This window comes from Pogona vitticeps, chromosome 4, assembly GCF_051106095.1.
Source record: "Pogona vitticeps strain Pit_001003342236 chromosome 4, PviZW2.1, whole genome shotgun sequence".
Taxonomy (NCBI): domain Eukaryota; kingdom Metazoa; phylum Chordata; class Lepidosauria; order Squamata; family Agamidae; genus Pogona; species Pogona vitticeps.
In genome coordinates, this window is record NC_135786.1 from 131,462,616 (window position 1) to 131,534,704 (window position 72,089).

Here is a 72,089-nt window from a genome sequence, read left to right on the forward strand (position 1 = left end):
AAAAGAAGCGCAAAGTAGCACAATGTCCAAACGAAAGCTTCTTTCAAAAACAGAAGCAAGAACAACCAATAGACCAGGAGGCATTGGCATTTATTTTTCTGACATGCACAAGTAGATTCAGCTCTAGGTTTTGGTGCCCTCTGAAGTTTGGTGCTCTGGAGGGCAAAACTCTTATTTGCCCCCCACCCTAGCTACAGTCCTGTGCTCACTCCTCTGCTCCTTTATGGGGGCAAGGCCAGGGCTCGGCACCTGCCAGTTTGCATTTTTTGCCCTCAAAGCATAGGTTGCAGAATTAAGCCTGCTTCCTGAAAATTGTGTTTAACCGGAGTGGGCCCTGGGACGAGGACGAGCTGCCACGTGGCCCAAGCCGCCTCCCGTGACCCATCAAGCAGCAAGTAGAGCCACGTTGCAGCGTCCAGCGCTCTCTTAGGCTGCGGGCATTGCCGTGTGCCTGAGCAGTGGGAAAAGGTATATATAAAAAGCTTATGGTAGGAACCGAAACTGCGCCAGAGGAATGGATTTACTGCATTTACGGAATGCTGCCAGGACTTCATTTGCCGCTGAAATAACAACTCTAGAGACTTGAGGCGTGTGGCGGAGAGGGGGGGTCGGCCAGTTTTCCTCTCCTTTTAAGTTTCTTCTTTTCTTCTCCCCATCCCCTAGACTCCTTCAACCCCCCCCCCCCTTTGTATGTGTTTTTGTAACGAAGACACCAGCGTTAGCCCCGTCTCCCGCTCGCTTTGGCGGGAAGAATTGGATCTAAAGGGCGCGTGTCCTCCTAGCTGAATCTGCCTTCCTTCCCCCCCCCCAGCCCCGATTCTTTTCGCGGTGAATTGGGGGCTGTAAGGTTTGGTATATGAGCATGTGAGTGTGTATGAAGGGAGAGTTACGTTTCCAGCCTCGCCAGTGAAATGATTTTTCCTCAGGGATTTGAGTTCTGGGGACAGCCCACTTCCCCTCGGGATTCCGTCAGCTGTGCGTCCTACTTCCTGCCGAAAGGCCGGCGCCTTGGAGTGAAACGGGGGGTGGGGGGGAATGTGCCGAGCGGACAGGGCGCCCGCCTTCACAGCCCAGCTATTATTCTTCGGAGGGCGAAGAGGAGGAGCTCAGCCTCCCCAGTTCGCCGAGGGGGTGTGTGTGTATGTCTGTCTGTCTTAGGGGGTGGCAAAGCGTGTGTGTGCGGCGGTTTTTCCCCGGCGGGTGCCTTTTCCTTGCGCACCTTCTCCTGGAAGGACAGGTCAGTGAAGGCGGGAGCCGCCAGAGTCGCCTGGCGTTGGCCGGGGGTGTGTGTGCATTCTTACTGTTTCTAGCATGGTAATATTGCCTTTTAATAACGTAATCCGCCTTGAGACCTTTTCAAGGAGAAATATTTTAAATAAATAAATAAATAAATGATCAGTTTTAGGACTGGCACGCTGGTATCAGCTGCAGGCATTTCTCGGTGACCTGATGGCACGTCGTTACCTGGAAGTAACGGGATGGCAGAGGTGAGGGTCTCATACGCAGATACGTTTCTGCGGACGCGTGGCTCCCCTCTTGCGTCCCCTAAACTTGCAGTTTAGGTTCTCCTTAGTGACTGATTACGAAGGACGAGGGTTCATGTTCTTTTCCAAGTCCAGTTTTGAGCACGAAAAATAGTCTTTTTATTGTCACTTGCCCTTCACAAACGTGAGAACAGTTTTCGAGAGCTGTCTCCTGACTCAGCCAAGCTGCCTTATCGAAGGCAAGGGCATGCATAGCAAACAGAGCTACGTACTTGCAAATCAAGTGGGAGTTTGAAAAGTTGCTAGTCTATTCCATACTGTTTGTTTTAAAGTCATTTGAGACCCAAAGCATTCAATCAGTTATTGAGAAAGGCATATTGTAGGTATGTACATTGAGCCCTTTTTGCCTCACCATAAGTTCTGTGTCAATTGATGTGTGAAACCTATGATTGAAGGCCTGATGCAAAAGAGCCAACATTAGGGACTGTGGAGGACATTTACTGTACACCAAAAAGGATGGTGTAAAATTGAGAGTCAGTCTCATGTTATCAAAAGGGCTTGTGGCAGCATATAATATTTTGTGCTTGTTATGAAACTATTTTACATGAACCACACCATGGCACTGGATCCTTACAATACCAGGCTGTTGTCCCTTTTGCAGTCTTACTATCTGAGACTGTTTTAACTGAGGCCGCCAGTTAAACCTGGTTGCTCCCAGAATTCAAAGAAGGGCTCACAAGGGAGCCATTTTGTATATACAGTACAGTAGTTAATCTAATGTTGCTTTGGCAGTGTATGAAGTTCTGCAAGATTGCACTGAACACACTCTCTTGTTTGACAGTACAATGACACTTCCATATCAATGCTGATATTGCCATGGAAAAAGGTTTGGTCTGATAATCTAGGTAAACCTAAAATCATAGTCCAATATGGCTAAAAACGGTGAAATAACAATTGCGTATCTGAAACACTGATTTAGTAGAAATGTTACAAAAAGATGCTAATTTAAAAGCTAGGTTAATTTATTATGGTAAAACCATAACACTAAATTCTAAGCTATTATAATAATCATAAAAGGGACGTGGTGCTGCTGCGAGTTAAACAGCAGAAGCCTCTGTGCTGCAAGGTCAGAAGACCTGCAGTCATCAGATTGAATCCACGCGACGGAGTGAGCCCCTGTCGCTTGTCCCAGATCCTGCCAACCTAGCAGTTTGAAAGCATGTAAAAATGCGTACCACCACGGTGGGAAGGTAATGCCGTTCTGTGTCTAATCATGCTAGCCACGTGACCACAGAAGATTGTCTTCGGACAAACGTTAGCTTTATGGGTTGGAAACGGAGATGAGCACCGCCCCCTAAAGTCGTACACGACTGGACAAATTGTCAAGGGGAATCTTTACCTTTACCTTATAATAATAATCTCTTTATAACATTGTACTGCATATATGCAAACAGTAGGCAAGGGAACTTGGAAAGTTCTTTCCGGCTTGTATCCCAGATCATTAGGAAAAGACTGGAAAGTTATAATTTTTGTTCAAAATCAGATTAGACAAACATCTTGACATTTTATCAAATGAATTAAAAGGAAATTTAGCAACTTGAAAAATTAAAGCTGTTGTGAGGCGTGGTTAAGAACCTTAAATCAAGTGTACATCCATAGCCAAACTCTTATAGCAGTGGAAGTAGGGACCTCCACATTCAGCTCAGCTAGCAGATTTAACACCACTGTAATTTAAAAGGCAGACCAGGAACTAAACAAGGGCATTGTTTGCCTTGTGGAATATTTATTTGTGGTGAAATATTTTCAAAGACTGAATAATCAGCAGACATGATTTATCTGCTCAGTTGACTGACAACTCAGCCCTTAAAGGGTTTGTGGAGGCATTTTATATTGGGGATATCTGAATTATTTCATATGGATCTATATACCCTATTCATTGGCCCAAATCTTCTTACCTAATTATGCTGACATGGCAGAAATGGCTTTAACTTTTGAAGACAAATTGCCTGAAGTTAAGAAATCAATGTTGTCATTATTAGTTGTGTACTGAATTGTACAACACAGTGTGCAACTGATGATATTTACAGTGAATTCTTGGAGCAATCTGCCTCCAAAAAGCATAGTTACACACAAAAAAATTGTCCATTATGTTTTATTGAGGAAAGCTCATGTTTTGTTCTGTTTATCTTCTGATACCTGGTATTTACGATGTTCCATTTGGTTACTGTAGTTTTTGAATGAGCTAAAATACAATACAATACAGTACAATACCCTTTTATTTAAACGGAACTATGCGGATACCAAGAAAGAGCTCCACCCCCATGTACCAACAAGAAGGCCCATGGATTCTCAACACCAGTGGAGCAGGACTGCAACCACTAGGTAATATTTGTACTTTAATTTTACCCCAGTTGGCTAGACCTAGTGGATTTATGAAATTATATACCAGTTCCCAGATGGAGGACATGGTTTTTCTGCATCACCCCTGCTTCCCTGGCCAAGCAGAAGTATGTCTGTTTTGAATAAGAGCCAAATGGAGAGGAGGTGTGCGTGTGTGTGCATGGCCTGTGCCTCCATGTTTGAGGAACTGGAGTGTGAAATCCAACCCACAGGTGCTTCAGCCGTAACTTCAAAACAAAAACTTACTGCTTCCTGCCTTATCTAAGACAGATGTGCCTGGTGAAATTCATCTTGCCAAGAACTTTACATCTAAGAGTAATCTGGCAAATTCCATCATGCCACAAATGTTTGGAATTTTTGGTACAGTGGTGCCTCGCATAGTGATGTTAATCAGTGCGGCAAAAATTGCCACTAACCGAAAACATCGCTATGCGATTTTAAAAACCCCATTGAAACGCACTGAAACCCCTTCAATGTGTTCCAATGGGTTAAAAACTTACCTTTAAGCGAAAATCCTCCATACGGCAGCCATTTTCGCTGCCCGGTAAGTGAGGAATCCGTCCCAAAAAAGAGCGGGCGGCCATTTTTTCCGGCGGCCATTTTGGAACCGCCGATCAGCTGTTGGAACAAATCACTATGTGAAAATCGGTAAGCGAAACAGCTTACCAATCATCACAAAGCGATTTTCCCCATTCAAAACATCGTTATGCGATCGCAAAAACCTAATCACTATGCGATTTTGTCGTTAAATGAGGTGCTCGTTAAGCGAGGCACCACTGTACTTGCTTTGAAGAAGTGGGATTTACCCACAAAAGCTTGCATATTGCATGACTTTGTATTAGTGACCTATAAAGGTATCGGGGACGTGGTGGAGCTGCGCCTTAAACCGCAGAAGCCTCTGGGCTGCAAGATCAGAAGTCCAGCAGCTGTAAGATCGAATCCACGCAACAGAGTGAGCTCCCATCACCTGTTCCAGCTCCTGTCAACCTAAGCAGTTCAAAAGCATGTAAAAATGCAAGTAGATAAATAGGTACCACCATGGTGGGAAGGTAACAGCGTTCTGTGTCTAGTCGCGCAGGCCACGTGACCATGGAAACTGTCTTCGGACAAACGCTGCCTCTACGGCTTGGAGATGGGGATGACTGGACTAAACGTCAAGGAGAACCTTTACCTTTTATAAAGGTATCACCTATTCTTGCACAATATACAAGTTTCATGAAACTGCAGTTGGACTTTCTCCCAGCTAAGTCAGCTAAGCTATATGCAACCATTACATTTTATGGCAGTGAATTCTGTAAGTTAATTAGGCATCATGTATTGTGTTAAACTAAAGGACTTTTTTTTCTTTTCTGTCTCCTGAGCCTCCTACATATGAATTTAATTAACCAACCCTCAGTTCCATTATTTGGAGGAAATGTTTTCTTTGCTCTTCATACTGTTTATAATTTTAAAATTATTGTCAATCATTGCAAATCCCTTCAATGTCAATTTAAAAGCCCTAGTATTAGGTTTTCTGTTGTGTTTTGCAAGATGGGACAGGAACTCTATACAGTATGTGCATTTGTGATTTCCATGATGGCATCAGGATGCTTGGTGCTTTTATTTTCTCTATCCCCTCAACATTCTGAACACTGCTACTTGCTTTCATTAAGATGGAGAATAGAGTATGTGACCCATGTTTTGCTGCAATTCCCAGTATCTGTTACCTAGACGTGGACACAAATCAGAACATCTGTGATTTGTTTTGATTCATGATTCAAGGCAAATGAATCATGAATTATCATTTTTTTCTTGACAAACTGATTCATCAAATCATTTTTTAAGTTTAAAACCCTATAAAATGTCTCCCATCCCAGCACCTAGAGACACGAAATTCGGAGGGAAGCTTTCCCTGACTCTCTTCTAGAAGTTGTGCACATTTGATGAAGTTTGGGTTTCGGACTTCTGAGTTATACATCCACAGTGAGCCCCCACCCAGGAAAGTTCCCCCCAGGCACTTTGAGATACCAAAATTGCAGAGGTTTCTACTAACTGCCCTCTACAGTCCCTCCAAGTTTGGTGAAGACTGGGTTTCAGACTTCCAAGTTATATACTGACAGTGCCCTGGGTTGGGGAAACTCAAACTTCACCAAACTTGGAGAGATTGTAGAGTCAGTAGAAGTTTCTCTGTGATTTTGGTGCCTCTAAGTCCTTAGGGGGGGCTCTTTGCAGGTGTATAACCCAGACAACTGAAACACAATCTTCATCAAACTTGACAGGATTGTAGAGAAGAACAGAGGACGCTTCCCTGCAATTTTGGTGTCTCTAGATGTCCGGGGAGCTGTTTTACAGCCAAACAAATAGATGTATAAAAAATTGCTAAACATTTATTGATTTGCATTAGTTGGGCCATTGATTCATACAAATATGAGTTGACAGATTAGTGATTTTTGAAAGACTTTAGTGATTCATATTTTAATTCATACCCATCTCTACTGTTAACATTTTCTATGCTAGCAAATGTCAATGGGAATGGCAGTAAAATTTGGAGCAGCATAAATTTCTCACCCCTGCTTTATTATCTCTTCCCCTCATTTTCCGGGCTAGCCACAAGAATTTTAGACCCTGCTATTCTAGAATGCAATATCAGGGAGATTTTAAATGTCCAGTTTTAAGATATTCTTCTAGAGCTCTTTACAAATATATAATTAATCCTTATTTTTAAAGTTGTCAGGCATCCCATGTTTTTACTAGCTATTCTCCTTGTGCAGGGCATGGAGGCAATGAAAGTAAAATACCGTATTTTTCGCTCCATAAGACGCACCTTTCCATAAGACGCACCAATTTTTTAGGAGAAGAAAACAGGAAAATATAATCTGTTTTCTTTGCTCCATAAGACGCACAGACTTTCCTCCACCCCTGTTTTGTGAGAAAAAAGTGCGTCTTATGGTGCAAAAAATACGGTATATCTTATTTTAACAGTAAGAAGAACTAATAAAAGGGAAACAGTGAAGTGCTCTCATTTATGTGATTAGAAGTTGAGCAAGTAACGGTGCCTACCTATTGACCAAAATGCATCTTGTAGGCATCCTTCAGCCTCAAGAAACTATGGTAACGTGCTCTGAATAGAGGTCTTGGAATAGCGTCTAGTGTGGCTAAGAAGGCTAATTCGAGAGTTGCATGGTTGCAAAAAAGGAGCAAGGCCAGTTCTTCACTGAGGAGAATTCAATTATTCTGCTTTTGCTAATATGCTCATTTGTGCTTCCTGGAGTATAAGAATCTTCACCAATTCACCTTTCTGACTCACAGAGGAGTCCCTTTTCTTTGTTCATATGATTTAAGCAGGGGTCCCCAACCTTGGGCCTCCAGATGTTCTTGGACTACAACTCCCAGAAGCTTTCGCCACCACCTCTGCTGGCCAGGATTTCTGGGAATTGAAGTCCAAGAACATCTGGAGGCCCAAGATTGGAGTCAGTTTTTTAATGACCTGATACTGAGATCTGGCTTTAAATGGGTAAAATCTGCTTGCTTAGCCAAGTCTCAGAGATCCTTCTGACATCCGTGCTTTGAAATAGGGGGCCACACTCAGAGGCTCTTTCTTTGCCCTGATGACTGGTCAAAATCAGTTCATAAAGATCATTAAACTATTTGGAATTATATCTGTCAGATTTGGTTGTCCCAAGCCCTGTTCAAACATGTCACCTATGTAGACATCAAATAGCCCAGGACAGAGTACAGTTCTGATCCCTTACCACACATACACTCTTGGCTGGAGCTGAATGGTATGAAGTTATATGCTGTACTGGAATCAAAATTTGCTGTTTCATATTTTAAAAAGCAAAAGAGCAAACATGCATTTTATTGAAAAAATAGAGCATAACAAAAAACCAAAACAAAATGAGTATAACAAACCACTTACAAACAAACCAAGCCCCAAATTTTTCAATATAAAATTTCCCCACACACTCATACATTGGGCAAAATCCTGTTGGCATAGGGTGATTCCATTGGCCGTGATCCAGCTGTGATTTTTAACTATTAAAGGCTCTATCCACCCTGCTCCCCCATCCCAAGGCTCCCAAAGATGAGCCCCAAGAAGTCTCAGAACCTGAAATGGGGGGGTGGTGGAGCTTTCCATTTATTTATTTATTGTTTTAATTATTTAATTATTTCTGGCACCTGGTTCTAATTGTCACTGGCATAACTTTGCCAACAGGATTTTGCTCAGTGTGTCATAATGCAAAATGCCACATAGATTACATGCAAAAGTAAGTCAGCATCTGCCAAATGTTTTATACTTAGTATTTTGGATCTTGAAATCCTAAATGACTAAGACCTCTGCAAAAAGCAAACTCTGAAGACTGTGTGTTGGTCTTAATTATGTCTACCAGAATTTCATTCAAGGATTAATTGAGCATTATAGAGGTCAGCACTTACCAGTCTTGTCATGTGCTGCTGTGTCATTGTACAAGACACAAGGCATACACGCTTCACAGCAGATTGCACAGAAACAAATGCATGCTAATACTTTCTCAGTGTGCATCTGACCTCCATACTGCCCTCAGGAGGTCATCTCTGAGATGCCATTACAGCTAGCAGGTATCAATCTCTGCCATGTGTAAATAGTATAAATGACCTTTATAGCTACCCTCTGTTATCTGGACTAGTAGCCAGTAGAAGGGTCACAATTAAACTAAGCAAGTCAAAAGTGAGTAAGAACTTCTGATGGAAGAGAATGAAACAGTCAGTCACTGTTAAATAGCCCTTCCACACAGATGCTGACACTGCAAAAACATCTGCCCTTCTTTGTCTGTTTATCTAGCAGTGAACCTGCCAGATTATGTAACAGTTGCACACTAAAGCCGTTTCTTTCTGACTACAAGTCATGTTGGAGGTAGTATTTTACATATACTCAGTAGCTGTTGTACCACAAATATGAACTAGAAAATCAGCCACCAACTTCTGATTAATCAACCTGTGTTCTGTCACTTACCATTTAAAACGTAACTGTTCATCCTTAGACTTATTTTTCCCTTCCATTCCTCTTGTTTTCTCAGCTATACTAATCAGAACTTGTAGTACTCAAATACAGCCCAACAAGCTCCCAATGTAATTTGGCCTACTGAATACTACTACTGTACTAGAATACTTACTACAGGTAAGTTCTGCTCCTTCCTCAGTTTTTCCCCATGTCCTATATTTAAACTTAAAATTATGTTTAATGTTTGGATAACCTCCACTGCTATTCCATTTGTTCATATTCATATGTGTAAATGTATAAGTGGAATTTGTAGTGAAATGCAGTCTTATAGATGCTAGAAAAATAAATACACATCTTTGATTAAGAATACTCTAAGCCAGTATCCTAGTCAGCTGTTGAACAGAAATTCCCACCAGAACAAAAATTTCCACCACTGTAGTAACGCAGGATGCTTCCTAGATAGCTCAGTGTGTTAGGTACTGGCTGTAGAGCCAAAGATGGGAAGTAGGTACTGGCTGTAGAGCCAAAGATGGGAAGTTTGATTCCCCACTTTGCTTCCTGTGTAGCCTTGGGCAAGCTGCACAGTTCCAAGATACCAACAGAAAAAAGGAATTGTAAACCACTTCTGAGTACGTATTCCTTTGCCTAGAAAACCCTGGAAAGTGTTGCTGTTTCATGCTTATTACACTGGTGGGACATTCTGCTTAGTGGAAGCACAATAGAATATTGGTCTGTATTTTAAATTATTTTAGTCTTGATTTACATCTTTTTAGGCTCTCTTGTCAGCTAAATCACAGAGTTGGAAGAGACTTTCCAGTTTGTATAAGTCAAATTAAATGGTCTTCAAGTATCCTCTGATATGCCCCAAAAATGTCCTGAAGATATACAATGATGATAGAAGAAGCAAAAATGGAAGAATATTCCAAAAGTACAGTATTTCTGAAAGTTTTATGTTATTGGTGTTGTGTTATTAACAGTTAACAAGGTAAAAATATTCAAAAACAGCAGCAAATTTAAGTATTTTTAAGGGAGTATGGAATGTTAGTATTTACCTAGAATATTTTTGTCAAGTGACATTTCCCAATATATTCATTCACAACTCTTTCTTGAAGTTTAATCATCAGTCTGGAAACTCTTTATCAACTGCAGTCCCCCCCCCTTCACCTGCATGTGCAACAGAGCAGCATTTGACATTTGCTTCCAGAAGCTTCTTCTTGGCCTTATTCTGTTTTTCCAAAAAACTTTGAGGCTGTCATGCTATGCAAAGATGACTGTAATAACATAAACCTTTTTACTATTCAGTTCTGCTTGTTGTTTGGAACAATTTGGAAGGCATTACCTGAACACAGCCAGGGTTAGAGCCACTGTAACATCTTGTATACAAGACAAAGTTTTTGCACAGTTATAGCAGTACACTAGTAGTGTCCATTCTGCAGAAAGTTCTCTGGACGTTAACTCTCTAACACTGGAGCAGGGGAAGAGGGCATACATTGCTGGGTGATTCCTTTGTGTTCTAGAAGAAGCAATGTATCTACATGATCCAAAGCCTTTCCATTCCTCAGCCATAGTCCCAGTATGCGGCAGAAATTATGCCAGACCTGGAATTACTTGCAGTGAGAATGAAAGCATTACCCCTGCTTCTTTTTTATATTCCACTGAACTTGCCCCACAAGGGCTTAGGATATTTTGACAGTTCTGAGTCCTAAACAGTCCAAACCAGGTAGGATTGCCTTGTTGGCTGCCCAGGGATAACAATATAAATTGCTTTTCCTCTGTTGACACGCATGACAATAAGATGTTTTCAGGTACTGTATAAGATTTAAGTGCTGGAAATGCAAAGCCCCTTAGGCAGTCCTCCTCCATCCATGAGGGGAAACTATCAATCTCTTCTGAATTATTGGCAGCATATTATGTGGTGTTATAAACAGTATACAGTAATTCATTTCAGTATTAGATTATTATTAGTGCTTTTTAATGAAATAGAAAATAAATTTCCATTATAGAATTAAAATACTGATAATAAATTTAATTTCAGTTAAAATGGCTGAGGGAACCACCCTTGGTTTCATTGGTTCAACTTTTAATCACATTCAGAGAAAAAAAATAGAATACATGTTGCAGTTGTATCAAATAAATGGAATGAGTTTTGCCATGTATTATAATCTACATCTCATCATATACAGTTTAGTTTAATAGCAGTTAATTGATTGATTAATCCATAATAAAAGTAAACAAATAATCTATTTCTTGCTAAATTGTAATTTGGGGAAAACATGTTATCTATATTGACATCATGCCCCACTTGCTGAGAGGCTGTGTTCCTGCTCCCTTGGACAGGTTGAGTCCATGGAGCACATGTTTTTCCGCAGCCCGCATTATGCAGTAGCACGAAATCAGATTATTACTCCATTGATTGAAAACATCCCTGACTGATCAGAGAAAGCTAGACTAGAGTATCTCCTCTCACACAGGGATAGTAAGACATCATACAAGATGGCTGGGTTCTGTCTGGCGATTTGCAAGTTTCAGAAATTTCTTCATACTTGACTCTGTTATTGGTATGGAGGGTTTTGAATTGCTTGTATACTTGTTTGTTTTATGTCTATGTTTGATGTTTTTATGTATTGCAGAGACTATGGATCTGGGCTGTCCACTTCTCTGTGTGATAGGTCTAAGGACTCTAAATAAAGAATTGATTGATTGACTGATTGATATTGACGTCTTGTATTTCACAATTGTTATAAGCTGCCCAGAGACTTTTGGATGGAGTGGGCGGCATATAAGTTAAACAAACAAACAAACAAATATGTCTGTTGCATTTTCTACAAAAGTAGTACTGTACTCTGAAATTTTTAAAATATAAGTATTATTGTGGGTGACAGAAAATGAAGCTCCACAAGGGAAAAGTGCAAGAAAAGAAAGCAGAACTTGAGGACAGGACGGCTAACAGGTCTTGGAACCAAGCAGCACAGGACTCCTTTGGCTTTTACATCTGGCGAGTTAGATGCATCTCCAGATTGCTCACATGGCAAAAATTAGAGCTGCACTGAGATAAAGAAGCTATCAGAATTACGGCTTTATAACCAGGACAGCATTAGATCTTTTCATAATCAAGGAAAAATAATCTGTTCTATTCCTGTTTCTTCTAGCAGTCACTGACTGAAAATCTGGTTCTGCAGAAGTTTCCAAGAGTACAGTATCACTTTACCTATTTTCACCTGCACCACCTTGACACTACCAACCATTCTACAGTTAGTAGATGAGTACTTTCATTTTCTGCAGTAGGTCATATGACCCATAAGACTAAGATCCAGGAAACTGCATTCAGGGACCTTTATATATGTCTAGGGCTCCATTTTGTTGGCTCCAAATGCCAACAAAAAGAGTTGGCATTTGCTGGTGCTGGGAAAATATGGTCCATAAGGAGGACTTTATATAATATTCACCTATACATATATCCAAAATAGTGTGCTCTTGTTTGCTTGTTAACATCCTGGCCCATAGTATAAAGCTTCTAGCAGTCTAAAAACAAATGAATACAAAAACAATTTAAATACGAAATAAGACAAAATCACGAAGAGCATAAATACAACAGAAAACAAGATTCTCAGCAACCTCAGAGTAAAAAAACAAGATTTAAAGCTCAGAGACTGACCCATCTTCAGAAGTAAGATGTTCATGACTGCCATCTTCAAATGCCTGGTGGATGAGTTGCTGAACAGACTTCAATGTAGAGGCTCTTGCCGTAAGGTTTATCTGTGTTGTGGATTGGTGACATGTGCATCCTTCATTGGATACAATCACTAATACTGATCAGTATATTTGTAATAGCAGCTAGTATAGAGCTGCAGTTCCATCTCATGCAAGAAATTATGAAAGATATAATAATGCTGTTATGATATCCATTACAGGACAGCAGACATACAATTCATAATTCATAAACATTATAACTAGTCTTTTTCTTTGCTGAAAAAAGTTAACTCCTACAGAAAGCACCCAATGAATATACAGTGGTGCCTCGCATAGCGAGGTTAATCCGTTCCGGATTAACCATCGCTATGGGAAACATCGCTCAACGGAACAAAAAAACCCATTAAAACGCATTAAACTTGGTTTAATGCGTTCCAATGGGCCCTAAACTTACCGTTGAGCGAAGCTTCTCCATAGGGGCGGCCATTTTGTCAAGTGACATTACAACCGGGAAAAGTTGCAGCAGCCATTTTGGAACCGCCGATCAGCTGTTCTCCCCGGCTTCGTTGTGCGAAAATCGCTAAGCGAATCGCTTACCGATCGTCGCACAGCGAAAAAACGCCATAGGGGCCATCGCTGAGCGAACGCTCCAGCGATGGCCCGGACCCCCTCGCTATGCGAATTCATCGCTCAACGGAGCGATCGCTAAGCGAGGCACCACTGTATAATATTTATGCCATCAGTTCTCATTTAAATAACGTACAGTGGTGCCTTGACTCACGAACATCCCAACATATGACCATTTCGAGTTACGACCAGCTCCAGCCACAAAATTTTGCTTCGACTTGTGACCGGAGCTTCGAGTTACAACCAGAAAAAGGCAGGGGAAAAAGGCGGGGAATTCAAATTGCTAACTATTGGTGGTGAAGAGGCTGCTTCTTTGTAGCTCTTTTGCCCCAGCAGTTAGAGTGTGTGCAATTGGAGGATGCTTCGGACTGCCTGGTAAGGTAAGGTGCTGCTTGCTACTTTTTAAAAACTGTTCTGGGTAGGTTTTGCAGCATGGTTTTGGGCTAGGTGGTGGGATTATGTTTCTATGCTGTGATGGGTCTTGCAGGGTTTGTTCTTTGGTGTTTTTCCTCCCTCCCCATTTCCAATGGGTCTTGCGGGTTTCGTTTGCTTTTTGGGTTTTCCCCCCATTTCCGATGGGTCTTGCAGGGTTTGTTTGCTTTTTGGGGGGTTTCCCCCCATTTCCGATGGGTCTTGCGGGGTTTGTTTGCTTTCTGCTTTTTTTTTTTTTTTTTTTTTTTGCATTTCCGAAGGGTTTTTCACGGTTCGTTTGCTTTTCTTCCCCCCCTCTTTCAGCCAGAATGGATTAATTGCGTTTCTGATGGGTCTTTCTGTGTTTTTGTGAGTTTTTTGGGTGATTTATTTCTTCGGCCGGAACGGATTAATTGCATTTCAATGCATTCCTATTGGAAATGGCGCTTGAACTTACGACCATTTCGAGTTATAACTGGAACCAATTAGGTTTGTAAGTCAAGGCACCACTGTATCTCAGGGGTTCAAAAGCTTTTGTATCCATTATCCCAGCCATCCTACAGAAGCCTTGTAAGGCAGCAAAGTACTCGTCCACATCTGTGCTGATGGTAAAAGAATAATGAATGGAAGCATAGGTTGCTTTATTAGGTTTTGGTTGAAATGAGATTTCATGAACATGGTTTCCAAACTCATGGTTCAGTGTTCTTAGCTACTATATATGCCTATACTATATATGCCTTAGCTACAACAGTGTTTTCTCGAAAATAAGACAGGGTGTCTTATATTAAGTTTTGCTCTTAAAAACACATTAGGGCTTATTTTCAGGGGATGTTTTATTTTTTTAATGTACAACAATCTACATTTATTCAAATACTGTACAATTATGTCAACTTCTGGTTGCTGAACAATGGTAGAGGGTGGGGTTTCACTTAACTGAGGCTTTTTTGGGGGTAGGGCTTATATTATGAACATCCTGAAAAATCATACTAGGTCTTATTTTCAGGTTAGGTCTTATTTTCGGGGAAACAGTATATATATGTGTGCAATTTAAATGTTCTTATTACATTCCCTGTATCACCATCACTACATTTACTATTTTGAGTGCTCTTCGTATTTTCCTTAGTATGAATATGATGAATGAATGTATACACCAGTTTGTTATTTCTGGATAGATCAAATGGACACAGGATAAACTATTAATAGAAAAAAAGAACAACAGTTAAGCATTTAGTGTATCAAACACATTGAAATACTGATTAAAACTCTTCCAACCAATCCATTCTGTGGCATGTTCTCCTTGACATACATTCTTAACCTATATGAGGCAAAGGATAGCTTTTTATTACAAACTGTTTATGTGTGACCAACTTCCCCAAAAAAGTCTGAACACGTTTCAAGAATTAAACATCTATTTTTATAATACTGTTTTTAGATTGAGTTCCTGCATACAGTGTGCAATTATATGCAGAACAAATATGTAGATCCATAATGTCCTTAAATGGCTATTCAGATAACTAATCAGCAGAAGTTCATCACAGTGGCTTTGGAATGGTTCTTTTAAATCATACAGGAAATCAAGTATCCCAGGATCAAAAGCATAGAATGGACACATCATGTATATTTGAAGAAAAGCCAATGCCAACCAGAAAATAAAAAGAATCTGAATTACCACCATTGAAATACCACATCCTACACTTAATATGGTGACGAAGTGGATTTTTAATCCCCCTCATTATAAAATAATGCTATTCCAGAAATCTAGCATAGAGGTGACGATTCAAAATACTATTCAGCATTTTGGTGAAAGATGGTGCCTTGAAGGCAGGTCTCCTCAGATATTCTCACAAGTTACATTAAGAGCATTTTTAATGTAGAATGTTTCAACTGCAAATGTTATAGAGTGAAGCATTTTAATAAACAAAGAAGGGTGGATTTTATATGCTATTTTAATGTGTTTTAACTTATGTAAGCCGCCCCGAGTAGACGTTGTCTAGAGGGGCGGGGTAAAAATTGAATAAATAAATAAATAAATAAATAAATAAATGCTTTTAAAAATCAAACTGATTTAAATAACGTTTTAAATAAAAATGATTTTTTTATTTAAGTTGCCAAAATCCTATTTTTCGAATTTAAATTATGATTTTAAATCAATGTGATTTAAATCAAATCCACCCTGAAACAAATGCATACATAATGGTTAATGCATACATTATGCTATTTAAATTTTATGTAAGTTTCTATAACTACAAATATTTCATGCTTCTTTGGTCAACTGTAAGAGTTAAAGGCAGAAGAGTCTTGCTGGATCAGACCTATCTAGTGCATCATCCTGTTTCCCACAGTGACCAAACAGATGCCTTTGGAAAACCCAGGCACAGGACATGAAGTTAATAATTCTCTCCTGGTGTTTCACAGCAAAGGAATGCTGCCAAGGATCCTAACAGTAGCATATACATCATGACTAGCAGCCATTGATAGTCTTTGCCCTCCATTAATTTTCCACCAAGAAATAAAAGCTTACATGTGAATTACATCCTGTTAAGTGTCAAACATGTTGATAAGGAACAACTGTCTGTTCTTGATAATAATCTTAGTTGATTGGTCCTAAAAGCTATTTTAATAGTTCATCAGCAAGTACACTTTTCTATCGGTTATGATGGTAGGTAAGCCAACAGAACTGTGGTAACTCTGAACTGTTTCTAAGCTTACACTTTACATTCTGTTACAGAGAAGGAAATGTTCTACATCAGTCACTCTATATCCATCACCTTTATATCAGGAGATTTTCTGCATAAGCCAAATGCCATGAAGGGCATTAGAATACTGCAAACCTTCTGACACCACATATCCATTATGTACTTTCTATGTATTTAAATCTTTGATTGCTCAAATGTCTTTGAGAAGCTGTAGTTCATAGCTGCAAGGAATTCTGCTGATTTTCAAAAAAAAGAAAACAATGACTATCCAACTGCACAGGAAAACCTTGTTTAGGTAGGTCTTTGGCAGCTAATTGATATTGCTTAGGCAAGCTTTTGACAGTAGGAACTTTTGACAAGATGTTGCACACACTTCCACTGATAATTTGCCATTTTAAAAACCGAATACTTGGGAAAAGATTTTAAACTGTATTACTGTATTTTTCGCTCCATAAGATGCACTTCCCCCCCCAATAGAGGGGGAGAAAGTATGTGCGTCTTATGGAGTAAATACAGTTAAAAAAAAAGGGTTCAGCCACCACCACCCAGAAGCCTCCCACTGCCATGTTGGGAGGCTCCGAACTGGCAACAGAGACTGCTTGTTTGGACCTCACCATTCTGTACTGCTGGTTTTCCAGGATCTGCTTCCTGCAGCCTACCTGGAAAACCAGCAAGGCCAATAGCAGTAGGCAATGAAAATAGGCAAGGACCAAAGGGAAAAAAAAGAGTGATTCTAGAAAAACCAGGAGAAACCACAGTTCCCCACTTAGGCAGTTGATTTTCCCACATTTGGGGAAATCATAGGGGTCAGCACATCCAAAGTGCAATAGATGAGCCTTACCCTGGGAAAACCACTTTTACAATAATGGTATCTCCCCTGTCAGGAATGAGTTAGAATGGCCCCTGAAAATTCTTCCCCTTTCTGTGCCCTATCCCCCCAAGGCATGGTGACCCCCCGGCTGCACTTCCTGATCAGAGCAGGGCTGCACAGCCCCAGTCCTGAAAGAGGCCAAGAGACCTACTCAGTGTTTTGGGGTGCCCCACAGGACCCCCATCAGGGGCTGGAATGTTCCTCCCACAATCCTCCAGTGCACAGATATTAGCATACCTAATATGCGGGGAAGGCAGGGAAAGTGGGAAATTCAAACTTTCAGTTAGTGAAGAGGCTGCTTGTCTGCTTCCTTGCTAGTCCAAGCAGTTAGAGAGCTGTGAGAGAGAGACCTGGGACTGCCTGGTATTGTCGTTTTAAAATGTAAAATTTAGTTTAAAAGCTGCTTGTTTTGGGTTAAACCGTGCTTGGGTGAAAAGGTGCTCCGTTTGAGTTGAAACCTGCTTGTGTAGAAACGTGCATGCTTTCCTTAAAAATCTGCTTGTTTTTCTTTGGGTGAAAAGGTGCTCCATTTGAGTTGAAACCTGCTTGCCTGGGAAGTGTTTCAGACCAGCGCCGATCAGCTGTTAGGTGGGGAGAGGGGAGCGGGCAGGAGCGGAGAAGAACACAAAATGGCTGCCGGCTGCCTGCTGGCTTTTAGCTGTTTGGGGCTGTTTTTTGACTGTTCTGGGGTCTACCAAGACACTGTGAAGAGCCGGGCTCAGTCTACAGTACTTGGTAAGTGTCTTTCTTTTAATTTTTTAAAAGTTTCTGACCTTTTTTTCCCATAAGAATGCATTAATTAATTTTCAATGCATTCTTATGAGAAATTTGGATTTGACTTGCAAACTTTTGAACTAGTTCTGGGCATCTAATAGAGAATGTATTTCCAAAGGGTGTTGCAGCAAGGAAACTAACTGTGCCTTGTGAGTTCTAACTGGATTACAGTACCTGCTTCCTGATTTCAGCTACTATAGTTTATATTCAGGTTTTTTTTGCTCATCAAGAACATTGTTCATGGCTGTTGTGCCTTGCATGCTATAAATGTTCAATTATGTCAGAAACCCGAGATTTGGTCTTATGCTGAGCATGTGCTACTGATGGTGAATGGGATCAGGTTAAGCTTTGTGTTGCTGTTCTTTTGCATAACCTAAAGTAAATAAGGAAAACCAGCTGTTAAATAGTTTAATTCCACTATTTATCCGCCACACAACTAAAAGGGACCTCTCAATGCAGTGCCAAATCAGACAAACCATTTCTAACTTAATATAGGCTTGAGCTGTAGATGGGCAGAGTTCCACAACAATCTCATCTGTCATTGAGACATTTCTATAAGCATGGGGAGGAGGTGGATGAAAGGAAATGTAAAATATAGGTAGCATGGTATAGGTCTTATCACTGGCTGATAATGGTCTATATGTACTTGAATTAAATTTATGGTACACAAATTTATGGTACATAAACTAGAGTACACAAAGCTTTTAAGTCTCTCTATTTGTTAATGACAGTGGTAATGGTTCTTAATGCCACTGTTGACTGCTGTTCACTTTACATGATTCAAATGTTATTCTGTTAGTTTATTAAATATTTTATTACACTATTTGGTTCAGAATAGATTTTCCCTGTTTTCCTCCTCTAAATATTATGTGCGTCTTAAGGTCCGGTGCGTCTTGTGGAGCAAAAAATACGGTATTTTTAATACTGGAAACTGATTTAATGTTTTAATATTTATAATGTACATTTTAAAACTGTAGTTCCTCTTTAATATTATACTATGAGTCACCTTGGGTCTAGTTTCTTGGAGAAATGTGGGATATAGGTCAAAGTGTGTGTGTGTGTGTGTGTGTGTGTGTAAAAGTAAGTAAGTAAGTAAGTAAGTAAGTAAGTAAGTAAGTAAGTAAGTAAGTAAGTAAGTAAGTATGTATGTATGTATGTATGTATGTATGTATGTATGTATGTATGTATGTATGCACACAGGATTTTGGTATACTGTGATGTCTGCAGTGTACGGTGTCTTCCTGTAAAAAAAGAGTAATACAAATATTTAAGGACTTGAATGAAACAATACAATTGATAAACTATTTCAATATGATACTTTGCTGCTTGTTAAAAGAATAATAATTATAGTGCTGCAAGACTTTCATCACCTTCACAAAGATCCTACCTCACAAAAGCAAAATTTGCCTTCCTCGGTCCTTAACATGAAGAACATAACAGCATTTAAAAACCCTCTTCTGCTAAAGCATATTTACAGAACATATGAAGTTCTTCCACAGAAAAATTCCAGAGGGCTAATCATAATAGCAGTAGCAAAAACCACTTTGATTAGCAACAAATTTATTGTGGCACAATCTTTTGAGGACTATAGTTAGATGATCAAGTGTTTTTCTCTCCTGCCTATTAAAGGCAGTATAGGGGTGGGGGAGGGAGATCTTGTCAGTGTGAATGAAATGTCACAAAGATGCAGGTTGATTATTACAATTTAAAAGTATGCAAAATAAGCACAGTAAAATTCATAGTAACAGCCACTGATGATATAGTAAATTATGTGTCGGATTACTGATGTGAAAGGTTGTTGTGCTTATTTTGCACACATTCAAGTTTTTAACATAGTTGTTATTGCTTTGACATTCCCATTTCTACCTGATCTCATTATTTACTCTCCCCCCCACATCTGAGCACCTGTCAGCTGAGAATAATACTCATGAAGTAAATTCTAATGGGAGACAAAGTGTGGCCTTTCAAATGTGGTTGGACTTCAACTCCCAGTATTCCATACTATTGGCTATGTTGGCTATGTCTGTTGGGAGTTACAGTCCAACATTATCCGGGGCAGTGGGTCCCAACCTTTTTGACACTAGGGACCAGTTTAGTTGAAGACTGTTCTCCCAAGGGGGGGTGATGGGTGCCAGGCATGCGGGGGGCAGGTGTGCGTGCAGGAGGCAGCGGGGGTGCGTGCATACATGTGGGAGGTAAGCAGGCATCAGTGCGTGCTGGAGGCGGTTGTGTGTGTGTGTGCGGGAGTGTAAGCATGCAGGTGGGCGGGAGCACGCACGTGCACGTGTACACATGCATTCCTTAAGCCCTTGAAAATCTGTCTCGGTGGCCCAGGCCTTCCAAGGCCACGGACCGGTACTGGTCTGCGGCCCAGGGGTTGGGGACCCCTTATCTGGGGGGGACTGTACTTTGCCCACCTCTACTCCACAAATATTTATGCCCCAATAACTAAGGTACCATAAAATTCTTCACTTGCTTTCACAGAGTTTTATGGTAATTCAGCACATCTGCTTTATAGCTGAGATGATAAGACTATGTATGATTACCTGCCCCCATAACTGGAACTGTAATCTCTCTCTACAGATAACTAGGAAAACTGCAAGGCAATCTACATGCCACCTCTTCCCACATCTTTCCTGTTATCACAAGATGAATATGATGGAAATGTATTTTTCTCCTACTTTATTGGTAATAATGCTAGTGCCTCTTGCCCCCTGATTTGATGTAAGGGGAAGTGGATAAGGACAACAGTTCTGACAGTGTGTTGATTTCTGTCCAAAGATCTTTACAATGACAGAAGTTAAACTTGGTAGAAAACCTGCTATCATTACACTACGATACACACTGCATTTAAATTACTTCCAGTATGGTGCAATCCAGCCAGACTGTACAATGGTGGCATGGGCCAAACTAGCTGGATGCTCTGAACGAATGCTTCAAGGTGCCACTAGTCTGCCATTCACGTGCTACAGCAGTGATGTTCCTATCTGTAGAAGAAAATCCACTCAAAGCACAAAGACTCATTGGCTACAATCCTGTTACATAACTATGAAAAAGCATAACTTTGGGCAGCAGATCACTTTAAATCAGAAATCTCCACAGGCATTACCTGTTGTATGCTGAGTTGGAAAACTCGGCCTGACAAAGATAATGTCTACTGAGATTTCTTACAGCAATTTGCTTTCATTTACATAACTGTGCAGTGGGATTTAAGTCACTGTGAAATACATATATTTATGACTGAGATGCCAAATCATTATCCTCCAAGATCAGAACTATAGAAAGAAAAATTATCTGCAAATACTGTTTTAGGAAGACAGACCGTGCAGCTTTGTTGGTTCTATTGTGTTAAGCATCTTGATTTATGCAATTTTTCCATATTCAAAATATGCATGTGGTAAATAATATTATAAAATATGATACATAATAACTCTCAGAAATCTTGTAGGAAAGGATGCTTTGTGCCTTTCTTGAAATTTTAAATAAGTGAATACATTTAAAATAACTACTTCAGAAGATCTGAAAAGCAGTATGAATTAAAAAGACAGAAACCAAGTGTTCCCAATAGTTGTTATTTGAAAATCATCACTAAGATCCATATTAAATCAAATAATTTATTAAGTAATTACATGTAAACACTTTATATTGACTAGCAAATACATTGCCCAAGTACCCCCCCTTCCCAGCAAAGGAAAATACCCTCTTTTATAAACATACTGACGAATGATATACATTCTACTGTACAGTGAATGTATATTGAATTGACACCTTGATTTTCCTTATGTTTAATTCATTTAAAGTGCAAAGGAGATAAATTTGATCAGCATTGCAAGACAGTGTCAATGGTAACTTTGGTCTATCAAGTGAAAACTAGATAAAATGCCCACCCCATTGTTTTTAAAAAGCAGAGAAATCAGATCTTGCATGATAATTTTTTTAAAAAAATAAATAAATTCCTTTTCTCATGTAACTCAAAATATTTTTAGACCAGAGAGATACTATTCTGAACAAATGAACAAGCATGTTTCTTACTTACAATTTAAAGTTAGTACTTACATACAAACAATTACACAAATACATAAGCCACAGAATGTCTGAACATTGTCCATTATGTCAAAATACAACAGTTGTGAGATGGCAGCAAAGATTGTTAAAAACAAAATAATAACAGCTATTTACATAAATAAAAACAAGTATTTTTGCCTTGTTCAACATTCCAATCTTCTAATAAGTGTGTACTCTTACAGTATATGCTTGTATGATAATTAAAAAGTTACAGGAAAACATAACCACCAATGAATATTGGCACATCTAATAAAGATTAACTTGCAAAAAAAATTGTAGAGACTCGAGAGATATTTTTACTCTTTCTTGAGAGATTTCTTTTGTCTTTCCATAAAACTCACATCACTATCCTCACTTTCTGAAAAGAAAAACAATATAGAGGACTGTTTTATGCTATCAAATCTTCCATGTGATCTGGTACATGGATGCATAACTGGAGAGTAATGAGGATAAACCATGGCTGCACTTTCCCCACAAACTACCATATTTTTCCGTGTATAAAACAACACTTTTTCCTTAAATAATTTGAGAAAAAATTGAGGGTCGTTTTATACACTGAAGGCAACTCTTTACTACTGCCTTTTGTGAAGGCACGGGGCTTAGCAAAAAGGAAGGGGAGGCATTGCTCCCTTCCTTTTTGCTAAGCTCCATGCCTTCTCAAAAGGCAAGGAAAAGCGGCAATCACTTTGACAGCCGCTTCCCCTGCCTTTTGCCAAGGCACGGCGCTTAGCAAAAAGGGAGCCCTTTAATCCCTGCTTTTTCTAATTTGGGGGTAGAAAGGGGGGGTTGTCTTATACTTTGGGTCGTCTTATAAACAGAAAAATACTGTATAATCCTAGATGTGTCTGCGGGTTCTCAACATGATTCCTGTTAGCTTCTCTTCAAACTAACACATTGTCTGCATATGTGATTGTATGAAGGAATTGGCTCACAACAATTTGCCATTTTGTTGAAATTGTAAAATGAGTTTCCCTCAGGCATTAAAATGGTTATGTAATTATCAGCACCTTATATTAAAATGTCGAAAGGTTATCTGTCTGTCATTAATGCTTAGTCTAATTGTGAAGCTGATTTTCTAGGATTGTGTACATAGGTACATGATCCTGTGGATAAAGTACTTCCTTGAACTAATGCTGTTTTCCAGAGAAGTCAAGAGAATCTTTGACATTCATCTGAAATGTGTAAGAAAGGTTCATTATTTTAACTGATTACAAATGAAGGCTCTCTTGCTTTCCTTCTTTGTTATGCACTAGAAATAAGAAACCTGAAATGTGTGGGCTGCACAGAGGGCGCCAAAGCCTGCTTCACAAGTGCTATGTTTGTGCAGGCCTCACTGGAAATAAAAGGTCTCACTGACAGAAACACTAGGGAGATCTGACACCAGTGGAATATTTCAAACAAATTAGAACTACCTGTTGTTGAATACCTGGGAGAGGAAAACATTTGAACTTTTGCTTAGAATTGCACAAAAGCTCATTATTTCAATGTTTAGTGTTTCTCATATCCTAATTTGCTATTTCACTCCATAGCAGCTTGCAGCACAAGAAAAGTAGAGTTGCCCTATTCTGGTCACAAGCCATCTTTGATTTCACCAGTTATTTTAGACATAATAGAATATATTAAAAATATTATGCTAATGCGCATTTGATTTGCTTCTGTTTTACTCCTTGCTTGTGTAAGGAATGTGAAAAAGAAAGTGGAACTCAGCATTCATACCTGGGTTCTGATTAAATGGCATTTGAAGGAGGCTTATGAATCTTGGTGTACAAGGAAGCATTAAACATAATTCCTGGCTTACTTTTAATCAGAAGCGATGTAAAAGTACGAAATCCTGTCTTGCTTTTGAAGTCACAGAAGGGAAGAGGAAAGAAACAGGAAATAGGCTCTGTATGGTGTCACTTGAGTATATCCTGCAGCCAAGACTCAGTGCAAACCAAGTCTTTGTGTTACATACAATTTCAGACTGACTTTTTAACAGCCACTCAACTTTAAGACATAGCACAGATCACAGAATTTTATCAGTGCAGACTTTAGAATTTCATTTCTATTTTTAAAAAATATTATTTTAGGCATATGTGGAAAATTTCAAGAATCACATATGAATTTCCTTCACTTTTCTAGTAAATAAAACTTGTACTGGAATAATACTGACTGCAACATAGCATGGAAATATGGAGCACCTTGGAACAGAATTTAATTTACATCTATTATCCATGGTAAACAATATTAATGAAATTTTGACAGTATTACAAAATTACAATATTACAATAAAAAAACCAAGATTGATATACACCATTAACAGACTCTTGTTTTGAATTTGAGCTTGAAAAGGAATTGTTTATATAGGAAATGTTTATAATACATTATTTTGGGTTGTTTGGATTGCATTGTAATTTATAAGTGTTGAAGATAATTTGTCTTCAACATTTAAATAAGTGATTTCACCTGGTTGTGTACACATATGTGTTCCCAAGTGGCAACAGAGTTTCTCCCCAAAGCTTCTGCATGTTTTGAAGGAGAATTATTTATCAGTTGCTCGGATTTTAATAGTTGCCCAACTATATTGCACTATCAGAAACAAAAAGGGAGGCTGCAACAGGATAGAAAAAGTAGTTTTCAGTTGGAAAACACAATACTGTTTCAACACCACTAAGGGTTTTATCCAAAGAGGACGGAATTTTGATTTGTGACAATATGATGAATATAAGACAACTCTTCAAAAGAGGTCTGTTCACACATTCACAAAATTGGGCAAGCAACATATGGTGAGGCAGCAGGATCATGCCTCCCCTTGGTCTCATCTCACCTCCAGCAGTAGATGTAATCTATAAATGATGCAGACGTGCACAGAATCCTAAGCAGAACGACCAACATGTGAGATCCCTCCTTCAAGCATAGGTCTCTAGGCACGCACACACCATTTAGGAATAACATGAAACATACAGAGGTGACGCCGCATGATCTCACAGCCTCACTGTCTGTGGAGGTTACCTTGTTTTGCAAATAAGAGGTCATAGGATGATATTGATAGATGGTACTGAAAGTTCTAAAAAAGAAAAGATAAAGTCAAGACTTCATAAGAAAGAAAGGGTGACAGTATTAACAATTTACAATTAACTGAAATTCATAGTTGTAAATTATTATGCTACTGTGATCAGTTGACATAACTGCCAGCATCATTGATATTCAGTATTGAGTTGCTGCCAATGTTTTCAACACTGGCTGCAAACACTGTGGAAATGTATAATAAAAGTATATTCGCTTTGATTAAAATCCCACTTGTATTAGAATTATTTTATTTTATGAAATCTACTTCAAGTCTATAGTTAAATTACATGGCTTAGTTGGAGTTCAGTGTTTTACTATTACAGGTTTCTTACATTGTTTTGCAAGCATGAGATAATCATGTTTAGAATTTAAATATTCCACTCTTTGCTAAATAAAAAATTTGTTCACATCTTAGTGCAGGCTTTCAGTTACACAGATCTAGATCAAAATCTAAGCATTTTTGGACTTCAAGCTACATCCAGTGTTGACTGGGGTCTTGCAGGCCATACATGCATATGAGCACACATATCTAAGCAGGCAGACATAGGAAGCTTTCCTTCTCTGTCTGCTGAGATCAAGGGATCATTGGTGTGTGCCTATGGGCTGATGAAAGAAAGTCTTCCCCAGAGATCTCCACTGATATTGCTATTTCCCCACTATTATCAGTGGTGATGAGAAAGTAATCTCAGAAAGGATGTGTTGCCCCTTCCCCCAGTTGCAGCCCTTCTGAGAAAAGTGTGTGGAGACCCTTTCCATCTGAGGGATCACAAGTTGTACATTCTGCCCTAACCCTTACACTGAAATAGCTGCATTATGATTAAATTCTCGACTGGACTTCTTTACTATTGCTATCTAGGTTGGAAATTTCTTGAAACAAACAAAAAACCCTCAAGGTATAAATTTTCAGCCATATTAGACAGGCTGGCAAAATTAATGTGGGAAGAAGAAAGAATATGCTATACTTTCCATTACCTTGAAAGACAACAAAATTTGTAAATAGATGGGGAAGGACAGAAACAGGAAACGAAGACTGACCTTATAAACAAAGATATGTTTAGGGCTTCTGGTTTCAGGAATAAACCGATATTTACTGGTAAACGTCTGCCAAAAACAAAAAACAAAAATAGAAAAACAAAATTACTGGTAAATATTGGTTTATGTGAAGAAGAAAAACTGTAAGTGAATTTCCCATTTTTCACAAAGCATTCCATGTTATCTCTTGTGGTAATTATTATTTAAAGTGCCAGAGGGACTGGAGGCTAAGGTAAGGAGAATTGGGTCTGAGCAAAAGGTACCATGCCTAAATTTCATTTGGCAAGTAATTGCCCCAAACCAGAAGCCATATGCTATCTGAAAAAATAAATAAATAAAAGTTTACAATAAAACACACACCTCAGTTTTCCAGACATTTTCAACAGAGTCTAACTATTCTCATCAATACTTGAAATAATGACAATTTATTTCTATTCCAGTTTCCAGAATGTCTCATTAAGATTCTAAAAAACTATTTCATAATGATATACAATCATTTGTGTAAAGCAAGCAAGTCAGTTTTATTGTGCGGTCATAGACCCGTTCATACAAAGATAAAATAGATAAAATAAATACATAATATCATATAAAATCTTGCTATAGCGTTTTGCGAGTTCTTATAGCTGAAAATAAAAACTTAGCCACTAACTGTAATGATTTGATTCTCTCCAGACAACAGAAACTTCAAATAGCTTGTGGGAGGTAGACCAGTACATTTACTCATGAGTGAACCAAGATATCGAATACGTTCGATCCTATATAGGCTACATTCTAAAATGATGTGTGCCAAGGTCTCAATAATTTATTTCCCACAGGGACAAGTCCTTTCACCGTATGGGGTGTTATTAAAACGCCTTTTAAAAAGGGATGAGGGAAAGCAATTAAACCTAGCCCTTGAAAAGGGAAAGCAAAATCTCAGTGCTCTAATTTGGTATAAGTAGTTAGCTGGCTTGGGGAGGTTAAAATTTAGGCCAAAACATAGTGGTGAACAACTCCTGTCTGCACAAGCTAGAGAGTACTGAAGGTCTATATCTTTAATACATTGAATAAGTATTGGTTTAATGCTACCTTGAGGCTGTCTCAGTAGGAAATCCACAGAGAAGCCTAAGAGATGTAGGTTTTCTGTAAATCCCTTATGCCATGAGCTGGCAAAGACATCTTTCTGCAAATAATATAGGTCACCACAGGTTACTGGGGCACAGACCACCTTTAACCAATAACGAAATGCATGTAGCCACGCTTGACATCCTACTGAGGACATACTAGCTTCAAGCCGAAGACTGGCAGGGCAAATAAGGATCGCAACGTATCTGATAAAACACTTTCGATGGAGGGGTTAAAACCCTTAATCCAAACAGCGATACCATACAACAACTGCGCAAGGATTTTATGCTTGACTATCTCTAGGGCCACAGGTATTAACTCCCCACCTGAACATAATGAATTCATCTCAGTACTTTACTTGTCTTATTGGCCACCTGTACTGCTGTTTGTCTGTGATAGGACCAGGAAAGGGAGTGTAAAAAGGTAATTCCAAGACATTTGAAATTTTTTAACCTGTTCTATCTGTTGGTCCTCAATAACCCAATCTTAGGCTTTACTATGTCTAGAGAAGACCATTATTTTGGTTTTGTCAAAATTGATCGTTAGTAAGTTTTTCCCTGCAATAGCTCAAAAAGGCATGCATGATTAGTTTAAGGTCAATTTCTAAGAGTGACATGAGAACCGCATTGTCGGTGTATAGTAGCAGGGGCACATTGATTTTAGCCAATTTTGGAGAGTGATATTCAGGACTTTTGGAGAGGTCATTAAGATAAAAGTTGAATAGTGTGGGCGCCAATATGTAACCTTGGCAAACCCCCCTCTCCACCTGAATGGGGCTTGACAAATTTCCATCCATTCCACATCTTACCCTAATTGTGGGTAAGATGTAGAATAGAGACTTCTTGTGATAGAGACTTCTGATAAGGTACAAAAACCTTTTGTCAATTGAGGAAATATACAGTTTTTTCCATAAATTTCCCTGAGAATTGAATCAAAGGCAGACTTTTAAGTCTATAAAAGCTGCAAACAAGCCGTTTCCATGGCGGCCCATATACTTCTCTGCAAGATGGTTTTAAACTATACGATGGTTAAAGGTGCAGCGATTCTTTCAGAAGCCAGCTTGTTCGTGTCCTAAAAAGTTTTCCAACTCAATTAGTCTGTCGTTTAAGTATCTGGCATAAAGCTTACCCACAATAGAGAGAAGGTTAATTGGTCTATAATTTGAGGGTTCGTTCTTGTTCCCCTTCTTATAGATTGGTATCACTATTGTCTCTGACCACAAATGTGGGATTTGCCCAATGTTTTTAATGAATGAATAACTGAGCTAAAGGGGGGGGGGGGCACCAGTCTGCATTAGACATTAAGGACTCTACTGGAATTAGAACCAGACTCAGTGCCTTCCCAGATTTTAGACAGGCTATTTATTTATTTATTTATTTAGCTTAGCTTATACGCCACCCACACTACCCAAAGGTCTCTGGGCGGCTTACAACACTTAAAATACAATAAAAAGACAAAATAATTAAAATGTAATTAAAATATATACTCTAAAAATTGCCATCGTACCCACAGCTGATACTATTTCAATTAAAAGCCTTCTGGAATAGGAAGGTTTTGACCTGGTGCCGAAATGTCATCAGCATCGGTGCCAGACAAATCTCAGTCGGGAGGGCATTCCATAGTCTGGGGGCAGCTGCCGAAAAGGCCCTTTCTCTATCTCCTTAAGGGACAGCTCTTTCAAAAGGGCCCCTGGCTAGATCTTAACTGCCAGGTAGGCAATTAATGACCTATTTCCTTTTCAGTGACTGGATCCCAATACGGCAGCTTGTTTAAATCTGGCCATGAAATGTTGACTGTTTGGATAGGTTGGGCCTCCTCGAATAGCTGAGTAAAATGCCTTTCCCATATATATGGTGGAATGCTACAGTGAGCTGTTCCTGAGCAGGCACATAGTGCCCCAGACACCAAGGCTCAGAATGGTTTGTAATCTCTGTTCAGTAAAGAGTCTAACAGAACACTTCACTGTTTCTGAGTTGATTGTTTCCTTTTCTGGACAATCAAAGTTTTGTATTGATTTTTAAACTACATAATACTCCTGGGGAAGAACTGCTAGATTCTTCTTCCTGTACTGCTTGTAAATTTCTCTGAGTTGATTTTTCTTTAATAAGCATTCCTTGTCAAACCACTTAGGGGTGAGCTTGTCCGACTGTCTATGAAAGTGAAGTTGTTTTGGGGTTAGAACAGAACGCATTTTTAAGACCAGCGAATTATAGTTTAAGACAACCAAGGCCACAGTACTGTAGATTCCATGGATGCCATTATTAAATTTCTTAAGTTCTCAGCAAATGAGGAATTTAAGAAATTGGAAACGTTAGCATTTACTTTGTCCAGATTAAACATTTATAATGTATGGATAGGACAAAGTCATCTATGTGTGGCTCAGGGGAGAGATGTATCGTATTTGAGAGTGATAAAATTAACAATAAGGGTAAGTAATCACTTTCTAATCTTTGTTCAACTGTAATTCCCTTAACCTAACTGGCTAAACATGGGGAAATTAACGCATAATCTACAACACTACTTCCTCTCCCTGAAATGAAAGTAAATTCTGCAGTTATCAAACAAATCACTGCCATTAATAATATGAAGAGAAAGGCATACAGCTATCTGAGCCAAGCATAATCCACTGTAATTGGTCTTCAAGTCTTTTGATAGTCTATAAATATTCTTCAAGGTATAAGACTCTACTGGTAACATATCTCAAAAATTGGAGGAATAAAAAATATAATTATTCGGCCCCATCCTTGCATTCAGATCTCCCATAAGTATTACATATGCCTTAGGTGGTAGGGATTCTAAATAAGTAATGTATAGAACTCCAATTGGTTCCATATTTGGGTTGTTTGACCTTTGGAAGAAGACGGGGAGATATAAATGTTAATAAACAAATAGGAGTTCATCCAGGTGACAAGTAGCCCTCCAGTTTTATCACAAGGTGGGAGCCATTTCACCCGAGCCCTCAGGGTGGTAGAAAATATTAAGGCCAACCCCGCCTTTGGCCGACCCTTCCTATTACTCGGAGCTGGGGTTAAACACTAAGTAACCATTCAAGCTGATGTCATCTATACTCCAGGTTTCTTGTACAGAGATTATGTCATGAGATCTGAGATAATCTAATATACCTGGGTCATTCAATCTGGAGTCCCAGCCAGCTATGTTCCAAGAAATGATTTTCAGATAACCAGCCCTTGAGGTTGGGGTGAAGTGTAAAGAAAGAACTGACATTTTTAAAGTTACACATAAAACTAAGTACACTATAGCAATCAACTAGAAAAGTTCAAAATCCATGGTCAGATTATACTTTTACAGGGACTAGTCAAATACGCCCCAAATTCTGCGTAAACTTGCAGAGTGTCCAGATCTCTTCATAAGCCATAACACAGCATCTTGACTGATGAGGAGACCCGGAAAGCCTGCTTACAGTTGGGAGCATATCTACCTGGTCCAGATTAAAGGGATTATATATTTAGAAATTAGTACATATTAATTTTTAAATGTGCTCATTTACACATTGGTTTCCTTTCAGAAATAGAAAGCTGGTTCACAGTAGTAGAAAACAAATAGCAATTAGGATGTTAACAACTCTGCAAATACACTGAATTTTTAACAATTCCGCAAATGTTTCAAAATGTATCCATAATGCATATGCAAGCGGCAGAAAACAAGTACTGTACTGTATGTATTTCTTTAAACTGTTCTAAGCTTTTGGAACTACAACATCAAAACACCTATCTTCTGGACAAATAGCCTATCAATGTGATATCTTTTAATGAAAATGGAAAATTGAGAAGTTTTTTTTTTAAATCTTTAAATGCTTATATTTAACTTCTAAAATAACTTTTGTAGCTTCATTAAAGCTGTTCACTAAAAACGGGAGTGTTATATTACAAGAATTCTTGCAGCCAAAATACAAACATTGTGGAATTCCAGGAGAGATTATATTCTACCAGCTGAACACTCACATCAGTTTATACAATATGCAGCTACTGAGCTATACTGTTAAGTTGAGCAAAGCACACAAACAGGAACACAAACTACATCCGGCCATAGGACTGGGGACTCTTACAAATATCAAAGACAGGTATTACATACCTCCCTACAGAAACAAACCAAGAGACTCCACATTCAAAATTTTGGAGATAGTGGCTGCAAAAAAGGCATATTATAACCACACACTTTATCAGAGCTGCTAATACTTACAAGGACAGTTTCTAAATAAAGAACAGAAGCCCTTTAAACATTTTTGTTTTGCCTTTTTCTTGTCGTGTGTAGGCACAAAACTGTATCCCTCTGCACATTTCCAGTACACTAAGATGCAATGTCTCCCATAAGAAGTTAACATTATCTCAGGAAGTCCTGAATGCTGAGATTTCCTTTGGAGATGATGGTCCATAAGTGGTGTACTTAAATTATCTATATTTCTCACTACCAATATATGGGTATTGTTGGTAGTCCCAAATATTTTTTTCCCCACTGGTGTGTTAAGAACAACACAAAATAGGTCTAAATTGAGCACAGAAGGTTGGTTCTCAGTCACTGGCGTCACATGTAGGTAGTGGCAGGTTTAGTGTTCGCTTTCCTCTGGCCCCTTTCTTCAATATGTTAATATATGTGTTCACTTTTGTGGACTATATTCACACTAACAGAAAATTATAATCAAAAACATTTGGAGGGCATCAGTTTAAAGAAGGCAGACAGATTAACAGATTGACTGCCCACCAGAAGCTCAAAAAAGATAAAGCCATTCTACCATTCTTTTGGAGGCAAGTTCCATAAATGATGTGATGATACAAAAAAGTCCTGTCTAGTGTACTCTTACTAGGCAAGGGCTGATTGTACATCTAGAAGCAAGAGGATAAGAATCTTTATGCCAACATGAGGTTGCCTCTGTATCTGGCAAAATAGCTTGCTTTTGGTTTATAACTGGTACACAATGGCTGAAATCCTATTGTGCAACCTATGCCACATAAGTTTGATACAAACTGCTGTGATTTTTTAAAGTTATAGACTTCTCCTGTCCTGTGTCTGCCAACAGCTCTCTAATGATGAAAAGGATCCCAAAGGAGACTCATCATGACCTTCCGGTGGAGGGGGGATTGAAATTTTTAATTTTCTAAAAATTGCTGTGTTTTATGACATCACCAGTCTTATGCAGCATGATTTCTGACAACAGGATTACTGTCAACATCTAGCTTTCTTTACATGACTGGTATCTCACAGACTTAACCATGAAAGTGAAAGATTTGTAAGTGTGGAAACACATTATAAGAGCTGGATATAGGCATTTTTCTCACTATGTGATCTGAACCTTAGTCTCGATATGGTGGGTCAGCAACAGGGCCCTTGCTGAAGATCTCAAATTCCAGGCAACTTCATATGGAAGGTGGCAGACTTTCATATAACCTAGCCTCAAGCTATTTCAGTCAACACCAATACCTTTATTTAAGCTAAGAAATGTACTGTATTATAAGCCAGTGTGCTTAGTACAGGACCAGTGATATATGTTCTTCATAATGCATACCATACAACAGTTGGGCCCCCACACTGTGCACTAAGTATATCATCTGAGCCCTTTCCAAGAGAAGCTCCATCTACAGAACATTACAGTAGTCTACTTAGGAGGTAATGAAGGCAAGGATCACTCTGGCCAAACCCACCTTCCCTATTAGAAGGTGAAGCTAGCACACTTGCCAAAGCTAAGCAAACAGTACCTGGTTGTCCAAAAGCACCTCTAGGCTGTTCCTTCAGAGGGAACAACCTCCACTCACAACAAGCTGTAATCTCACTCTAAAGATGGCTTTTGTGCTAAACAACAAAATTTCAGTCCTGTCTGAAGTAAGCCACAATGTTTTGACCCATCATAAGTAGCTCACTGCATTCTAGGAGGAAATATGCTGCTGACTTGGGGAGGAGACCTCCTCATTCCAGATGCAGCTTCTGTTATTCCATGGAGGGAAAGGAAACTTAGTATCCCAAACCCTCCAGGGCCTGGAGGAAATATGGGGTCAAGGGTGCAGAGGCTTAGAAAAGGAAAGAGGCAAGACAGCTGGAAATCGTCAACCCTTTCCCTTCATGCATCTTCAAAATCTGATGAAAAATTTCAATACAATCTATAGTTCTTAATATTTACTTTTCATTTAATCAAAATAGCTTTTTCAGTATGTAATATTAAGAAGACAATATAGACAAAGGCTAAAAATACAAAGAACATTGGAAAGGGGGGGGCACATTTTGCTCCTGTAATCCGTTTGAGTGCTGTAAATATTTAAGACTCAAGACTGACAAACATTTCAGAAATTACTTTTGCTGCAAATGCACTTTCTCCCTTGTCCTTCTCAATCCCAAAAAGAAAGCACTGTTTTCCCCCTAAGTCAGTGGTCCCCAACCTTGGGCCTCCAGATGTTCTTGGACTTCAACTCCCAGAAATCCTGGCCAGCAGAGGTGGTGGTGAAGGCTTCTGGGAGTTGTAGTCTAAGAACATCTGGAGGCCCAAGGTTGGGGACCACTGCCCTAAGTAGTCTATACATTCATCCAATAAAATAGTATTTCTACAGGACCATTTCATATTCCCGCAAATATTTTTGATCCAACAATACTGATAGCATGAGCTTCCTTGCAACATTTCTATTGAACAACAAACAACAGTCAGGACTTGATCTTGGAAAATGTACTTTCAAATGTTGAAGAATAAAGACTACTTTCAGGTAACTGATGCAAGAATGGAGTTTGGGAATCCACCCACATACAGTGGGGTCTTGACTTAAGAACGGCTTGAGTTAAGAACATTTTGACTTAAGAACCACTCTCATAGGAAAATATTGACTTGACTTACATACTTAGATTTGAGTTAAGAACTGAAAAAAACCACGTGGGAGGCAGGGAAAGTGCAAAATTTGAACTTTCAGTTAACTGTTGGCCAGTGAAAAGGGTGCCTGTCTGCTTCCTCACTCCTCCCAGCGTTTAGAGAGTGGATTGGGAGACAGTCTTCAGGCTGCCTGGTACTGTACTTGCCTGGACTGTATTTTCCCTGCCTTCCCTGAACCTTTCTTGACCTAAGAAAAAAAGAAACAAAATATCCCCCTCTAGTGGTCGAAGGCGGAATAGCAGCTTCCCATTAGTTTCTATGGACGGAAAAGAGCAGATACGGATCAAATGGTTTTCAATGCATTCCTATGGGAAATGCAGATTTGACCTGAGAACTTTTTGACTTGAGAACCACCTTCCAATACGGATTAAGTTCTCAAGTCAAGACCCCACTGTAGCTCTTGCAACAAGCTGGAATAGCCTTTCTTTTACTCTGTTACACTCCTCTTGATACAGTATTCACTTGCGTCAGGTTTCTTCATCTTCTGAATCAAGTGAAATAAAATTATGGTTTTGAAAATACAACCAAGGAACAGACATGAGAAAGTGTTGGGAAGCTACATTCTCTTTAAGCAAATTTCCATTTTTAGGGTTAAAATTTGAGAATCAGAAACTAAAGACCCCACTGAAACAGTACCTTAAATGAAAATTGCAGTTTTATATGTGGGAGAGAATCCACCTGTCTGGATTGGAATGAAAGTGTAATGCTGTTTTTTCCCCCACTTCAAGTCAGTAAACATGTACCATTTCCTCAAAATCTGCAGATGCATTAGCAGAGATGGGGAGCCAGACTTTTGTCTGCAGAGGGGAGAAGGACTGCCAAGGGATATCTTTGCCACCTCAGTCTCCAACTCTTGCATAGCTGGCAGCCTGGCTTCATAAACCGAGAGCATGAATGTTTAGCCCAGTTTCTCAACTATTTGCCTTAATCCCAAGTTATATCCTCTTTACCTGATAAAAAGTTCTGAAGAGAATATGCCTTAAATTTTTGGTGATCCAATGATGGTATTACTCAACTTTGAACTTTGTTCCTACAAACTACTACTAACGCTCATAGTAGCTTTCTCTGGGGGGGGGGGGGGCGAGATAATAGGATTTTTGTTTGGACAATGGTACTAGGTTGATGAATAAACAAACAAGGAAGAGATGTTTCACACACCTAGTGATGCTTTTTTCACCATTGTGCTACAAAATCAGCAGTGGCATGATGCAGCTCCCCATGGGAAGATGCCCATACCTGGGTTAAACCATCCCTCACTCAATGCCACAGTCATCATCCAGATCCCCTCCCTCAGGCTGCTTAAAAAACAGAAAAAAAGAAAAAAATGCAATCATACATTTAATATACCATCTAGTATGACTCTTGAGTTCTTTCAGACCCTTAAATATGGTTAGCAAAGAAAATTAAAATTGTTCTCCTATTCTCAAGAAGTTTTTTACTGGAATGGAACAGCTTAACAACTAAACAAATATGGGGTAAGGATCCCTACTCTTTTTTTCCATTACTATTATAATCTACAGCCAAATTCTATGTATCCCAACTGGACCTGGGTTTTGCCAACATATGATGATACATTGCTGAAAAATACAATATCACTATCTAACAATACAACCAAGTTCATTTTTGCTCATCAGAAGGAATAGCAATGTTTATAGTTGTTCACTTTATTTTCTGATATGCATGTTGCTGAGATCTTTATTGAACTGGAAATTCTTGTCACCGAATTTCTTGCTGCAATCTACACACTTTGTAAGCCCACATAATAAATCCTTCCTTTGTTTACTACAATGCTGATGATACCTAATTTCAACTTTCTTTCCACTTTCCTAACTGGCAAAAACCGTGTTGTGTGTTGTCAAACAGTTTACAACATATGGTGATCCTAATAAGATCTTCTAAGCCTGCAAGATGTTGAAGGAGTGGTTTACCACTGTCACTCCACAGCCAGCTTCCGTGGAAGAACAGGTATTTGAATCCAGGTCTTCCGAGTCCTCACTTTGTCCACTACACAACTTGGTTCTCAGAGATAAAGTTAGACACCTAATAATAAATCAGCCTACACCCTCATTTCCAGCACTGAATATATCTCTCATTATTATTTCAATAAAATGAAGGTATTTGTATTTTTAATTTTGTAAATACACAAACTGCATTATATTTGCAGGGGAACGAGATTAAACCAGCTGATGTTAGCCACATAATGGGAAGACAGACAGATACCCACTGAATGTAAACCAAGAAGCCCCATGCAACTGATTAGTGACACAGGGTGCCTCCAGATGTACTTCTAGTACTTCCAGTCAAAGGACATTATATGCTAATTCCTTTTCCCCACTACCAATAGACAGATGGAAGAACCAGCATGAAGACACAGGAGGGTGACAAATGAAAGGCACTGGACTATCCATAAAATTCAATGTTTGAGGCAAGGCAACTGCAGAATAAAATCCTTGTTTGGATGTCAGTGTCGAAGGTGAAAGGTAGATGTTATCTTTATTGCAGCATTACTCCCTTTTTCTGGTAAGCTCAGCAGTGAGAATGAAGACTGCTTTGCTGATTCAGACATGATGTTGGACACACTGTATGGTGATCATTCTGGAAAGTAGGCGTTGTATGTATATACACTAACAAAGATCCTAGTGACAGAAGAAAGATGTTCATACTACAAAAATATACCAAATTCTCCATGGGAACAAAAAGCAGATGTCTGCATGGATGAAGACAATAGTATAACATACTCCAGGCCAGTTTTAGTGGGAATGAGCTATAACCTGTCCACGTGGCTCACAACACTCTTCAAGCATTCAAGAAAGGATAACACATTAACAATTGGTCATTTTCCACTAGAGTTACTCCTGATAATAACAGATTTCAGAGAAAGTGGCAAAAGCGATATGTTTACAGCTAAAATACATTTTAAATCCTTCAGAATGTAAATATGAATAAAGGATGCTACATACTATTTTTTTTTAAAAAAATACTACTATATAGTACGTATGCTATACACTACTATGGCAATTACCCAGTGTATGTATCTTCTGAAGCATGTTATTATCATGAGCTGTCAAATCAAATCTGACTTGTGGCAACCCTTTTCAGGGTTTTCCAGGTACAGTGGTGCCTCGCTTTACGATTGCCCCGCATTATGATGAATCCGCTTTACGACAATCTTTTTGCAATCGCAATTGCGATCACAAAACGATGGTCTAAATGGGGAAATTTCGCTTTGCGATGATCAGTTCCCTGCTTCGGAAACCGATTCTTCACAAAATGATGTTTTTCTAACAGCTGATCGGCGATTTCAAAATTGCCGCCGGGTAATTAAAATGGCTCCCTGCTGTGTTTAGGGATTCATTCCTCGATATACAGGCAGCGGAAATGGCTGCCGTATGGAGGATCTTCACTGGACGGTGAGTTTTTACCCCACTGGAACACACTGAACGGTTTTCAATGCGTTTCAATGGGGTTTTTTATTTCGCTTTACGATGTTTTCGCTTAACGGCGATTTTCCTGGAACAGATTATTGTCGTTAAGCAATGCACCACTGTACAGTATACTCAGAAGTGGTGTACTATTCTCTTCTTCCGGGACACCCTGGGACTGACTACGCAGCTTGCTCGAGGCCATACAAGCTGGCTCTACTCAAAGGAGACACAGCAGGGAATTGAACTCGCAACCTATGGCTCTACAGTCAGATACCTAAACCACTGAGCTGTCTAGCCAGTCACTCTAGTGCTGGTCAAATATGTAGCCCCTATTAGTTCCCTTCCTCCTAAGACTTGCAATCTGATATTAAATATTATACAGGTTGCTTACTTCAATTTAACTTTAGTTTCTTGTTATTCAAAGTTCATAAACTCAAATACCAATAATTAGTGTGGAGATTTAAATCATTTATCTAAGCTCTTGAAGACCACAGACCTGAAAGTAGAAATGCTTGGGACTTCTCGAACAATTTCTATGTTGCCAATTAACACTTCTACAAAATGGGCATGGGGACCAACCCAATATCCAGCACATTTGAAAGGTGACTCTCTTACTCATAGCACTTGTACTCTCTTATTAACACTTCCAGGTCATCACTATAAATTCTAAACTGTTTTCTGGGAGGTATATACAAATGTGTATATTCCAACACATCTGACCAAGTTCAGGAAGGTAGATCTGCTTCTGCAAAATAATAATGGAAAGGATTAGATCCTCAGACTCAGATGGGGCTAATCATCATCCATTAACTGTTGCTTCTTTCTGCTTCCCAAATTTGATAAAGCATACTTTTCAAACATGACTTTCCCCAAAATATTTTATCATAACAAAACTTGGCTGTTTTGCTTACGTGTGTTTGGAAACACAGAGCAGTTAGGCCACAGGAAGAACGAAAGCAGTATCTGAAAAATGAGTCTCTGCAAACAACAGTCCATTCTTGACTACAACAAGGAGCCACATGCTTGAGAACCTAAACTCTCACACATCATTATCATGTAAGGACAACAGGCAAAAGTGTTGCAAGCCTAAATGTTAATACAATGGAGAGAAGATCCAAAAACTTTGCAACATATGCTATAGCTGGCAAGTCTGGAAAGGCAAGCTAACAGCAATATATTTCCAGTCACTAGATCCTACATTCACTCACAAGAACTCTGTTTTATTTTGTTATTCATTTACTTTATTTATATACTGCCTTTTTCCCAAGGGCTCAAGGTGCCATAAAACAGCTAAAACATACATGTATTTGAAATCACAATTAAGGTATTAATATTAAAATATAGTTAGGCCAAAACAATGTTTAAATCATCAATAGTTAAACACATTAAAAAAAATTAAAACACATGATAAAAATATGCGGCATCTCCTACTAAAAACTCCCAAAAGCCAGTCTGGAAAGAAAGGTTTTCACCTGCCACCAAAAGGACTGTAAGGAGAGAGCACAACTCAGCGTGCAACAGATAGTAATTCTATTTCAAAACTTTGAAAATGTACATTTTTTGCATAACTGCACAACAGGATTTTGACAATCAAGTATGGCACCTCTCTCTCAAAAACAAAACAAAAAAACATATCAATCTCATTTCCAAACTGATGTGACTGAAGAAAGACAGAGGAAGGTGTATGATACTAACATAATCTCATACTTACTCTAACATGAAAAGTTGAAGCAGGTGATTTGGCAGGACAAAGGTCTCAAAGAGATTTGTTGTATGCAGACACTCATATCTAAAGACAATTCTTAGGCAGATCTGAATTTGTCCAGAAATAATTACTTCTCTTTGAACTAATCATCATCATCATCATCAACAACAACATGTGCTGTCACATCAAGTCTGACTTATGGCAGGCCTTTTCAGAGTTTTCCAAGTAGAGAATACTCAGAAGTGGTCAACAATTTCCTTCTTCTGGGGGCACCTTGAGACTGTGCAGCTTGCCCAAAGCCACAAAGACTGGCTCTATTCACAGGAGGCCCAGTGGGGAATCAAATTCCCAACCCCTGGCTCCACAGCCAGATATCTATCCCAATAACTCTTTGAACTGATCTTCAGCAATTTCAAACACATGGTGAAGTTTGTATCTAATTTCAAATAAGGATTGGATTGCTTTAAAAAGTAATGAAAGCAGCATCTCTAGACAATTCTATTACCAGGAAACCTCCCCAGCATAACACTTCATATTTGGCTCAAAGAAACTTTTACTTTCTCTAGGGTTTTTCTTTTCCGTCTTGAAAATTAAAATAACTAGTTCAGTTGGGCAAGGAAGATTCATTCACTCACACTTAACACTGTTTGCCTCTAGTGTTTACATACTATTTGGGACACTTAAAAATCATGGAAAACCTATCGAATATAATAAAATTACCAACCGCTATTATAAAAATAAGTACAAAAGATAAATCAGTAAAGCATTTTTTAGTATTTTCTACCTTGAAAATTCTGAAAAGGGTTGCCATAAGTCAGAATTAACTTGAAGACAAACACGCAGAGACAGAGAGAGAGAGAGATTTAGTTCTGAATTCATTATATCATTTCATTATATCTAAAAACTGAGACAGGCATTTACAGATACTCTAGTACTCAATTATTCTCTTCATACAAACCTCCCATATACAAGTGATTTTAATGCAACACAATATTCTCCTCCTCTAACGTAGTGCTTTGGATCTAAGGAAGAATCATCTCCTGAAATTAGCACGGAATCTTTGACATCACCTAAACTGCCCAAAAGAAATCTCCAAGGTGTGCTTAAAATTTCCAACCAAAGAAAAATCACCGGCAGTGTTCTAGGAAGAAATAGCTAAGTTTCTCATGATAACACATTAACAGACATTAACAAAAATGAGTTTGCACTCAGTCCATTTGTGGTATTGAGTTTTCAAATGGACAGTATTGGTCATTTTGAAGTATTTTCACATACTAGTATAGAACAAATCTGTGCTTAGTGTCTGAATGATCCATCCAAACAAGGAGGCTCCAAGAACTTCACACCAACTTGGCGGGGGTGGGGAATTCACTGTTCATCTGGCCTACAATAAAGATGTGTTATCTTCTCAAAAACAGCCGATTTTCATCTATGACTGCGATTTTAAAAAAGTTTTCAGATGGAAAACTAGGCACAAATATTGGTTTTCATATAGAAGGAAATTAAAACTGTTCTTAAAACAAAAGCCAGCATAAACTTTTGTATGTCCATGATTTCAATCTGAATCAATATGAAATTCATGCTTAGCAATGTACAATCCAGCTATTCTAGTTTGTGTGTTTCTTGAAGTAATACCTGATTCAAATATGTATCAAATAAAACTGATGGATTCAGTAAGGCTAAAGCAGAGTTAAATAATTACACACTGGAAAGTTGGCAGGAAAGGTTTAATATGTTAATAGTGAAGAAGCTTTAAAAAATCTGGTTTGATTATTTTATGCCACAGGAGGATATTTTAAACAATCATGTTTTTAAATTTGCATTTATATATACCTTATACGTATTACTATAATAAACGTTGTGCCTGAGTTTTGTGGCTTATGGGCAATTTGTGAACAGTCTTTTCCAGACTTTTCAACCTGCCTTAAGAAATAGCATCACCACAACAGTAATGCTAGCTTAATTCTAGAGAAGTACTAATGCAAAAACTTAAGTCAATCATTTTGGTTAAAAAAATAAATCAAACTATCTCTTCCCATTAGCAATTTCCCACTTAATTTATAACTTTATTGATTTTAATATATTAGTTAAAAGAGCCTCGTGGCGCAGTGGTTAAACCACTGTACTGCAGCCAAAACTGTGCTCATGACCTGGGGTTCAAATCCCAGGTAGCCAGCTCAAGGTTGACTCAGCCTTCTATCCTTCCGAGGTTGGTAAAATGAGTACCCAGCTCGCTGGGGGGGGGGGCAATGTGTAGCCTGCATAATTAACTTGTAAACCGCCCAGAGAGTGCTTGAAGCACTATGGGGCGGTATAAAAGCAACACGCTTTTGCTTTTAGTTCCTATCACTGATATAGCTCATTGTCCATAGATACCTAACATAGAGCTAGCAAGTTCATCTATTTCTCTCATCCAGAATAATGTGGTCCACAGTTGAAATTAAAAGAGACACATCTATACCACTTTTACTTGAAACTTTTTTCTTCAGCTAAAAGGATTCAGAAATATGCTTTCAGGTGCTTTACATGTTGCCAATGATACCATCACTGTTCACACATACTCCTTAGGCTCAGTTTCAAAACCACTTGTGAAGCAATTTAAAATTAGTACTTTTTTGTTTACAAAACTATGATTGGCAGGACTGCTTACCATTCAAAAAGGGAGATGAAGTTATGGAAGCTTTAATGGGCAAAATAGATCTTGTAAAGCTTTTTTAAATGCCATTGTAAGATCCCAGGAGGGATTTGGCAAGATATATGCATATCCTACAGTCTTCTTTTTTAAACTCTTCTGATGCCAACTTTGTATTGCCTCTTCACCTTCTTTAGGAGATAATAAATTTGTTAGTCTTCAAGATACAGCAAAACTCACTGTTGCTTTGCACACAATTTAGGGACTGTGAGTGAATTTGGGCATACCTGTATCTGTAAACAAACCTCATTAAAGTATAGTGCTATTTACATCTCCTTAAACATGCATAGCATCAATTTTATTTCAAAGTGTTCTGTAACATGTGGACTGATCTAGCTGAGAAAATTACAGATTTTGTTAGAAGCTGAAATGATGTTCTAATCTTATGAAGAAGCATGTAAAATAGCAGATGAATTTCTCAAAACAAAGTTGTGATAATATTCAAAATATACCAAGGTTGCACATACCAATGAACTCCATGGCACTCAAAAGGCCTGTATCCAATAAACTATGTGACTACTTCTGCATGACAATAAAAAGTAGATTTCTGTTTCTCCAACCACAGCTGTCTCTGTCACCTGATATACCTTTTTTGAAACTGAGCAAAGTTTAATGACTACTTTTGACATGGAATGGGGATTTGCCATTCAGTGGGAAAAGTGCTACATGTCCCAAAGGGCAAGTCCAAAGCCTGAGTAGACCTAAATTAGCTCCCTTGATTGCACTCAAATTGTGTAAGCCTGCTTCACCAAATCAGCATTAGAATTTCCAACTTTGGCTTCTACAATTTTAAACAAGTCAATATATATGAAGTGTCCTACTGAAAGACTAAATAGAAACCCTAAGATTTCTAAGGAATTCAAAGTATGAAGCAGACAGTTTGGCACACGTAGACCTTTATGACTTGATCCAAAATTCTGACCTCCTTTAATCCTAAAACAAACAAATAAACAAAAAACCCCAGTGTTTGCTTTTAACAAATTATCAGTGCAAATCCTCCAAACTATGGTTTTGATGACTGAAAAAAAAGTCTCAACAAGACCACTTATTATTCATAAACGAAGTGTAAGTCACGTGTACATAAGTGCCATTAAGTCAATTCTGACATATGGCTATCCTTTTCAGGATTTTCAAGGTGGGCGTACTCGTAAGTGGCACTTTTTCGGGGGGGGGGATCCTGGGACTGTGCAGCTTGCCCAAGGCCACATCGGCTGGCTGTTCTGGGGTACACAACAGGGATGTTAACTCCTAGTTTCTGGCTCTGCTGCAGCCAAACACCTAACTCCCTAAGCTAACCAACCAGCTGTAAGTCAAATACAAGCACATTTTAATTTTTAATGTTAATGTCAAAATCAACCTCCCTCATTCTGCAATTCTTTCCATGTTTTCTCTGCAGCTTCTCAGGAAGCATGTAACACCATGGAATTAGAACATAAATCGTATGTCATACAAGAAATGACAACAGTGAGTACAACTGAAACAGATCCATCTTTTTTTTATTACAAATTAACTTGATCAGTTGGCTTCAAAAAGATATACCAATATCCTATTTATGCCAGTACAAAGTAAAAAATACTTTACAAATTAAATAAAAATGGACAAAAATAGTATTTTAAAGGAAAACAATTATAAAATATTATAATCCCATTTCAAGAAGATATTGTATTCTTTCCAAACTACCAAATGTCAGAATAGGTAGACTTAATAGTTTTTGCCAGTATTTTTTTTTAAAAAAGTACCAATAACTATAAGCATATATGCTCATGAGTCACAAACCTCATGCAACTGTGAACCGACCACAACATATACAATAGTTTGCATAGCTTAAAAGGGACATGGCTGATCGAAGCAGTGGCTACAGTGCTGTTTTGAAAATAAAAAATATAATTGTTCTTGAATGAAATTACGGGCCTACTAATACATTTTCTTCATTACCTAACATGATAATTCATTGTCTGCACAGCAGACTATATTTCACAATATTCTGTGTGTGCGGTTTTGTTTCGTAGTACTTCCCCAAGAGTCCTAGATGGAGCAGACAGCAACCCTCACAAGGAATATTTTTAAAAAGTGACACTGTCAAGTATTTTTAGGATAAACATTTACATTTTTACAAATTCTCCATCACTGTATGCAAGGCTTGCCTGTGAACTTCAAAATACAGTATTCCTACCTTCTCTGGATGATTTGTTTAGTAAATGCTGGGTTTCCTGCTTTCCCTCCTCCCTGCTAATTTCCTGTGGCACACAGTCAAATTCTGCAATTTCAACACTATTCAAATAATTTTTAAAGTTACTTTAGCTCCCCCTCTGGCTGAAAACTGTACTTTACAGCATAAAACAATAAAGAGGCATGAATCAACAGTGTCTAATTTTTAGCTTGTTTATTTAATTTCTCAGACAGAGCAATTAAAAAAAGAAAACAAGTGGGACTTAAACTGAGGACATTTGCCATGCTGTAATCACCTGAAAGGGAGGTCATTTTTTAAAAGTACATTACTTGACAGTGTCCTTTTCAGTTACAAAGCAAAAATAAAGAGAGAATATGTCTGTATTGCAGTGGATTTCAAGTTTTCTTACACTTTATATAGTAGCATTATGACTGTGGATCAAGACACTGAAAACATACTAAGGAAAACAAGGCATATTTTCCAAAATATGTATTGCTTGGCACATTTGAGCATACTGTTTTTAGAACGTCAAATATGGTCAAATATACCACTACTTTTGCTCTTATAATCTTAAAACAAGGTTCCCTCACCATTGCTTATTCTGATAGCAAGCAATGGAACCTTGGTAAAGTACTGAGCACCTAAACTAGGAAAAAAATGAAACTCAAAGCAAGGTCATTTATAGTCAATGTAACATCTTATTACCATTGGTGAAGGCCTAAAGTATCTCAGATGTGTCTATAAACTAAAACACCCTCAGGAGATAAAACTTCATTGCAAAGGTGGTAAGTTGTGATGATACAAGGAGAACTATACAACCCACATATCTTGAACCAACCTAATCAAAAATGTCTGGGTCAAAAAGAGTTCCTTTTTGTTATTTTTGATTCTCAGGAAAAGGAAATACACAAAATGATTCTACAGACCTTTAAGTCTAAAACCAACCTTATGTTGGTTGGACATAGATAATATGTTTTCTGAGAGTCAAAGATGGTTTGAATGTGAACCCATTGCTTGTATTGTGCAGACTCATTCCACTTTTACTTCTGATAAACAGATGTCTTGTTTCATGAATCTGCAGAATTAACTTTTTGACCAGAGCCAATACAGAGGGAAACCAAATGTACATTCACATCAAGACAAGTGAAGATACTTTCAAATCTCTTTTAACTCTCTTTAAAATTACTGGGTCAAACCTGAAACCAAATAAATATTTCATTCTTTTAACAAAGTTTGGATTGATTCAAAGGGGACAAAAAGACACCTCGCTGACACTGACCCACAAAAGTTATTGCTAAAACATAAAACTTCTGCCAGGTTTCATTGCTGCAACTTTTTGAACTATACTGAATAGCAAAACCAAGACAACCAAGTTGCAAAAGCAAAGCAATTTAGACTTCCTTAACTATCTGTACCATGGAGAATGCAGTCCTTCCCACATCACAGTTCAAATACAGTAAGAAACTGATCAACAGGCCTTCCAATTAAAACTAAGCAGGCATACCACTAAATGTTTATAAGTGGTCAAAAACCATTTCAATTATCACATTATGCACTATGGAAGCTTATTTTTGCCATGTTGCAAAGTGCATCTTAAAAAATAATGTAATAAATTCCAGTGATTCTTCGAACAAAAATTGTTAACAACTACAGCATTATTGCACATTTGGTGCTCTATGGGCACCAGTAGCAAACTTGTTTAACTAGAAATGGATGATACAACAGAAACAGATTTTATATTGACACTTATAGTACATCTCTAAAACAGGGAATTATACTTTAATGAAAACAGAATATAATTTCTTTGAACAATCTTTGTCTCTCCTAGACCCAACCATTTACAATCAATGAGAAGCATAGAAAGTTCCTGTTCCTACAGGTGGCATCTTCTACATACAGCAGTTAAATCTAAATCGTTATATTTTTTTTCAGCGATGTTAAGAAAATGAGCACACTCCAAAACTCAAGAATCAGTAGATTCTTATTTTGTCAACTTTTTCTACAGAAACCCAACTAGGTTTTTCTAGTGTTTTAAGGCATCATTTATAACATATCATTTTCACTTGCAATGATGATAGTCATGCAGCAGTTTAATAATAAAAATATATTAATATTTTTACTATACAGCAGCAAGAAGTTAGTCAATTAAAAGCACACATTTTTAAAGAAATATCTGTAAAAGTATGTTACTACAAATAAATGAAATTTGGAGAACACTTGTTGACAGATTAGTGTTCTGACAGACCATTTCCGTACCCTATAGTTTTAATATATCGCACAAAGTATATACTTTTAACTGAAGGCTTGCAAAGTTGGGGGTGGGGGTGGGTCACTACCACATATATAAAGTATGTAGCCAGTAATAACTAGCACCACAGCTACATGAAATTTCTTTACAACACATCAACTTGGCTGTTACTTGTAAAGGAAACTCAAATCCATGGCTCAGTAGGATCACATTATGATCATGTTGCACTGACTTCTAGGACAGGCCTACATATGTTACTCAGCACTAGCACAAACTGGAGTTTTTGATCCAAACAAGTTAAGGGGATTTTGCTAGTGGCCACATACACAAAATCCTCACCACCTGTTATTAAAAACAGGTTCACTGGAAATTGCTGCACATTAACGTACTTTAAGTACACATCATAAAAATATATATATATTATGAACAATACAAGTACATCTCATATACACAGTAATGACAACATACCTACTTAGTTGTAAACCAAACAGGTGCAGAAAAATATTGGAGATTTCTCTCTCTCTCTCTTTCTCTCTCTCCTCTTTACTATTCCAATAACTTTGGTTCAAACCATAAAAATCACAAGTTAGCAAATTTCATTTAAATGCCTTTTTAATAATTTTTCTTCATGTTCACAGAAGTTTCACTGACCATTTTATATGTTTAAGGTCCAGATGCAATGCATATTGTATAAAAGAGAGCACTTATTGTTTACCTTGCATGAATTAAACCTACGTACCTTTTAACTCTACAGACTTCTGCATAACATTTAGACAAAGCTCAGACACACAGCATGCCTAGCCCTCATATATATATACACATCTCTAATCACAGGTATATAGGGTGTCAAATATACTATAATAACCTCCATGAAAGGTTTTGAAATTTGGTAACAAAATGAGAAGAAAAACTAAAAATATTATTTTACGTGTTCTAAAATATCTCTTTTTTTGTGCTAAAGTCAAATGTTAGCTCAACATGAAAAGGACATTTTCTCTCTTTTAATATAATTCAGCAATATTTTAATCTTGACCATTTTTGCAAACACTTTTTTTTAATAATAATAATAGCTTAAACGTGTACAAAAGTTCTTGGTTAATTAGGGAAATAAACACTCAGTTCTTTATATTTTTAATCAAGTAGGAAACACAGTTCATCATATATAATGTTATTACTTTTTTTGTAATTTTTTTTGTTTTGTTTTTAGCAGCTGCTTACTGTTTTATACGATGGGCAAGAGTGGAAGGAACAATCCAGCGATGGGAGTGGAGAGAAAGGAGTTGCTTGAGCGCGGCTGTCAGTTTTGGTGGTAGGTGGGTGGTTGGGTGGTGCTCCCCTTGGAGTCATAACAACAGGTATAGTAGTTAACTGCATGTGTTGGTTTTCGTTGTGTGGGTGTCGGTTCTCTCTCTCTTTCTCTCTCGCTTTACAGTATAAAAGTCTCTCTCTGTGTGTTGTTGTTGTTGGTGTTGTTGTTATCGTTATTATTACAAGTGTCTCTGTGCAGCAGGGCAGGGAGGAGGCAGCCAAGTGGAGAGGAGGGAAGTGGGGAGGAGGATGGAAAAAGGAGGGATGGAGATCAATCCTCCTCCGGCTCCTCGGCCTGCAGCAAGGCTCCCGGCGGGCCGGCGGTGGCCGCGGGGCTGCCGCTGCTCTCGGTCTCCGGCGGCTGCTGATCCCCTCCCCCGGAAGAGGACGAGGAGGCGGCGGCGGCGGCGGCGGCCCGCTTGTCCCTCTGCTTCTCCTGGATCTTCTTCATCTCGTCCGAGTATTTGCAGAAGGTGTGGCCGAACTTGGCCCACACCTTGTACGGGACGGTGATGGAGTTGCGGTAGGTGGGCTTGACCTCGCTCACCCGCATGAAGACGCCGTACTTGTTGGAGCCCACGTCGAAGAAGAACCGCTTGTTGTCCACCGTCAAGGAGGTGCCCTCGGGCAGCTCGGCCGGCTCCTCCTCCACCCCGTAGTCGTCGATGAGCTTGGCCAGGGCGTCGCGGAACTCGATCAAGCCTTGGGCCGGCAGGGCGATCGTCTGGCCCTGCGTGGAGCCCAGGCCGGGCCCGCGGTTGACCGTCTGCCGGATGCGCAGGAACCGCCCGCGCTGGTTCTCCTTCAGATCCATGTAGTACTTGCGGTTCTCCCGCACCAGGAACTCGCTCTTCAAGGCCCGCCGGGGCTCGTCCGCGGCCTGCGCCAGCTCGGGAGGCTGGCTGGGGCCCAGCTGCGCGTAGTGCTCGATGAAGTCGCCCAGGTAGTCTCGGAACTCCACCGCCACCGACATGGAGAGCGTCAGCCGGCTCTTGCTGCCCCCGGCGCCCACCTCCGCGATCTTCAGGAAGCGGCCCTTGGCGTTCTGCTTCACGTCCAGGTAGAAGCGCTTGTTCTGGATGTCCACCCGCTTGGAGGCCAGCTCCTGCGTCTCGTGTTGGAGGCCCACGCCGCCGCCGCCGCCGCTGCTCCCGGGCCCGCCGCCGCCTCCGCCTCCGCCCGGGCCCGAGCCCGGCGCCCCGCCGCCGCCACCCTGCTCGCTGCCGCTGTCTCTGTCCGCCATGATGCTGCCGGGCCGCCCGACGCCCGCCTGCCTGCCTTCCTACCCGCGGCCGCCGCCGCCGCCGCCGCCCTCCTCCTCCTCCTCCGCCGCCCGCCGCCGCTACTGCTCCTGCTGCTGCCGCCGCCGCCGCCGCCGCCGCTCCAACCCCCTCCGCAGCCACCACCAGCAGCAGCAGCAGCAGCCGGCCGCTCTCGCGAGATCTGTGGATGAGACAGAAAGAGAGAGAGAGCGGCTAACATGGCAGAGCGGGCGGGCGGGCGAGCGAGCGACGGCGCGAGAGAGAGGGGGGCCAGGCAGGCGGGCGGGCGGACGGGCGCGCGACTGTATACAGTAACAGGGAAGGGAGGCGGGAGGGGAGCCGATCCCCAGCAGAGGCGGGGCTGGGCTAGGCGAGAGCAGGGAGGAGGAGGTGGTGCTGCTGCTGCCTTACTGGCAAGGAGGCCCCACCCACCTCCCTTTCGCGCTCTCTTCCCTCCCCGTCTGCATGAGGAGCCGCCGCCCGCCCGACCGCCGTCAGTCAGGGCCCGCTTGGCTCGACCCCCCCCCGCTCTGTGCCCAGGCTAGACTTGACCAACGCACACTCCAGTTCACGCATATACAGTACACACATCCCGACGACTGTCTCCACCCCGCCCGCCCCCCCAAAAAGGGGGGGAAAGAAGGAGTAGACATATGTTTATGAATATAAATAGCGCCCATTTAACCGGCTTTCGGAAGACTGTCCTCCTTCCCCTTCCGACGACAGCGGCGACTTTCACGTGGCTTCAGGCACTGGGCGGGGGGAAGCGTGTATATGTGCACATCTCTTGCCAAAATCAAACCTAGAGAGTGGCAGAAAGAATGGGAGCGGGAAATGCCCCCTTTCCTCCCCACCTTGTTTCTCCTGTCCTCCGGCCTCATCACGCGTGTCTCTCAGTAGCCCCCAGTCATTGGGGTTTGGGGGTGGCGGGAGGTTAGACAGGTTTGTGCACACTCTGCATAATACTTAAAATCCTTCAAAAGGCAAAAACTATTTTAAGAAGGGACCTGGACCAGTAAAATGCCCATATGCTTGCTTCTCCTGAGGATAATTGCCCATGCCCGACGGTGGCTGCTTTAGGGACCGTGACACACGAAACGTTTAACATGCGTGGCATAAACTGAATTTTTCAAGCCGTTCGTTCGCCTTCAAGGTGTCTCGAAACCGCTTTCGTTACAAGAGAGTCACAGGGTGGCCCTTTCGGAAGTCCTTATCTGAGGAAAAATCTCCCCCCAATCGAAGTCTCACATTCAAAGCCTGGCTACGTTATTTGGTGAACGGGATTTTATAAAAAGCTTCCAGAGCGATTTATTGAGTCAGCGGCAAGACAGTTCCTCAGGTCTGCTTTTCTTAAAGCTGGGATTTTAAAATCCTTTCCCAATACAGTATAGTTTTTTCCCGCCTCACACAATTACTTGCTCAAGTAATGATTATTGTACTCTCGTGCTGAGCCCTACAAACTGCCATGGCCCCAGAACACTAACCCCCTAGTTTTTAAGAGAAGAACAAAACAAAGGGTGTCTCGTTCACCTTTCTCGTGCTCAGAGGAGGAAGAGTATGGACCAAACCTAAGGATGCCCCCATTCCTCACTATGATCCATCACTGCTGCCCTTTCCAGGTGGGCTCTGGTGACCAAGGAGGAAAAGAGCACATTTGTAGAGAAGGTCGGAGGATCCTCTTTGCAGGGGGTGAATGACTAAGGTGCTGGGGGACATAAAATCGGGAAATTAACAGATAATCTCCTCTTCATTCCATAGCAATTCATTGCCTGGTTCAAGGCCAGGGCTTTGGCCTTTCCGGTGTTTTTGGATTTCAGCTCTGACAAGCCTTCAGTCAGCATGATGAGGTGATGGAAACTGGTCTAGCTTAAAGAGGAGAAAAAAATAAGAGCTGTCTTAAACATGGAACCAAAGATGCACCTAGTTCAACATCATTTTTCAAAGAACGGCTTAGCAACTGAATGTGACAGCCCCCTGTGTCCACCTGTGTTCCTGACAGCTCCTCATCTCTCAGAGTATAATGACTGTGAAACTGATCAACATGTGACTTTTCCTAAGTTTTAGTAATGGTTAGTGGAGGCTGACAGACTTCTCATAGAAACTTAAGATAATATCAAATTTCTTGTCAGTCAGTTTCATGACTATTCATCATATTTTCTTTGCTCAGTCCCCTATCTATTGATTTTTAGCATTGTAATAATGTATGCTACACCCTATGCCCAAAGTTTCTTTGTTGTTCATAATGTTATAATAGTTTCTAATTATTTTAATTTGTTTGTAATTTTACCTGTTTTTCATATATATCCATAATTATAAATTGTGCAATACTGTGATACAAATAAAGAAAGACAGATAATTTTATCCTTAACTACTGTCCCCTTAACATTTCCTTAGAAGGCCAGTTTACTCATTTGGTTACTGGTAAACTGAGCCCAGTGGTAGACTGGGATTTCCAGTGTGATGTTGTGGATAGAATGATGGACTAGGACTCTGAAGAAAAGGGTCCCAATCCCCAGTTGGCCATGGAAACTCACTGGGAAAGTGGAACTGGTAAAACTGCTACTTAAATATCTCACTTATCTTGAAAGCCCTATTAGGGTTGCCATAAGTCAGTCACAGAACAGAACAAGAAACTGAGCCCAGCTTCCCTAAGGATCAATATGATAGGAAAGGAACATTAAAGATCTGTAAGCTCATCCCAGTGGATGTAGTCCCAGAGTAAGTCCCACTGATTTCAGTATATATTACAGTACATAAGAGTAGTTGGTTAACAAAAGTAAATATTCCTGTAAACAAGGCCCAAAACTGATTTCTCCATTTGTGTTTTCTTGTCACAGCAGGATATATTGTGTTTGCATAAAGCATGTAGGAGTCCTATGTAGTTTTCAAAGAAATAGCGTGCTTGTTTCAGCATGCATATCAGAAACCAAACCGAAATTATTGTGGCACCTCAAAGACAGAAAGATTTATTTCAGTCTGAACTGTTGTAGATCCCCAGTCCATTTCCAGTGAAAATAAATTTTGCATAAGGTGGAACAAAGGGACAGAAAAAGGACCCCTTACAGTATTTGAAACAGAGGTACTGTATGCAATGCAGACAAGACTAACTCTAAGTACTGCGGTCGCCACCACTAGCCCTCTTCGTTTCAGGCCTTCTTTCTTCTCTAGCCTAATGTAACACTGGGCCATCAAACTTCTAGGAAGCATGCTTCAGGGATCTTGGGCTGCATAAGCTGTGTGCCTTTTTTGCATCTTGAAAAAGAGCCGCATCCTACTGAGGAGGAGGGCTGCAAAGAGGTGAAAGTAGTGAGATGCACGCTAAATGGCGGCAAGGAACCTATAGGCCATTTCTTCTTTAGGGTTTTATGTCCCAGATATATTCTGAAATAGTAAGTTGTCCATTATTTCGTCCCCCCTCATTACCGAACACCCTTCTCATCAGGCCCCTGAAGTGTAGGGGTCTTTCCGCCCCTTCCCCAGACTGGCATTGCTCGTATAGGTGGCAGGACGAAAGAGCGCCATAAGAGAAGGGCCCCAGCCGAGGGAGCTTAATTTTAACAAGGGGTGGACGGAGCCTTCCTTCCTCAGCCTCCCCCCCCCCCACGCAAGCCTCGGCTCAGCAGCTGGAAGAAGCGGAGGTGGAAGAAGAGGGGAGAGTACGGGGCACGGCTCGCCCGGGTACCAGGTCGCGGCGGGCACGTCCTGGACGGGGGAGGGGGCGAGAAGGACGGAACTCGCGGATACGAGAGGCAGTACTCGGCCGGAGCCCCCTTTCGAGAAGGTGTGTGGCCGGCGAGGCAGTCCGGACAGCTGCTCTGTGAGTCCCTGAGCGAAGTGACCCGTGGAGCAGCTAAGATCCAGCCCAGGAGCCCGCCTTCAAGTCCACGGCTCCGCTTCTTCCGAGGAACCCCACCCTTCGCGCTCTCTCCCTCTGAACATCGAGCAAAGCATCTCCCAAAGTCCGACCCGGATTCCCCCTCTACCATATACCCAACGACGACGACAAAAACGGGGAAATGCGCGATGCACAAGACGCGGGGTAGGCAAGGGCACGAGTGGGACGCCAGCACCCTCAACCATGGAATAACTCGGACATGACTAGGTAGACGTGAACCGAAACAGAAGGAGTTGCTCTTCAGTGCTTTTTCTTCCAGCCAGCAGTGCGTTTTTCTCGCATCTGCAACCATCTTTTGATCAGCAAACTAGTGCATTACCATTGCCCCTCGACGAGGATTGCAACGTGGTAGGTTAAGTTTAATTCCGTTAACGTAAAAAAATAAAATAAAAAAAAATCCAAAGTCTTACAACCTAGTCAGTTAGGATGAGACACGGTTTCTGTTGCGGTTTTCGCAGTGCCAATCCCTCCCCCCTTGTTGCAGAGTACTGTAATTGAATACAGAGAGCAATACCCTTTTTGATCGCTCTAGATTAGAAGAATGCGTAAGGAATACCTTATAGGAAGATACACACATATAGCTGGAAGAAAGGTAGTGGAATGCTTGAATCTCTTTAAGTCCCCCGTCAGTTGAAAAGTAAAAAAAAAAAAATCAAACAAGATTTTACCGCCAATAGTAACACAGCAAATTTACACAACTTTGGATGAACTAATTTGAAAGAAATAAGTTGTGTGTTTCACTGCAAACAAATGTCAGTATACTTAAATGCTTAGAAAGTATTTTTCAATTGGGAAAAATATAGTTCAATTGGTAAAAAAAATTCTGTGACTTCTGTTGAGGAAATGTCATTTTAATAGTCCTGCTTAAAAACATTTTGTTATCATAAAACAATCCTAACCTCTCCAAACCCACGCTGACAATTTTAAAAACTAGTTGAACTCAAAACATTCCATTTAGTTGTTTACTAAATGGGGAAATATTTTAGATTTTTTTATATACACTTTATCTATTTCATATTTTCAAAATCAAAGGTAACTAAAACAAGTTCAGAAAGTGAATGATGTTTTTAAATGAATTGAAATGAAAACTGAACTTTGAAAAGTTTCTTTAAAAACATGTTTATAAAATATATATCCACTTCCTGAATGAAGTTAAAACAGCTGCTCAACACAATTATTAGAAAAAAAGATATTTAAGTTTTAATTCATTCCTGCCTTTGTGCAATTCAGAACAAAATGAACACCTGAAAAAAAACCTAAAAGCTATTTATGACATATTTCTTCACTATCACAACAAAACTATAATGACAAAATGATAACTTAGGAGATACCAACAATGCAATTTATTAAAAATTAACATTTCCCCACTGCTACATTGTATGTAGAAACAAGTAAAAAACCTCAGCCAAATCAGAAGCAGTCCTTTATGATGTTTGGTAAACCAGCAAAAATTAATATAAAAGGAATTTATAATTCCTGACAACTGCAGACTGAGATCTTTATAACAGATAATATAAACAGTAAAGCACACATAAGCAATGGCTGCAATGTGTTTATTTAACAAATAAGGCATATAAAATTAAAATGAAAGAGATAACTCTTTTTAGTACTTTATTTTAAGAACATGCATTAATTTTCACATGGAAGTTGGCATTCACTTTGACTTTATATCAAAAACAAAAATAAAATAATTTAAATCTTCCAGTAAAAATAAGACATCCACATGAGTGAACACAATTTGTAACAGTATAATCAAGTTCCTTGGGGATTTATCCATGAATATAGAAAATGACCCTAGGCTAAAATATACTAAGCTCTTGGTTACTTTTAATGGTTTAATGAAAATGAGATTTCTTAAATTAACTTTGCATCATATAAACCAACTAGTATGCAGCTGAATGAGAACTGAAAGAGGCTCTGCAGAAATACAAACCAGCTGAAAAGCAAATGTAGCCCTCTTGCATCACAAGATACTGCCAGCAACAGTTATACTAGAGATTGTTTAATACAGAAGAGTGATCTATCAAAATTTTTCACCAATAATAAAAAAAGCTGTTACACAAGTAAAAACATACTGTTCAACATCTATATTTGTAATATTGTTAGAACAGCATGCCTTACAAAAAAAGCCTATAAAAAGTTATTAATGGCTTAAATACATTTATGCAGTAAGTTTGGCTTGTAAATGTTTTATATACAGGAATTATAATGAAGTTTCAGTTTCAGCAATACCTGTCATTAGTGTCCTATATTGTAAAATGTATAAAAATGTTAATGAACTAATATTGTCTGTATAAAAATGGCAATAAAGTGGTGATTTAGAAACTAGATGTAAAAGAATTATTCAGCAAAGCCTGTGTGTTGGAAGACCATAGTTCTTCCATATAGAGTATTATTTAAGTTGGGGCTAGCGTTTTAAAAGCATCAGTTTCTGTACCATGCAGGATCAATACATACACTAGATATCTATTATCCTACAAATCTGATTGATATTTTGGAAAATAACATTTCCTGTTGAGCTACCAAACATTTAAGTTTAAAACACACAGGCCCAGAAAAGGAGAGATGCAAAATCATCTCCTAATGATTGCTCTTATTATACACTGAGTTAATCATGAAATCTGATCACATCATTTACTCCTTATATAACATAATTCTGGCAACAAACTAAGGAGAAACATTAATTTTTTTACATTGGATAGATTTGCTCTACATTTAAACATGAGGCATTTACTGTGATAATAAGCAAGCTTGCTCAAATGTAAAAATTCACTGCACTTAAAAAGCATAAATAGGACTAAATTACTAGTATATTAACAATAAATACTGCTTTTGTTGCAATGAAGCCAGAATGTTCATTTACTAATAAAACAATTATTACATAATTGTAGATCTGCTGGGAAAAAGTGAAAATTGACAGAATACAATTGCATGCTGTACACTGTATTACAGATGCTCATATTTAAATTAAAATAATAGTAAATTTTGCATATTTTGAGCCTCAGTATATAGCAACTTTAAACAGTTAGCATTTTTTTTACAAGTGTAAGTAAAATTAACTAAACCACTATCTGGGGAAATATTTCAATCATATTAAAATAGTAAAGTAATTTCAAATTACAGCAATAGATGCACTCTAAGATTCCACAAATCTCCCCCAATCTAAGGGAGACAGACTGTTAAGGTCATTTGCCAAACCTCTTTTACATGTTGGCCCCAAAGAATCCAACAGATTCAGTTAAGAAAAGATGCCAGAAAGCCCATATTGTCCACAACCATAAAATATATACACCAATCAAGACTGAGGAAACACTGGAAATTATATGACCTGTAGAAGTTTGGACTCGCTGTGTAAGTCCACTACATAAAATTTTCCCCACATTAAACCAATCACTTTAGATCACTCATTTTATACAATACAGACATTTAGGTTCTAACTGGCTGCAAATGCTTTACATTTTTTGTAAATATGATGTAGAGTAATTACCACGCTAATACCGAGGATTGTTTCTTTAAAATATCTGTTACATCTACTAGCAACAATCTAACCCGGACAAGTTTTTATATGTGTTGTGTTATTTGTAACTGCCCACACAAGCGTGATTACGCCTATAAAACAGATCCAATGCATACATGATTTCTCAGAAGTAAGTTCCACTGAATTCAATGAGACTTTGCTCCCAAGGGAGTTGAAGCAAGTCATTGCAGTCCTACAGTGCAGTCCCATGCGCGTTGACGATGCCAGCGGTACTTACTCCTAGGAAAGTATAAAGACCGAGGCTTTAGAGTTCAGGATATCAGATCATGGTCGAGACCGGAATTGATCACCCTCCGAGTCGAGGTCAAACGAGGCCGCTCCGCTGAAAGCGTCAAGACGAAGCACTGCCGAGCGGGATCCTTTCAGCAGGCAACCGGGGAGCGCGCGAGGAGGGGGGCGGGAAGAGATGTCTCTTTTCGGCGGATCTCCGGCACTCCCGGTCCGCCTGACTCGCCTGGCAGCGCGGCGCTCCGACAGGGCAAGGCAGCGGCACTCGCTCACCCCGACTGGCTTCCCAGCCCGCTAGGGCTTTTGCTAGCAGCGGCGGCGGCGGCGGCGTCAGGAGGAGGAGGGGAGGAGGAGGAGGAGGAGGAAAGCGAGCCTGTGAGCGTACCTGCGTGCCAAAATCCAGCCGGAGCAGAAGAACCGGAGCGCCGGCTGCCGAGCAGGCCTAGCCAGCTGCGGCCCTCCCAGCTTGCCCGGCTTGGTTCGCCTCCTCTTCTCCGCTCATTGCGAGTCGTGGCAGGCGGGCGGCGTCATTCCGCACGTAGCGCGGCGCTTCGTACTTGACACCGCCGCCGCCGCCGCCGCCGCCGCCACTGCGGCCGTCGTCAGGGCTCTCCCTCCTCCCTCCCGGCCTCCCTCCCTCCCCGTGTCTCGAGTTCGGCCTACAGCCCCTGGTGAAGGTTGGCCCGGGCCGGCCCTTCTGCGGCCTCTCCCTGGTGGCGGCGGGAGCGGCGTGTAGCGCGTCCCCGGAGGCAGAGAGAGACTGCTGAAGCCTGCCTTTTTGGAAGCAAGGCCGTTTCGCCCCGGCAGCTTCTCCCTGCTCTTCGCAGGGCCTCCCCGGGGCAACCTCCGTGCCCCGGGGCCTGGGCGGCAGCGAAGCAAAGCTCCTTTCTCTGGGCGAGAAGTGGAAGTTTTCCTTTGGTTCAGTGAGGCGCGATTCTGACGAGAGGGTTTCGGGATAACGCGCCTCCCGCCCGGCGCGCCATTCCAGCCATTGTAGGTGGGGAGGCAGTGTAACGCACGGTTGTGCGATGTGACAGGCTCCTGGTGGGGGCACAGAGCCTTTTATATATAATATACACATACTTAATATATAACGCGTTTTGGAAAGCTTTAGGGGCTCTTTACTGCTTTTTGCACCAAGCGGAGAGGAACAGCCATCCTAGGACCACCCCACCCCTTTCCAAAACTTCAGAAATTGCTGTTTTGTGAATTTGCTCAACCCCCTCCCCCCCAGCTGTAAAATTTCTTTTGACCAGACTGGGTGTTTAAATGCAAGGCCTCGGGTTAGAGAGTAGGTGTTGTGTAGTCCTGGTCAGAGTAGTACTGGCCTGGGAACTAGAGAATCCAGATTCTAGTCTTCAGCCATGAATCTCACGGTGCATCCTTCATTCTCAGCCAGACCCACCTCAGAGGGCTGCTGTTAGGATTAAATTAGGGAGGAGAGGAGTTACATATACCATGTTGAGCGTATTCAAGGAAAGCCAAGATACAAAGGTGACTAACCTTCACCTGAGAAAAAGCAAGATGGCTATGTCACATTCTGCACACATCTGCCGCTATGTTGATCATAAAAAAAAATGTTGGGAGGATGCAGGGTCTCCCCTGTGGTTTGTTCTAGAGGAAAGAAGTTCAGATAGATTTCTTATTTCAGACACTATTTCAGAGTCATTTGCTCATTCTTATAAAAGTAACACGTTTTCTTTTAAGCCATGAGGCCACTAGTCTATAGGCAACACTGGTATTTACTAACGGTAACATCTAAACAGGACCAAGAGAAGTCTTCTCAAATCACTATGTTGCTTATTTATCTTAGAAATACTGCTGTCCCTTGCCTGAAGTTCCTTATAGCCATTCCAATATAGTAAGAGCCTTTGTTTCAGTATTCGGTCTTCCTAAGCAAACTCAGTTCTAGGAAGCCTTCCTTTGCAGCTCATCATGTCAGAAATGAATTTTGGATTGATGACTGATCTTGAGGAGCGTCATGATCACATCTTGAGAAATAATCAAAATATGCATTATATAAGGATGTACCAATCCACAATCCTGAATGTACATAGGAAAAATTCACAAGTTTAGGAGAGATGCAGAAATTAGAGATTAACTGCTTGAATTCCCATACCTGTGATTTGTGGAAGGTTTAATGATTCAGATGACAATAATAATAATCTTAGAATGGCAGAGCTGGAAGGGACCCTATGGATCATCATGTCTAACCTCTGTCAGGAAGGCACAGTGGAGAACTTAAATACCCAACCTGTAGCTCTGCAGCCAGAGGCCTAAACCACTGAGCTTGGATTTGTACTATCTGTCCTATTAGGTCCTGTCTGTAATTACTATGATTTTTAAAAAATGAATTACCATGAATTAAGTTTTTCTGATTTTACCTCGCTGGAGCAGAATATTGTTATCCACTTAAGTGGGCATTCAGATGCTTGTTTAACAACTTCATGGTCTTGTTGGGTAAGACCCAAGGTCTGCTCAGAAAATTTCCAAGTGTGTTGGTGGGGGATTATTCATTACCTCCTTCTGTTCAGTTCTATTCTGGATTACTTAGTATGGATTTTAAACAACTGTATGATGTTGAATGGAAAACAAAACCTGATGGTGACAGATCTCTTGTCTTCCCCAACTGTGGTTTGTCCTTTCTGTCTATGCATTATCAGTAGCATACTTGTTCACACAACTAGAGAACACTTTCAAGCAGCAACTGTCTTCCTAGACCCCTTAATCTGCAGCAGATAATGCTATGGAATTACTAAAGATATATCAGTTTGTTGTAGCAGCTAGCTTTCATCCACAGGAACCTACTTATTTATTATTTATTTTAAATTCTTCTACCCTGCCTTTCTCCCCAAAAAAGGACCCAAGGCAGCCCACAACAATGAAAGACAATATTCAAAGTTGAAAAGATGATATTTAAAAGTTATGACCAATGAATAAGAAGGCATTTTACATCAATTAACAGGCAATATTAAGACAAAGATAAATAAGTATGCAAAAATTTTTAAAATGTCACTAAGAAATGGAAAGCACAAAAATGGAAAATGCAAGTGGTAGTAACTAATTGTAAGCCACCCAGAGACCTTTGGGTAGTGTGGGCGGCATATGAATGAATGAATGAATGAATGAATAAATAGATAAATAGATAAATAGATAAATAGATAAATAAATAAATAAATAAATAAATAAATAAATAAATAAATAAATAAATAAATAATGCAGTCAAAGCAGTAATGCATAACAATTATCTAAAAATCACATGTTACTGGTTACTGAGGAAAAGCTGGCCTCCTGTGTGAGGAAGTTCCAAAGTCTAGGTGCAGCAACAGAGAAGGCTCTCTCCTGTGTTCCCATCAGACACACCTGTGAAGGTGGTGGGACCCAGAGAAAGGCCTGTCCTGATGATCTTAACAGCTGAGCTGACTCATAATAGATAAGGTCTTTGAGATAGCTTGGACCTAGGCCATTTAGGGCCTCATAGGTTAAAACCAGCACTTTAAATTGTGCCTGGCAACTGATGGGCAGCCAGTGGAGCAGCTGTAATGGGGGTTATGTGATCCCTATAACCAGCCATAGTCTGCAATCTGACTACTGCATTTTGGACCCATTGAAGTTTCCTGACGCTTTCCATCAGCAGCTCCACATAGATGCATGAAGCAGCAGTAAGAGGAAATTACACAAATAAATAAATTTACATTAAAAAATGAAGATGAAGAATAACACACATTTAAAGAAGATGTTCTGATCGCCACATTCAACTGACAGATATATTTTACTCTAGTAAGATGTAGTGACATTCTCTAGATTAGTGTTTCCCAGCCTTGGGTCCCCTGATGATTTTGGACTAGAGCTCCCAGAAATCCTGGCCAGAACAGCTAGCGGTGAAGGCTTCTTGGAGTTTTAGTCCAAAAACATCTGCAGGCGCAAGGTTGGGAACCCTTGCTCTAGATTTTCTGAAGACAAATCAGATTTAAAAGTTGCTCTGATCTAGAGTGGTAAATTCTTGAGAAGATATGACTTGGATTTACAGCTGATCTTTGGAAGGATGCAGACTCCCAAAGCTGATTTACCAGGAGAGGCAGGACTTTGCAAGTATATGGATATATTTCACATACTAATAGATGTATAGAAACTGTTGATTGAAATTTAGTTTATCTGAATTGCAGTGGACAGCTCAACTGTCCACTGCAGCTAATGAGTCTTCTGAAGCACTGGTTCTTAACCTTGGGTTACTCAGGAGTTTTGGACTGCAACTCCCAGAAGCCTTCACCACCAACTGTGCTGGCTGGGGTTTCTGGGAGTTGCAGTTCAAAAACATCCGAGTAACAAAGGTTAAGAACCACTGTTCTAAAGCAGTGGTCCTCAACCTTGGGCCTTCAGATGTTCTTGGACCAGAAGCCTTCACCACCACCTCTGCTGGCCAGGATTTCTGGGAGTTGAAGTCCAAGAACATCTGGAAGTCCAAGGTTGGGGACCACTGCTTTAAGTGCTGAGAGGACTGGCAGTATAGTTTAGTGGCTTAAGTACAGTATCTGGCTCCAGTCCCAGAGGTTAGGAACTGATTCCATCACTGTACCTCCTAGGAGTAGAGCCAGCCTGTGTGGCCTTGGACAAGGTGCACGGTCAATCCCAGCATGCCTCCAGAAGAAAAGAATGGTAAACCACTTTGGTGTATTCTCTACCTAGAAAACCCTAGAAAGGATTGCCATAAATTGTAATTAATTTGATAGTATGCAAGTATTATTTCCAAAGTTCTGAGAAGGATTACTCATAGTAAGCATCGGTTTGAGCTCTTTGAATGCACAGTAGTTCTGGAACATTGCATTCTGAAACATTAAAATATAGCTTATATACACAACCGTTAGAGATTAAAATCTGTATGATTTTTTACTCATCTACCACAAAACCGGGCTCATTAGGATGGAGTCTTGGCAGTTTACATAGTATTAAAGTGATACATTGTGTATTGCAGATACCCCCATACCTAAGATAATTAAATCTGTCCCTGTCATATAAGCACTCCAAACATAGTGTGATATATTAATGACCTCTTTCAGGTCTGTAAGTACCATAAACATCTCAGAAAGGAATACAATGGCATAACAACTGGGAACCTTAAAATTGACAGCAACTAGCACATTACTGAATAAAATATTTGTTATTATTTCCCTCATCAATGCTGTTACAGTCTACAAGGTAGTATTTATATACAAGTTTACATAATAGACATCCACTCTTTTGAAACCTATGTTGTTAGAACACCTTGGTATCAATGAGTAGGTGTCTTTTAATTAAAGGTCCAAATGTTTACATCAGGAGTAAACAGGTTTGTTAGGTTGGGGGTCAATTTTGTATTCCCAAAGGCCCATGGCAGACCACAGACACCTGTTCCTGTGCCATGGAAAATGGGCAGCAGTGTTTACAGAAATCCACAATCTTTGATCCAGTTGCTTTGTTGGGAGACTTTTTTCCAGTATAATTCAAGGGTTCTGGTTTCACAACACAGATTTCTGGAATTTACTCCCAATTTTTTAAAAAAATCTTTCAATCTTAATGAGGGCCTGCAAAAGTCTGTACAAAATTGCTTGCCCATAACATTTAATGAAGGCAGTGTGAGGAACACTGTTTTTTCAGAAACTTCCAGCTTACTGGAAGTCAATGCTCCTGACTCTCTAGCATGTCCTTTTCCATCTGTTTAATTTGCTAGAATGATGTTCCAGATATTGAGCATTACTATAACTGAGAAGTGCCAGTCCTGGCTTCTAGTCTGTCCTATTTCTGATGAGAGAGAGATCTGAAGTAATGCCCAGAGAAACACTGAAGCTGCCAAGCAGGCTTGTGCAGAAAAAAACTACAGTGGTGCCTCGCAAGACGAAAGTAATTCGTTCCACAAGTAGAGCTGTCTTGTGAAATTTTTATCTTACGAAAAGCGGTTTCCCATAGGAATGCATTGCAATGCATTCCTATGGGAACCTCGCAAGACGAATGAATTATTTTTGTCTTGCAAGTCTTCAGTCTTGGGGGAAAAAACCGTCTTGTGAAGCACGGCCATAGAAGAAGCCATCTTGCGAGGCACCACAGCGATCGCAAAAACCATTCGTCTTGTGGGTTTTTCGTCCCGTGAGATGTTCGTCTTGCAAGGCACCACTGTAATGTTTTAGATATACAAGTATTGGACAATTTGAAGTTTTAAATATCAAAACCATCTCCTTGATCTGAGCCCCAAAACAAACCATTGTCAACCAGCGTAGCTGCCAAAAAATTGGTATAATAATATGAGCATATTGACTGAATCCAGTGAAAGCTCTAGTAATTGTATTCTAAGCTAGCTGAAGTTTCTCTGTTGCCTTCAAAGCTATGAGGGACACCTCTAAGGTCAGACCTGTTGCAGTACATAAATCAGAAAGGTTATTGTGAGCCATCCAGAATATTTTGAGAGTGTGTTGACCTGTGCTGCCTTTTGTGTACTGAAAGCACTGGCTTAGTATGTTGTGATCCATCTTCTCTAATAGGTACTGTATATGAGGATCTGGTTATAAAAAAGCAATTCTTGAAGAAAAATCAGATGAAATGTTGGGGTGGGCAGGTGATTTAAATATGTGAGTGTTCCCTCTCTAGTTGTATCTGGATTCTGATAGGAGTTGGAATATCTTTCCTTGGCAATGTATGTGTGTGTACTGTATGTTCTATAAACAGTGGTAGTGATCTACTTTCATAGGAAGCAGTGGTTATAACTGCAGTGTTACATTCTTTAAAATACTACTGGCAACAGAGTTTAGTGAAGAAGAGTGCATGCAAAGAGAGAAACAGTAGGGAGCATAAAAGCTTTTAAATTCCACCCATTCCATCACTTTTAAGATTAAGATACTCATTCCCCTCTTTCTACATAATCGGAGAAGGCCTGTGTTCAAACAGACTGTGTTGTCATGTCTGTTTTGGTCTCAAGAAGCCATAGAGCTAAACGCCTGTTGTTTTATTGATCAGTTAATCCAAGTGGCATTGTAGCTAGATTCAGTTAGTAATATCAGAAGGGAATTGTGCAAAGAAGTAGGGGGATGGGTCTAGAGCTCATTCATGCAATGTAGTTCCATGGTTTCTCATTTTGAGTTAATAGAGCATAGAGGCAAGCTTGAAAGAGTTGTCTGAGCAAGTATTCCGTGCGAGGGAGCCCCACAAGGCAGGGATGGAAAAACTCTAGTTGCCAGGATAGAGGCTGACAATAGAAACCTGGACTCCTGGACCAGCTACTTTAAAAAATGTTGGCATGCCTGTTTATTGTTGCGACGTGAAGCAGAAATCCATAAGCACATGGTAGCTCTACATTCCAAATGTGGCATTGATGATTCTCCTCTGATATCAATTTACTCAGAACCTGCCTCTTTTTCTGAAGTAAGGAGCTTAAATGGCTAATCTCCTGACACAGAGCCTAGTGTTTGTCTCCTTTCCATTTGTGGGCTGTTAGGATTCGAGTTGGGGAGGTGAGTAGTTCCTTGGGAGTCACAAGCTCCACAGTTGCAGTCCCTTGAGATGTCTTGACTGGCAGGCTTTGGTTCAGGTTCAGTGTCTATGTCTTTTTCCAGCTGTTCTAGCTACGTGTTTGTCTAGCCAGTCTTTGCTTCTGATCTTTTTTCTCTACCATATCGAGTAGTTCAGTATTTGGGTTGCTTTCTCTTGTGGGGGTGGCAGGCAAGATCAGCTTATATGTTATCACTATCCTGGAAAAAAAGAAGAAACTACAAGGATCAATGCTTGTGTTGGTACCTTTGGGTTCTATGTTTGCCTTTGCAGGGCACTGAAACCATGGAAGAGGAAGAATTGGGCCCCAGTGTGGATGACATGGTTGATGTGGACCCTTTACATACAGAGATCCAACTGTTTTCTTAATTACTTTGCATTAGTGGAACAAACTTTTCAAGTCTAAAAAGTTTTGATGGCAGTTCTGTAATTTGCCATGAAGAGGTTCATGGTGCACATTTTGAACTAACCAAGAGAGTGCAGGATGGCAAGCGGCATTCGTTTTCTGAAAGAATGACAGACAAAATCTGTGCAATCAGGGTGAGATCATGTCTACAAGAAGGTTGTACACAAATATATCCAGTAAGAAATTTTAAGCTGCTAGTGAGAGTCATCAATAAGCAGGTAGTGGCTTCACCAAAGACAGATGACATGGTGGAAAAATTGGTGGTCAGAGAGAGGTAGTTCAGCACCTTGGACAGAGTCCAAGGGTATCAACTGAGGGCACAACACTGGAAAGCCAAATTGGAGTGATTTGCCTTAGCTTGACTTTGATTTGCAGCCTATTTTACATTTGAAATTGCAGTCATTTGCAGCTGTAGACTGATTAAGGAGTTCACAATTCATACTGGATGAGATGCAATTCACATTCCACTCCATAGCCCCCTCTTTTCCCTTCCTTCCTCTGATCCCACCTCTGTTGACCATTTCTTCCTTCTCTGGTCCCACCTCTGCCAATCCTTTTATAGGATATAAATGTGGGAATTAGTAACAATAATGACTCATTGTTAAGGTGATAGGGTGCTATGATTAAATATGAGTGTCAATCTCATATATGTAAGACATTGTTTTTAAAAAATAAAAAATCTGGAGGGCAACTGGGGATAGATAGATAGATAGATAGATAGATAGATAGATAGATAGATAGATAGATAGATAGATAGATAGATAGATAGATAGATAGATAGATAGATAGATAGATAGATAGATAGATGGACGGACGGACGGACGGACGGACGGACGGACGGACGGGCGGGCGGGCGGGCGGGCGGGCGGGCGGGCGGGCGGGCGGGCGGGCGGGCGGGCGGGCGGACGGACGGACGGACGGACGGACGGACGGACGGACGGACAGACAGACAGACAGACAGACAGACAGATAGATAGATAGATAGATAGATCCAACTGCCTACCTCACCAAAGCACTACCTACAAACATGCCCCATGTTTACAAGAACATATCACAACTAACCTAATGAGAAAAAGACTATTCGAATCATTTCAGGTTGAAGAAGTAGAAGCCCCCAGTGGCAGGAAAAAACCCCACATTGTTAGCACAAGAACGTGGAAAATTCAACAGAGTTAGTAGAATAAAGTCCAGTCCAGGCAGTCCAAAAGAATCACACACACGGAGGCAGCTTCACCAACACCAGTGTATATTTACAGGCTATATACAGCAGTGCAGTCTGGCAGCATAACAGCATAACACTCATCAGAACAGGAGGAAGTACATCTACTGTACAGAATGCACATATATACTTATGCACATCTATCTGTGTCCAATCACATTAGACATTGTATCATACATGAGTCAGCCCTCATGAGTCATCATGACTCAGCATTTATACACACTTGTTCATTATGGCTGCCCATTAACACACCTTATTCTGCTCAAGTCTGTAAATTTACCTTGACACACGTTGGGTACAAATCATGTGGTATTTGACCATGTAATTGTAGACTGATTTGCCGTCAGCCCTTCTGATCTGTTTGATTTTTTACATAATATGGAGATATCAAACAGATCAGAAGGGATCACGGTGTTCAATCAAAGTTAGTGACTGGGGTTTCCATTTACTTTGGTAACTGGAGAAGTCACACCACCTGTGTACTGACAGGTCTCTGCATTGGGGCCCCAAACACTTACGTATTTCATGCAAACTGTGGTGTGTTTAGTTGGCATACAGAAATTTGATGTGTATGAATTGTCCTTTGCTGGGTTAGAGCAATTGTGCTCAAGGAACAGTTGTAGTTGTACCAATCCAATATAGTATTTATAACATGCTCTTTGAAATAGGAAATGAATGGTGAAATAATGTCTTCAGCAGGGTTTGAAATCCTTCCTAAAAACAAAACCAATTACAGCATGTTCTGTGGAAGCTAGTGCTGGAATACAGAAAGACTTGTTGGTAGGAACAGCTCCAACGGAATAATTCTACATTAATTCATATTAATTTGACACAGTAAAAACCAACAAAGATTCCTTTGGCATGTTAACAACTAACATGCTAATTGGCTTTTGTGGCAGATTTTGTCATTAGTTTTTTGTGGGCAAACATTAGCTTTTGTGGACTGCTGTGCAAATATCGCTAGTATCCTGTTCCTTAAAGGTGGGGTGGAAGAGAAATCATTTAAGTGTCCTCCTCCCCTCATCAGCTCCTCATCATGTGTCAGTTTTCATACTGGTTGCAAAATTGATCATTGTCAGCAACACGAAGCCTTACGGGGGCAGCATGGTGAAGCTTAAATGCTCCCTCTCTTTTTCCACATTTAGATAACAGGATACTAGCCTATATATTATAAGACTAATTGAATAGCAAGGACAGATTGATACCCCAAGGAACAACAAGAACAAAAAAACTAGAAAGCCACTAAAATACGTCATCCATAAGCTATGGCCTTATTGGATCATGGCATTTCCCTCCTTTTCATAGATGATAAACCTGGGCTTACTTACAGACAGGATGGCTTTGATTTTAAAAAAGTTGATTTAAATCATAGTTTAAATCTCAATTTGACTTATACATATATATAAAATTTAAATTAAAAAATTTAATTCCCCAGTCTTTTTTTTGGTAATTTTAAATTTTATTATAAAATACCTACTACTACAGAAAAAAACCTATATAAAATACAAAACAAAACAATATAATAACATACAATTACCCTTGTGCACCCATCACCTTCAGGACTAGCATTACACTTCTTTCCATCCATTTTCACTCCAAAATTTCATTGTTTCTTCTCTCGGCGTATACCCCTCCCTCTCTGAAATACATGTTCTAAGAATACATTCCATATTTTCTTAAAATCGTTATTTTTCATTTGGCCTCTACTTATTTTCATATCACATGTCAGTTTGCCATTAATTGCGATATCCCATAATTCTCTGTACCATTCCTCCAAGTTAACTTGATTTTCATTTCTCCAGTTCCTTGCAATAATTATCCTTGCTGCTGTAATCATCATTACTATTAACTCCTTATTGTTTTTTCACCAGTTGATCTTCCTTAATCAGATTCAGTAAGGCTATTAAGGGAGACATTTGAATATTCAATCCAATTATTTCAGATATTTCTTTAAATATTAATTCCCATTCTTTCTTTCTTTTTTCACATAACCACCACATATGTAAGTACCTCCCCTTCTCTTTTTTACAACTCCAACATAACATTGACACACTTTTATCCATTATATTCATTTTGACCGGTGTTAAATACCATCTCCATATTACTTTATAGCAGTTTTCTTTTATCCTTACTGACATGTTCTTCATAATTCTCTGATCCCATATTTTATCTCATTCCTCTCCTATTTCTTCTTTATCCAAATCATTTTGCCATTGCATTTTTAACCCTAAAATACCCTGTTCTGCTTGAGTTAATAATTTATATATTTGGCTTACTGTTCCTTTTCTTTCTGTCATTTCCTCTGATTTCAGTCTTTTTTCTATAATCTCTTCAAATTTTGTCTTAACCAACTACAGAAGGGCCACTATATCCACTGGAGACTGGTTCCATGGTCCCCCATGGATATTGAAAACCATGGATAATAGTGAATGGGCTCTCTCTTTCCCCACCCCTTGTGATAAAAAGAAAACAAAAACCAACAAAAATATATTTTCGCATGCATTACTAGAACTGATGATAGGGACCATGTTATATATTCTTCACTAACAAGTATTCATAGCACGGTCTCTGGCTCCATCTGGTAACCTCTTATGGTAATACATATGAAAATAGTTTTTAATGTATTTTTCTTTTAATATTTTTAATATTTTCAGACTGTAGATAAGTAGAATCCCCTATATCTGATCCTACAGATATAGGGGATTCTACTTGTATACACTAGCAGAAACAGGCCACACCAGAAAGTTTCAGACAGGTGGAACAGATCCTGCAACAAACCCAGATGTCTCCTTTTCTATTCTGGCAAGAACACAATACATCAGCCACAATCTTACACCTGTAGCCAAAAAGTCTAGATCCCCAGAGGAGTTTCAGCAGATACACACACTTGAGGCTCAACATATTCTTCTCTGCAGTCACTGCAAAGGGTGAGAGTGGGTGTCACTTGCTAACCTCCATGGGCACTACAAGTAGCTGTGGGATTTTGAGAGCCACCATGATTGGAAGCGATAGAAGAGAGAGCCACTGATCCTGCAACCCCTTGTAATTCCCATGCAACTTAGTCTCACCCACTCTTTCCCCCTGTGATAAGTGCAGAGAACAAGATGCTGGGCCCCAGGTATGTATGCTGATAATTCTCTCAGGACTTTGACTTTTTGGCTACAGGTGCCATAGTTCTGGTTGAGGAGATTTTTGGTGAATTGTGGGCGCTCCAGCGAAAAAGATCCAAAAATCCCATGAAAACCAGCAAAGCTCTGCTGCATTTTACATGTGACAAACAAGCTAGCCTTTGTGTAAAAGAGTAAGTGGACACAAATTCAATGCTAGAAATGGCAAGATTCAACACCAAGTGGAAGAATACTTCAGCCTCCCAGGTCATGGCCTCATTAGCTATTATGTAGTTCTTTCTGTTTCTGTTCATGGGGTTTTCTCATGCGAAAGGCTGGACTGGAGGAATCCCAAGCCAGAATTAAGATCACCAGAAGAAATATCAACAACCTCTGATATGCAGATGGTACCACTCTGATGGCACAAAGTGAGGAGGAATTAAAGAACCTCTTAATGAGGGCGAAAGAGGAGAGCGCCACAAATGGTCTGAAGCTCAGCATCAAAAAAAAAAACCCTAAGATCATGGCCACTGGTCCCATCACCTCCTGGCAAATAGAAGGGGAAGATATGCAGGCAGTGACAGATTTTACTTTCTTGGGCTCCATGATCACTGCAGATGGTGACAGCAGCCACAAAATTAAAAGACGCCTGCTTCTTGGGAGGAAAGCAATGACAAACCTCAACAGCATCTTAAAAAGCAGAGACATCACCTTGCCGACAAAGGTCCGCATAGTCAAAGCTGTGGTTTTTCCAGTAGTGATGTATGGAAGTGAGAGCTGGATCATAAAGAAATCTGACCACCGAATAATTGATGCTTTTGAATTGTGGTGCTGGAGGAGACTCTTGAGAGTCCCCTGGACTGCAAAGAGAACAAACCTATCCATTCTATTGGAAATCAACCCTGAGTGCTCACTGGAAGGACAGACCTGTGACAAACCCAGACCTACTGGGATCTATCACACAGTTACTAAGCTGCCACCAACCATTCCCTATAATAAGTCACACAGACCAGGGATGGATTTTTAAACAATAAAAGAATAAGGTTTATTTTAAATACAAACAGGGTAAATAAAACAATCAGGTGAATAAAATAAAGTAACGTGGCTTATTCTCACACACACAAGCATACAGTTTGGTTCACCTAGAACCTTTAACTTAAAGCACAGACCCTGAACCCATCAGTTCTGGCTAACCAACAGACCCCTGAACCTTTCAGGTTGGTACTCTGACACACAGTAGTACCCTGTCAGACACCCAGACTCCCACAACAGCTTCTTCTTCCCCAGCTGCTGCTTCGTCCCAACCCAGTGTCTCACAGTCTGTCTCAGCATCTCCTCTTCACCACACAGGCATCACATATTTATACAGTACAGCCCCTCCTCCTGATGTCCCGCCTTCCACTCCCCATAGGATGGAACTTTCCCTCCAAACCCATGACAGACAGGTAACATCAGTGCTGTTATGTAACACCTCCCCTCTTTATAAGTTGTTTTGTAGGGGGAAAGCTAAGGTGCTTTTCACCAAAAAAACAACCTGTATAAAACATACAACAACAGTTATACATACCCTATAATACTTACATATACTTACACTCCAAGTTAAACATAGCAAATAGGCATTTCAAACATTTACCATATGCATTACATCAATTTTACCTTTATTAATACAAACCAATTTAAAACCAGGTACATTTTAACTTTTTGTCTTCATTATATACATATAGTCCATGTTCTTTCGCCGTCTTCAGTCTTCAGGTCTTCTTGATAAGGCGTCAGCAACACAGTTCACTGACCCTCTGACCACCTTCACTTCAAAGTCATAGTCCTGTAGGTTTAAAGCCCACCTCATAAGTTTGCTATTGTGGGTTTTCATTGTCTTTAACCATTGCAATGGTGAATGGTCAGTACACAGAACAAAATGTCTTCCCCAGATGTAAGGCTTGGCCTTCTGGATCGCGTAGACTATGGCCAAACACTCCTTCTCCACGGTTGCCAAATGTCTCTCACCTTTTTGAAGTTTCCTACTCAGGTAGGATACTGGATGCTGGTCACCATTCTCATCCTCCTGGCACAGAACTGCTCCTACCCCGCTGTTAGACGCATCGGTGTAGATGATGAACTCCCGGTCGAAGTCTGGAGCACGCAGGACAGGATATTTGATTAACGCCTCCTTCAACCTCTGGAACGCCGCCTCACAGTCGCTGGTCCACGGGATGCGGTCATCAGCCTTCTTCCTCGTCAGATCGGTCAGCGGAGCCGCAATCTCGCTAAACCTCGGGATGAACTTTCTGTAGTAGCCCACCAACCCAAGAAATGATTTGACTTTTTTCTTGGTGTTGGGTCTGGGCCAATCACGAACTGCTTCTATTTTGGCCTCCAGGGGTTTTATCATTCCTCCCCCTACCATGTGACCTAAGTATTTTATTTCTGGGCTACCCAGCTGACACTTGCTGGCCTTTACTGTTAGCCCTGCTGCACTTAACCTCTGCAGCACTAACTCCAGGTGTATCAGGTGATCTTCCCAGGTATTACTGAAGATCCCTATGTCATCAATGTAGGCCACTGTAAAGTCACTGAGCCCTGCCAAGGTCTGGTCCATCAGCCTTTGGAATGTGGCTGGTGCATTTCTGAGACCAAAGCTCAGGACTCGAAACTCATAGAGACCAAAAGGGCTGCAAAAGGCAGTCTTTTCTTGATCCCTGGGATCAATTCTTAATTGCCAATATCCCTTTACCAGGTCCAATGATGAGATGAACCGACAACCCCCTATGGTTTCAATCAGGTTGTCTAGCCTGGGCATTGGGTAGGCATCAGGAGTGGTTACACGGTTTAATTTCCTGTAATCAACACAAAACCTAATGCTCCCATCAGGCTTGTCCACAAGGACTATCGGAGAGGACCACGGACTAGAAGAGGGGACGATTATGTTCTCCCTCAGCATCTCGTCCAGCTCCTTCCGCACCTTGTCCCTATAGGGTCCCGTTACTCGGTATGGGGATACTGCCTGCGGGGGTGCATCCCCTGTGTGGATCCGATGCATCACTCCCTTCACTATCCCCGGCTTGTTGGAAAACACCTGTTGATATTTACTAAGCAGCATTTTCAGTTCTTGCTGCTGGTCTTGGGTGAGTGCAGGACTGATCTTTACCTCCTCTGGGTTGTATTTTACTTCCCCTCTACCCTCCCAGAAGGGTAATTCAGCTTCCTCACTCTCAGCTGCTTTTATCGCGAATAAAACCCTCTGTTCCCCTCTGTAGTAGGGTTTTAGGGCATTCACATGAACCACCCTCCTTGCTTGGTTCTCCTCCTGCTCTATTAGGTAGTTCAGGTCTGACCTCTTGGAA

The 72,089-nt window shown here is 40.1% G+C and overlaps 1 protein-coding gene, 1 long non-coding RNA gene and 1 other non-coding gene across 4 annotated transcripts; 1 reads left to right on the top strand and 2 right to left on the bottom strand.

The window, feature by feature from the left end:
- Positions 1-1,047: 1,047 nt before the first annotated feature.
- Positions 1,048-9,943, top strand: LOC110082128 (uncharacterized). Its single transcript, XR_002301085.3, has 4 exons — positions 1,048-1,237; positions 3,715-3,866; positions 8,921-9,021; positions 9,618-9,943. It is a non-coding gene; the product is annotated as an uncharacterized LOC110082128 (long non-coding RNA).
- A 7,061-nt stretch (positions 9,944-17,004) lies between these two features.
- On the bottom strand, positions 17,005-17,160 carry LOC140707172 (U1 spliceosomal RNA). Its single transcript, XR_013545454.1, has one exon. It is a non-coding gene; the product is annotated as a U1 spliceosomal RNA (small nuclear RNA).
- A 1,785-nt stretch (positions 17,161-18,945) lies between these two features.
- Positions 18,946-48,966, bottom strand: PURA (purine rich element binding protein A). 2 transcript variants are annotated; one of them, XM_072998396.2, is made up of 4 exons: positions 47,486-48,966; positions 26,062-26,127; positions 24,970-25,024; positions 18,946-19,154 (listed from the first exon to the last, which is right to left on the bottom strand). In XM_072998396.2, the coding sequence occupies exon 1, from the start codon at positions 48,816-48,818 to the stop codon at positions 47,847-47,849; it is 972 nt and encodes a 323-aa protein (XP_072854497.2). In that variant the 5' UTR covers positions 48,819-48,966; the 3' UTR covers positions 18,946-19,154; positions 24,970-25,024; positions 26,062-26,127; positions 47,486-47,846. The 2 variants fall into 2 exon arrangements, with proteins under 2 accessions (XP_072854497.2, XP_072854496.2); XM_072998395.2 differs by lacking the exon at positions 18,946-19,154 and having other exon boundaries at positions 21,514-25,024.
- Positions 48,967-72,089: the final 23,123 nt, after the last annotated feature.

Coding starts and splice junctions, on each gene's coding strand:
- PURA (XM_072998396.2), bottom strand. CDS start 48,818: ATGGCGGACAGAGACAGCGGCAGCGAGCAGGGTGGCGGCGGCGGGGCG.